The following is a 72,089-nucleotide window of genomic DNA, read 5'->3' as shown; positions in this document are numbered from 1 at the left end:
TAACAAACATGGGTCAGTCCCATTAACATTTCATTTCACTTCTTTCATTTACATCACCAGTAAACATGGGTCAATCCCACTAAGACTCCATCTCACTTCAATTCATAACTTTAAATTCTGTTCGGGTCAGTCCCGTTTAAATTCCTGTTCGGGTCAGTCCCGTTTTTAATTTCCCGTTCGGGTCAGTCCCGTTTTAAAATTCATGTTCGGGTCAGTCCCGTTTTTAAATTCCTGTTCGGGTCAGTCCCGTTTTTAAATTTCATGTTCGGGTCAGTCCCGTTTTAAATTCCTGTCTGGGTCAATCCCATTTCAACATTTTGATAAAGAGGTCAGTTCTCGTTTCAAGAGCGGCAATCGTTCCAGACATTCGCCACCGAATAACACAGGTAAGTATTTGGTGTCTATTTCTTTGTCTCAAGTTTTTCCAAAACTCAGACAAAGAGGGGCAAACTGTAGACACCAAATTTTTGGTGTAATTTCATTTTTAGTTTTTATTTGTTATGTTAGTTTCATTCGTTTTTAGTTTATAGTTTTATTTTTATGTTTAAGTTTTTAGCATAGAATTTCTTAAAAAAAAAAGAAAAAAAGAAAAAGAAAAGCATTCAAAATATGATTTAGTTGTTTGTGATTTAATTTCAATGTTTTCTTGAAAAAGAGAGAAAAATGAGAAAAAATGAAGAAAAAAGGGGAAAATGGATTTTGCATTTTTGTTGTTTTTAGTTTATTTTATCCAATATTAATTAAGTATTTTCTGTTATTTATTTTTAATATTAATTTTTGTTTTAATTAATTTCAAAAAAAAAAAAAAAAAAAAGGTCGCGCAGGCAAGCTACGGAAACCGCAGCTTGCAAAGAAGCATTGGGACGGCTCCTTGGGCTGCAATTTTGGAGAGGATGTCTGAGGTTTAGGTTTTGAGGGTTTAAAGGGGATGGTCATATAAAAAGAAAAGGGGGATTCAGCCGCAAGGGAAGCTAAAAAAAAAAAAGAGAAATCAGAAAGAGGGTGGACGGCGGACAAAAAAAAAAAAAAAGAGAAAGGTTACGGAGAGCAAGAGGGAACGGCAGAGAAAAAACGGAGAGCTTTGTGAAGAAAGAGTGAAGAGAACCAAGGGGAGAGCTGAGTAGAGTTGGCGGCCGTGAGGGTTTAGAAACAAAAACCAAAGAGAGACGGGCCAGAAAAGGAAGTCACGGCCAGGAGGGAGATCAAGTGAAACCCAAGAAGCTATTTCATCAGAATCTGCGGTTAATCTCCTCATCGTATCTAAACTGAAGCTGCAAATCCAAAGTTGTTGAACAGGTAGCCTTTGATCCTTTCTCTGTTCTATTTTTCATTCCATATGAAATCTGATTGCTAGATATATGATGTTTCATGTGTTTCCCTTTCATTATAAATCCCAAAGCTGCTGTTTTTTTTTTTCGTTGCTATTTTGTTTTTCTTCGTACCACGAGCTTCTTGTTCGCTTGAATGTTATGGAACCTGGTTTGGCAGGCGGCATGTTCTTGATTATCAAATGAATATGCTTCTGTTTCAGTCTAGAAATGCATAGTCCAAAGTTTTTTTACAGAAAAATGAAATCTTGCTTGGGATCGATTCATTAAAACTTTGAATATGATTTTCTCCAATCTGGCGAGCCGAAGGTTGTATCTTTGGTCCTTATTTGCGTAGCTTGGGTCTGTTTTTGTCTTTGGGAATCCGTTTGAAGGTTTTGCTTTAATAAGTTTGAAAGCCTTGACTTATTGCAGCAGTTTTTTTTGTTGTGTTTGGGCTGTTAGATGGCTTTCGGGTTGTGATAATCTGATTTTTGCTGGTCACTTAGCTAGAACTCCATGAACAACATTTGGATGTTTAATGGCCAATGACGTTGCTGTCCGAATTTAAAGTATTTGATAATCGGTTCTGAAGGTTCAATTGAAGCATGTGTTTGAATCTTAAAGTTGAAATGGCAGCAGTTTGGAATTGCCGAAAGCCTTTATAGCTGTTGCATTTTTCTGTTTCCTTTGACAAAAAACTTAGTTCACATTCTTGTTTGCATGTAGATCCTTAGTGTTTCTGATTTCATCATTCCCCGGCATGCATGATATGAATTCGAAGCTGGTTTTGATTTGAGAATGAGTCTGCCATGCGAAAATGCCGAATCATTGGGAGCATTAATTGCTAAAGTTCAAGAACTCTATTGCACGAAAATTTTCCAGAACTGGCATAAACTCTTGCCCAGTTTTCTCGCATGTTTAGATGCTAAGGTCCAGTGGCCTTACCTGGTAGATTGGAGCTTTGATGTTTAATTAGGAAAGTTCGATCACAGCGTGTGTTTGAATCTGAAGTTTTAGTGCAAAAGTGAAATGACAGCAAGTTTGAGCTGCAGCAACCATCTTCATGGGTTGTATGATGTTGCCTTGAGTTTTCTTGTACAGATGTCTGATATTTCGTTTGCTTTGTGGTCCAGTTTTTAGTATGTTTTGTTGAACGTTCTGGTTTGATTGTTTTGAGCAGAGGTTGAGAATTTCTGTTGTTTCTTTCTTTGTTCTATTGTTTGGATACTCTGTTGGGATCACTAATGATAGATGATTATGGCCTAAAGTTGTTGATTTGGGATTCCTATGAGTTGGGCTGGTAAACAAATGAACTTTGTGCATTTTTCTGGAATGAAATACGCATGGTTTGAAGCTGCAAAGGATTGCAGCAGGATTTTGCAGAAGCTTGTTTCTTACTACCTTGCATAGAACTTGCATGATTTCCTTATAAGTTGGGCTGGTTAGGATATGAAATATATGTGTTTTGCTGTGTAGTTCAAGTTTCTTTGAAGATTAGATGAGAAGTTGTGATCAAAGAGCTCCTGAAATCTTCATTTGAAACCAGAAATTGCCGCACCTTTTGCATAAAGCTCTCCAGTGTTTGAGTGATTTTTATGTGTTTTGGTTTGTTTGGAAGTTGAATTTGTGTGTCATGCTGCTTAGATTAAGTTCCTGGCTACGTTGGTTGAGAAGCTTTGATCAAAGTGGTGGTTAATGTTGAAACCTGCATGAAAAAATGGAAGTAGAGGTTGCGTTTTTAGTTGCAGGAAGCTTTCAGCAGAAATTCTTGTTGCAGAATGCGTGTTTCACGTAGCTTGCATGAATTTGCATGAAATAATTTTCTAAAAATTGCATTCCAACCCCTCAAGTCTCCTTTGGTTGCATTGTGGCCCAATTACATTCCAATTTCTTGCAATTAGGTCCTAGGATAGTTACAATTAGATCCATTGCTTGATTTTTTCTGTGCTATTTAACCTTTGAGGTTCCCGAAATGTATCAATTGGGTTTGGTTGATTGATTAAATATTTGCAATTGGGTCCTTGGTAATTTTCTATTCTATAAATTTGACCAATAATTCCACTTTCTTAGTAATCATGCACTATGTTTTTTCACTTGAGTTGCAATTGGGTGAATTTTGGCGATCTTGCTTATACTTTACTTTTAAATTGATGCCTTGACCCCTTTTATTATTTTGAAGCCATTTATCCTTTATTAGCACCACAAAAGGGGGAGGTATAATTTTTTTTTTTTCCTCTCCTATGTGATCCAATGTGCTAAGTGAATTGCATGTCTACTTCGCTTTCTTTGCATTGCCTTAATTCCTTTCATTCCTTTATTTACTTTTGCTTTATTAAGTTTTTTCTTTTATGGGGTATGTGTACACCTCTTGGCTTGTAATAGATAGGGCTTGGAGGAGCATCCGATGAAGACCTATTGAAGACGTGTGCCTAACTAGCAAATGTAATAGTTCATTAGTTTGGTTGCTTGCTATATGTTATGTGTTAAATGCTTTATTAGGATTTTTGCATCTAGTCGAGCATGCTAAGTGTTACGTGCTATGTGTTTATAAGTGTTTGGCATGTCTACTCGCTTTCCATAGCCTGAATGAATGTGATGGATGAATGTACGCTTCCACTAGTCCAACGCTAGTCGGAATTCATAGAATGGGCTAGTCCAACGCTAGACCCTTAGGGATTTCCCCTCGTTAGCACATATTTGCATGTTCATTACATGTCATGCATTCTTTTTAGTTTTATCATTTTGCATGTCCCTCGAACCCCTTTTCCCTCCATTTTAGGATTTTTGCATTTCATGCTAGTTATAGGGTTCATTTGCTTGAGAGTCCCCTTAAATATGGGATATAGACGAGTGTGGCTTTTTCTAAGCCTTAGCACGCTTGTATCCTCTCTATCAAAGGGCAAATTGAGTCACGATTTAGGTCTCCCCGTACCCATTATGCATGAATTCCCTAGGTTCATGCATCCACTCTATCATTACACTTTCATTTTTTTTCCTCCCATTTGCACACGTACACCTTTTATCCCTTCACTTGCACACGAACACTTCTCCTCTCATTTGCACACGTATACCTTTATCCCTTCACTTGCACACGAACACTTTTTCTCTCATTTGCACACGTACACCTTTTTATCCCTTCACTTACACACGAACACTTTTATCATCACTTGCACACATGTATTTCATATTATCATTTCACACACCGCACCTTGCCCACTCACGTGCACATTTTCACTTACATATTATTGCCTTTTATTACTTTTTTTAAACTCATGTCCTCACGTTGCATACATGCATTCCATTCATTTGCATCCCACTCGCATTATTCGTGACTTCTTCAAAGGATCGTTATTGGGGTTCACAATTAATGTGATTGGCACCACTCAACCTTTGAAGGGAAATTTCCCCCAATACCCCTAGGTCTAGGGTTTGCATTCATGTAGTACATCCAAATGTAATAAATTCTTTGGTTAAAACAAGAAAATCTTTGATTAAATCACGCAACTAGCCTTGGCTAGGTCGAAGGGGTGCCTTGGATTTTTATCCTTGCCTTCCCCTTCGTCAAATGTGACTCCCGAACCTTTTTCTTTGTTTGCGTGGACTAGGAGTCGTTCAAAAGGGTTTCTTACTTTTTTTTTTCCTTAAAAATTCACTTTTTGGGTGACTTGGTACACCCTAACTCTATACCAAGTGGCGACTCCATTTTTCATATAAAAAACTCTTTTTGAACTATTTTTCTTGGGTCAAATCGTCGCATTTTCAAAAGTCCCATTTAGACCCATCTTTCTTTTAAATCACAATTCATTTTCCAATCACAAAATACATTTTTTTTAAAACCATTTAATTTATTTATTTTATCAAAAAAAATGGGGCGCGACAAACTATATTTATACTTTGTACAAGTAAATATTCGGATTTTCTTTGGTTTACCTAACCTTTGAGGGTTTAACTGTACTATTTTCTCTTGGTTATTATTAGGGTTTGTTTAGCTTCTTTTTCATATGATTTTACCCAAGACACTTGTTATACGTTATTTCTTTGCATATGAGTTAGTTTCGGACCAAACGAAGAGCTTTACAAATTTGAACAACTGTCTTTTCATATCCGGCCGTATTTTGACGTGGCACTATTAATTTATTTCAATGGAATTTTCTAAAACCCTTTTGGGTATGGTTTTGTGTTTGATTTGGGAAAAACTCCTAGTTACTAATGTGCTCTAATCTAAATATATACTTTTCACCTTAAACCTCATATTTATGTATTGTACTAGAACGTATTCGACTTGTATTTGACTCACTTACAACTTTGATGGTTGATGCATAATGTGTTCATTTGATTATATTAGGATACCTTGGTCATTGAGGGTGTATCCGGAAGGAAACTTTGGATGTTATTTTGGTTAAATAGGTGAGTGTTCCTTGTTTATTATATTCTCCTTAACTTCATGACTTGTTGTTGTCATTTGATAATGTATTAAGAGTTTTCAATGATTTTCAAAACGAATTTTCTAGGCGAAAGTGTACTTTATCACGTTCGACCTAAATGAAACGTGAAATTTTCAATGATTTAATGATTGATACATTAGTTGTGCATGATGTAAGCCTTTTGGCTGAACTGGACCCTGCCTTTCGTTACTGATCGACTCGAGTCAGAAGAGGATTCGGTCGGGCGATATGGTGACCTTGGGTGAATTTGGTATACTCGAGTATTATCTTGTATTCTGGTGGAGCCTGGCCAACGTCCAGGAAGGGGGTGAATGAAACGAAAGAACGAGTGAGGATTTTATTTGCAAAAATGCAGTTTTCAAATATTTGGAGGAATAAGGGAATGAAAGGAGAACGAACGAACGAATTGCTCCTTGTGAGCCTGTATCCTTTTAATGAATGTGTTATTATCGCTTTATGTTGTAATTGTTTCTTGAATTATTGATTATCTATGTTTATTGTATTGGATTTTTGTTTGATTACGTGTTTGGAACCTCATTGAGCTTTTAGCTCATCCCTTTAGTTTTGTTTTCCTTAACAGGGGAAGACGAGCAAGGACGAGAGCTCTGTATAGTCTAGTTTGGTCTAGTTCTTTGGTTTTGTAATGGTTCTCGCCCTAGTGCTTGGCACGGGTTGGTTGCTTGGTGGATTAAGAACCTTTGTATATTCGACGTTTGTACTTCTTTTTGAGATAGCAATGTATATAAGTTTCGCTTTAAGTTTTCGATTTTTGCTATATGAATTCTTGTGGTTTTATTTCGGATTTGTTTGAGTGAACGACTGAATCTCGGCGAGAGTTTGGCAGGTAGCCCACAGAACCCTTTGGTTTGCCTTAGGGGGAGGTGGGACTGTCACAGTTGGTATCAGAGCCTGATTTGCGTGGTCTCTGCCCGGAGTAAGCCTGGACTGAGTGGTGAATAGGTATGAAGGATTAAGTTCTCGTTCGAGCATAAGCTATGAAGTGTAGCTGTTATAGGCCTTAAATTCTCTTGTGGTATTTGAGAACCATAAATAGGTACGTCTAATTGGAATTTCGATTGTGGATGGTTTATTCTTGGGACTGGCCAGTTCGAAATGTGAATTATCTTATTTCGGATTCTTGTACCCGAGTACTCCAGAGTCGAGGCGATGCTAGCTACTAGGTACTTGAGACTTGTATTTTGGAAACATGGACAGGTTTTGTCCGGTTAGAATGAGTATAAGAGGCCTGCGGACATCTAGTGAATAGAAAGTGATGTGAGAGACCGGACGGGGTTATTTTAATTGGGACCGGGACGATATCGCCTTTTCTTTCGATTTGCCCTTATATCGTTATGACATGACATTAATTTGTGTATTTGTGTATATGAATATCTGCCTGACTTGATACGTATTTGTATATTTGATCATCTGTTTCCCTGATATGTTTATGTAGTGTGTTATGTGTGTATATGTTTATTCGTGTATTTGGTGGCCTAAATTTTAGTTACTTTAGTCACCTTATTATATTTATTCATTAAACTACCTTTTGAAAAAAAAACAAAAAAAAAGAAAGAGAGAAAGGGGGGAAAAAGATGGAGGGAAGACGTAGTCGTGGACATGGTCGTGGCCGTGGAACTAAGCGAAACCAAGAGCCAAGAGAAGAAAGGGAAACAACAGCTGAACAAAGACAAGGACCGAGAGTGCCACTTGTACTTAGGAATTTATTATGACCCATTGTTTTGCCTGGCAGGCTATCATCTGAGTTCCAGTGACTCCGTGAGATGGCACATTAGGTTGATACGTATAAGGAAATCGCGGTGCTTCGAGACGAGATAGAGGTCCAAAAGAAACTAGTCGAATACTGGGAAGGGCGATGGAAGCACGAGTATTCAGAGAAAATTGAGCTCTTGTACAAGAACATGGAGCTAAAAGGAAATACGAAGGGATTCCCGAGAAGGCCTTAGCAATGGCACAAGGCACTACTTCTATGGGGATTCCGAAGAAAGTTCAAAGGACAGAAATTGCAAAGCCGCAAGTGAAGATCTTCCAAGCAAAGAAAAGGGGTGCATTTCTTGAAAGTCAAAGGCCAGAACAGGGTAAGCGAGATAGGTCATTCGCTAAGATGGGTCGAGGAGCAGGTGGTGTGAAAAATTTGAAGACCCTCAGGGAGGATACTCCGAGAGAAAATCCAAGTGGAGAACGATCACTGAGAGGTATCTCACAAGGAGATCAAACCTCAACCCCTTTCCCATTTTGTGGCTATTGTAGAAAAGCCAACCATCTGGAGGTAGGTTGTTGGAAAAAGGGGGGAAGATGTCTGCGCTGTGGGAGCACCAAGCATCGGATTGCTAATTGCCCAACTCAATTGCGCGAAAAGAAAAGAACCCAGCAGCCAACCCAGACTGACCCTGGACCGTCAAATGGAGAAGGAACTGGAATGAAGATCCTCGTTTTTTCTGAGGACGTCAAAGGTACAAGTCATTGGTTACTTTAGATCTTGATGGATCCCGTTAAAAGGAAAATTTAGAGGACGAAATTTCTTAAGGGGGAGAGAGTGTGAGAACCCGAAAATTTTTACATTTTCTCAGCACTATTTTATTCCTTTGTCTATATTTTATATTTTCCTTGGAAATATTAAACTTTCTATACATTTTTACAAGCAAGTACAGTTTTAAATCATTTTCCTAGTATAAGCTAGTGTACGTTAAATTTGAAATGCATTATAGACGTGGGACCCGCTAGTGCGATAAAATTTTGGTGATTAAGTGATTTTTGAGCTAAATATTATTATTTTACAAGGTGTTAGAAGATGATTAGAGGTTAACTAGATAGATTAACTTTTGGGAGTGAGAAGATAAGTTTAAGCAAGCAAGGTGCCAAGTGTTACTAACCCATTGGATGTTGGATTTGACCAAGACCTTCTTAACTTTCCTAAAATCAATTTTGACTCAATTTTCTCCCATTTTTCTTGTCTTTGGCTGAATCTCTTGAGGAGGAAAACAAGAGAGAGTTCTTCAATTTCTAGCTTCCAAATTTACTCAAATCTTGAGTTTCAACCAACCAAATCACAAACTACACCATACAAGTGATCATTAAGGAAGGTTAAAGGTGTTGGTAGAGTTGTTTTGGAGGAGAAAAGATTAAACTCCTACCTTTCTTGTGGTTTTAAGGTATTTTACCAAGAACATCCTCTTTATTTCAATTCATTATTTATTAGTGATTTTTAGTTGTTTTAGATGTTGTTTTGTGGAAGATTAGCACTTGAATGCATGAATTCCAGTTTAGGGTTTCATTTTTACCCTATTCTGCCCGGACCTATTAGGCCATGATGGAGGCTGAATCAGCTCTTGCCCAAAACATGAAAGTTGTTGATAATTGAGTTAGCTAGCTTCTTGTAAAATTTCAACTCAATCGGAGTAATGTAACCTGTGAAAACATTGAAATACCGCTACTGCCCTGTTTCTGCTCGAAACTGATAATCAGCTTATGTAATTGGTTAGTTTGACCAGGAATATTACCGAATTGGTTGTTTATATCTTCTTAAGAATTATAGCCTTGTATCTTAATTTTCAAATAGCTTTGGAATTACCTGAATCGGAGCTGTGTGTGCTGAGATATGATTGAATGAATCAGCACTACTAGTTGAATTTCACAGTGAATTTCGAATTGCAAAATCTGGGGGTTGTTTTGGTAAATTTGACCTAGTTAGGGTGAGAACTGGACTGAGTGGTCTTCATGAAAGTTGTAGGGCTTTGTCTTAGTTTCGAAATAGTATAAATTGCACTCCAATCCAATAAGCATAGTTTCGGTTATGTCCGATCCGTTGTGTAGCGGTGAATCTGCCTTTTTGGTTTCTTAGCTTAAAACTCATTTCCGGTTATTTTCGCAGCTAAATCTTGTACGTGAATGACTTTGAACCTATTGAACGGCTATTGTGATGAATTTATGTTGGGTATGACTTTGGGATTAATTGAGAAAAATAATGAAATCATAAGTGGTTGGAAAATAGGTAAATACAAAGAGCGTGCCCCAAATTTACACTCGAAAATTAGGTAACGATTTGAGAGCGAGCATAAGTTTTCCAAATATTTTACTCAGGTCCTTTAGTTTACAGGTACTCTTTTTACTTCCAAAACTATATTTATATTTTGTACAAGTAAATATTCGGATTTTTTTTTGTTTACCTAACCTTTGAGGGTTTAAGTGTAATATTTTCTCTTGGTTATTATTAGGGTTTGTTTAGCTTCCTTTTCATATAATTTTACCCAAGACACTTGTTATACGTTATTTCTTTGCATATGAGTTAGTTTCGGACCAAACGAAGAGCTTTACAAATTTGAACAATTGTCTTTTCATATCCGACTGTATTTTAACGTGGCACTATTAATTTATTTTCAATAAAATTTTCTAAAACCCTTTTGGGTATGATTTTGTATTTGATTTGGGAAAAACTCCTAGTTACTAATGTTCTCTAATCTAAATATATACTTTTCATTTTAAACCTCATATTTATGTATTGTACTAGAACGTATTCGACTTGTATTTGACTCACTTACAACTTTGATGGTTGATGCATAATGTGTTCATTTGATTATATCAGAATACCTTAGTGATTGAGGGTGTATCCGGAAGGAAACTTTGGACGATATTTTGCTTAAATAGGTGAGTGTTCCTTGTTTGTTTTATTCTCCTTGACTTCATGACTTCTTGTTGTCGTTTGTTAATGTGTTAAGAGTTTTCAATGATTTTCAAAACGAATTTTCTAGGCGAAGGTGTACTTTATCGCACTCGACCTAAATGAAACGTGAAATTTTCAATGATTTAATGATTGATACATTAGTTGTGCATGATGTAAGCCTTTTGGCTGAATTGGGTCCTGCCCTTCGTTACCGATCGACTCGAGCCAGAAGCGGATTCGGTCGGGCGATATGGTGACCCTGCGTAAATTTGGTATACTCGAGTATTATCTTGTATTCTGGTGGAGTCTGGCCAACGTCCAGGAAGGGGGTGAATGAAACGAAAGAACGAGCGAGGGTTTTATTTACAAAAATGCATTTTTCAAATATTTGGAGGAATAAGAAAATAAAAGTAGAACGAACGAATGAATTGCTCCTTGTGAGCCTGTATCCTTTTAATGAATGTGTTATTATCGCTTTATGTTGTAATTGTTTCTTGAATTATTGATTATCTATGTTTATTGTATTGGGTTTTTGTTTGATTACGTGTTTGGAACCTCACTGAACTTTTAACTCACCCCTTTAGTTTTGTTTTCCTTAACAGGGAAAGACGAGCAAGGACGAGAGTTCTGTATAGTCTAGCTTGGTCTAGTTCTTTGGTTTTGTAATGGTTCTCACCCTAGTGCTTGGCACGGGTTGGTTGCTTGGTGAATTGAGAATCTTTGTATATTCGACGTTTGTACTTCCTTTTGAGATAGCAATGTATATAAGTTTCACTTTAAGTTTTCGATTTTTGCTATATGAATTCTTGTGATTTTATTTCCGATTTGTTTGAATGAACGACTGATTCCTGGTGAGGGTTGGGTAGGCGGCCCGCAGAACCCTTTGGTTCACCTTAGGGGGAGGTGGGACTGTCACAGAGAGTCTTTTGACCGCCGACGTGAATTGTCTTCCTTAAACGTGATCATTTGGCGCGAGCACGGCTAACTGCCGGTAGTTTTCTGTTCACCAAATTAAAACTACCTTTCTTGGCCGTGACCCCCTAGTGTGGGCACGTCTAACCGTCAGCTTCCTGTCACAATAAAAATAAATCACTAAATGACACTAACACTTAATAAAAACTCAAAAAATATAAGAAAACTAAAAAAAAAAGAAAAAACCTTGGGTTGCCTCCCAAGTAGCGTCTTTCTTTAATGTTTTTGACTAAACATCGTCCTGTTTATTCACAGAAGATAAAATCGTGTAACTCGTTTCAGTGCTTCATCTTCTATGTATTCCGGATAATTCTCGTAAATAGAGTAATCCTTGAACACACGAGGTATGGTCTTCCATGAATTATTAGATGGCGCCAAACAAGTCAACAAGAATATTAATTCTTCACTCACTCATCCATCACGAATACTTAGTGGTTCGAGATATTTTGCCATCATAACTCTTAACTTATTCCTGTCATGAAACTCAAAATTTTCTAGCATAACAAAATCAATCTCGCCAACAAAAATTAAAGAATAAAAGTCAGAAGAATATTGATTAAGGAATGGAGGAGATGTCACCACATTTGGAGATTGTTCACTGGATTCATTCACTTGAACTATTTGATATAGAGGTCCCATTTCTTGCACTCCAATTTCCTTTTCAACTGCATCTTAAGATTCTTCTTCTTGAGACTCTTGCAGTTCCATGTCATTTGTCAGGATAATTGTACTCTTATTTTCTTTACGATCGTTGATGGTTTGTGAGGGCAATTCTTTATAAATTTGAGAAATCAATTTACTCATTGTAGATGCCAATTCACGCATTCTTTCTTCCATCTCTTTAATCATCCTTTGTGTCTCCTGTTGAAATTGATGTGTCTCCCGTTGAAATAGATATGTGTTAGTAGCTAGTGATTTAATCATTTCTACAAAAGATATACCTAACGTAAATGACATTTCTTGAGACTTTTGTTGTTGAAAACCCATTAGTCTGGCCGCATAATTAAAATTGGAATCACCCCCACTGCCCTTGATCGTACACGTTTGAATAAGGGACATACCACGTTTGATATTTAGGTGAAACATTTCCAAAAGTATCTATTGGAGCACTTAGACCATCTTGAAGTACAGGACACATGTCGATTGAATGATCTGATACAAAATAAGTTTCACAATTTGCAACAGCCCATTGATCATTAGAAAAAGCATGAGTCTCATGATCCCTTCTAGAAATAAAATCTAGTCTATCTCCAAAATAGGAAATGTTAGCAGCCATAAACTATATATTAAAAAATAAGAGAAAAATAAAAAAAAATAAAAAAAAATAAAAAAAAGATGAACTAAAAAAGAAACAAATTAATCAGACACCAGTCCCCGGCAACAGTTCCAAAAAATTGACGGGAGTCTAACCTGTGCAATAATAAATACCTATTCGAGAAAAATATAGATTTTGTATATTGTAGTGAGCAGAGTCGAATCCACAGGGATTGGAGATAACTTATTTCTTTTAGAGTCCAGAGATGGGAGATTTTTAGAAAATGTAAAATAACTAATTAACCAACTAATAAAACAACTAATAGAAATAAATAAAAATTAATCAATAACCAATACGATTCTAGCCAAAAGTGCAACTTTTCAGACACGTTCCATTCAACTGATCATCGATGCAAAGATAATTCAATTACTCATTACCAGATTAGTTATAGCTATCAACAAGCTCTTATAGCCAACCTTTCCTTACTTTATCGATAGCCAAGATACGACCGTTGACTATTTCTCTAATCAAAAGACAACCCTAGGTACGACCATAGGATTTAATTCCTCGATTGCATTAATAATTGGAAAAATCCAATCCTAACCAACAAATACGCTATGAGGGTTCGTTTAAGTTAGATCGTATGTTTTTCCGATATAAACCCAATTACACCAGTTGCTACCAGGACGGAGGTAATCGAACAATTACGGATTTCACTACCCCCAATTAGCAAAATAGCCTACATGAATAATCAAATATTATACACTATTCAATCATACACAGAAGCTATAATAATTAAAAGCAGAAAATATATAAATATCAATGAATAAAATAATTCGATCTCACAGATGTTAGGAGCCGAATTCTCAAATTGACCTTCAACTAGACTGCATGGAATATGGTTGCAATTGATTTTCCTCCAAAAACTAATGAAAGCAAGCCGAATTAGCCCAAGCGAGTGACGGCTCCCTTTTTGCTTCCCTTGAGGCCGAAATACTCAAATCTTCTCGCGAGATTGTTGCTGGCCAAACTCTTGATTACGTGAGATTCCGGCTTTACCTTATTCTTTTTGTTCCCTAATCGAAGTCTATTACCAAATAAAACTAGTCTCCCAAATAGAGAAACAAAACACAAAAGAAAGTATTTTAAGTTTCCTAATTCAACCATAAGACTAATAATTAGAATTCAAGTCTACCAAATCTTTCTCTAAACTGCCCATAGTTTGAATCGAACTTGAAAATCGGTCCCTAACGTGCCAATGTCAAATGAATTGGAAGGTTTCCCCCTTTGTCATGTTTTGGTCTTTTTCCTACAATTTAGCACAATTAACTCAATATAATTAGAATCCATCAATTAACGTAATATTTGGTTAAAATCAAGGGAAGAATAATTATAAATTTAGTAATAAATTATGACCTATCAATTTTTTTCACACCTAAACCATGTTTGTTCTCAAGCATGAGAATAACAAATCAAAAAATCAAATTCAAACAATGGCTATTGCTCAAATCAATATGACAAAAATAGGCAAAAATTGGATAAAATTTGACGAAGTCAAACAAAAATTTCAACAAAAATGTCTACACTTGCACTTTTTCAATAAAATACCAATATCCTACTTCTCTCACACCTAAATCTTACATTGTCCCCAATGTAAGAGATAAAGAATATAATACGAAACAAAAGGGACAACGCAAATTCTCTGCACACGTAATGGAGGGACTCGAGCAGCTATGGCATAGGTGAAATTGGTCGGTTCTTCCTTTTATCTTTTATTTGAGCAGAGTTGAGAACAGGCAGTAAGGGACTAAGGAGAGGGAGAGCGCCGGTGGTGAACGATGGCTACTAGCGGTGGCTGAATGAAGACGGCGGATGGAGCGAGCTGGGAAGGTGCTCGGTGCAGTGGTAACGGAGCAGCGGCGGACAGCAAAGCAGGTGAAGGCAGCAGCGGGAAAGGGGGAATAGGGAAAGAAAGAAAGAAGAAGAAAGAAAAAGGAGAAGAAAGAAGAAGAACCGTGGGTTTTTTTTTTTGAATAAAGGAACCCCTGTATTAGGTGTGGACACGCCTAACTGCCTTTGACTCTTTTGACCAATCGTCTGAAATTAAGATCCTTAAGCGTAACCACCTGGCGTGGCCACATCTAACTACTAGAGAGTCTTCTGACCACCAACGTGAATTGTCTTCCTTAAGCGTGATCACTTAGCGCGGGCGCCCTTAGCTATTGGGTAGTCTTCTGTCCGCCAACTACCAGCATCCTGCCACAATAATAACAAATCACTAAATGACATTAACACTTAATAAAAACTCCAAAAATATAAGAAAATTAAAAAAAAAGCCTTGGATTACCTTCCAAGCAGCGCATTTCTTTAATGTTTTTTACTAGACTTCGCCATGTTTATTCACAGAGGATAAAATCGTATAATTCGTTTCAGTGTTTCATCGTATATGTATCTCTGATAACATTCGTAAATAGAATAATTCTTGAACACACGAGGTTTGGTCTTCCATGAATTAGTAGATGGCGCCAAACAAGTCAACAAGAATATTAATTCTTCACTCACCCCTCCATTACGAACACTTACTGGTTCGCGATTTTTTACCATCATAACTCTTAACTTATTACTGTCATGAAACTCAAAATTTTCTGGCAGAATAAAATTAATCTCACCACCAGGAATTAAAGAATAAAAGTCAGAAAAAAAATTGATTAAGGAATGGAGGAGATGTCACCGCATTTGGAAATTGTTCACTGGATTTATTCACTTGAACCATTTGATATTGGGGTTCCATTTCTTGCACTTTAATTCCCTTTTCAACTGCATCTTTCGATTCTTCTTCTTGAGACTCTTGCAGTTCAGTGTCATTTGTCAGAATAATTGTACTCTCACCTTCTTTAAGGTCATTGATGGTTTGTGAGGGCAATTTTTCATAAATTGGAGAAATCAATTTACTCATTATAGATGCCAATTCACGCCTTCCTTCTTCCATCTCTTTAATCATCCTTTGTAATTCCTGTTAAAATTGATGTGTCTCCTGATGAAATAGATATGTGTTAGTAACTAGTGATTCAATCATGTCTTCAAGAGACATACTTAACGTAGATGACGTTTCTTGAGACTCTTGTTGTTAAAAATCCATTGGCCTGATCGCATAATTAAAATTGAAATCATCCAATTATCCTTGATCGTATCCATTTGAATAAGGGTCATACCACATTCGATGTTGAAGTGAAATATTTCCAAAAGTATCTATTGAAGCATTTAGAACATATTGAAATGTAGGACACATGTCGGTTGAATGATCTGAGATAAAATAAGTTCCATAATTTGCAACAGCCCATTGATCATTAGAAAAAGCACGAGTCTCATAACCCTTTCTACAAATAAGATTCAGTCTATCATCAAAATACGAAATGTTAGCAACCATAAATAATATATAAAAAAATAAGAGAAAAATAAAAAAATAAAAACAAGATAAACTCAAAAAGAAATAAATTAATCAGACACCAGTTTCCGATAGCGGCGCCAAAAATTGACAAGAGTCGAACCCGTGCAACAATAAATATCTACTCGAGAAAAATACATATTTTGTATATAATGGTGAACAGGGTCGAATCCACAAGGACTGGAGATAATATATTTTTTTTGGAGTCCAGAGATGGGAATTTTTGAAAAATATAAATTAACTAATTAACCAACTAATAAAACAACTAATAGAAATAAACAGGAATTAATCAATAACCAATACAACTCTAACCAAAAGTACAACTTTTCAGATATGTTCCATTCAACTAATCATCAATACAAAGATAATTCAATTACTCATTACCAGATTGGTTATAGTTATCAACAATCTTTGATAGCCAACTTTTTCTTACTTTATCGATAGCCAAGGTACGACCATTAACTATTTCTCTAATCCAGAGACAACCCTAGATACGATAGTAGGATTTAATTTCTCGATTGCATTAATAATTATAAAAGCCCAATTCAAACCAACAAACACGTGACGAAGGTTCGTTTAACCAAGATCGTATGTTTTCCTATAAATTCAATTACGCCAGTTGCTACCGAGACGGAGGTAATCAAACAATTACGGATTTCACTACCTCCAATTAGCAAAATAACCTACATAAATAATCAAATATTGTGCACTATACAATTAAACACAGAAGCTATAACAATTAAAAGCAGAAAACATATAAATATCAATGCATAAAAAAAATAAGTAAAATAATTCGATCTCACAGATGTTTGGAACCAAATTCTCGAATTGACATTCGACTAGAAAATGGAGATTTAGCTACGTATCCTAGAAGAAATTCCACCAGACTCCATGGAATCTGGTTGCAATTGGTTTTCCTCTAAAAACTAATGAAAGCAAGCCGAATTAGCCCAAGCAAGTGACGGCTCCCTTTTTGCTTCCCTTGCGGCCGAAACTACTCAAATCTTCTCGCGAGATTGTTGCTGGCCAAACTCTTGATTACGCGGGAATCCGACTTTTCCTTATTCTTTTTGTTCCCTAATGGAAGTGTACTACCAAATAGAACTAGTTTCCTAAATTGAAAAATAAACCATAAAAGAAAGTATTTCAAGTTTTCTAATTCAACCATAAGACTAATAATTAGAATTCAAGTCTCCCAAATCTTCCTCTAAAGCTGCCCAGAGTTTGAATCGAAGTTGAAAATCGGTCCCGAACGTGCCACTATCAAATTAATTGGAAGATTGCCTTTTTTGTCACATTTTGCTCTTTTTCCTACAATTTAGCACCATTAACCAAATATAAGTAGAATCCATCAATTAACGCAATATTTGGCTAAAATCAAGGGAAGAATAACTATAAATTTAACAATAAATTATGACCTATCAATTTCCCCCACACCTAAATAATGCTTGTCCTTAATAATGAGAACAATAAATCAAATAATCAAATTCAAACAATGGCTATTGCTCAAATCAATATGCACAAAGATAGGTAAAAATTGGATAAAATTCGACTAAGTCAAACAAAAAAACCCAAGAAAAAGGCCTACACTTGTACTTTTTCAATAAAATACCAATATCCTACTTCCTCCACACCTAAATCTTACATTGCCTCCAATGTAAGAGATAAAGACTATAATACGAAATAAAAGGGACAATGAAACTTTCCTGGGCATGTATTGGAGGGTCTCGAGCAGCTATAGCATAGATGAAATTGGTCGGTTCTTCCTTTTATCCTTTGTTTGAGTAGAGATGAGAACAAGCAGTGAGGACCTGAGGAGAGAGAGAGCGCCGGTAGTGAATGATGGCTAGCAGCGGTGGCTGAACGAAGACGACGGATGGAGCGGGTCGGGGAGGTGCTCGGTGCAGTGGCAATGGAGCAGCGACGGACAACAAAGCGGGCGAAGTAAGTAGCGGGAAAGGGGAAACGGAAAGAAAGAAAGAAGAAGTAAGAAAAAGAAAGAAGAAAGAAGAAGAACCATAGGTTATTTTTTTTTATTAAAGGAACCCCTGTGTTAGACGTGAGTACGCCTAACAACTTTCGACTCTTCTGAATAACCGTTCGAAATTAAGATCCTTAAACGTGACCACCTGGTGTGGTCACATCTAACTACTAGAGAGTCTTCTGAACGCCGACGTGAATTGTCTTCTTTAAGCGTGATTACTTGGCGCGGGCACACCTAACTGTTGGATAGTCCTCTGTCCGCCAAATTAAAACTTCCTTTCTTAGGCGAGACCCCCTAGGGTGGATACGTCTAACTGCCAGCTTCCTGGCACAACAATAACAAATCACTAAATGACACTAACACTTAACAAAAAGTCCAAAAATATAAGAAAACTCAAAAGAAAAACCCTTGGGTTGCCTCCCAAACAGCGCCTTTCTTCATTATCTGTGGTTAGATATCGCCATATTTATTCACAGAGGATAAAATCGTGTAACTCGTTTTAGTCCTTCATCATCTATAGATCCCTGATAACCCTCATAAATAGAGTAATTCTTGAGCACACGAGATATGATCTTCCATGAATTATTGATGGCGCCAAACAAGTCAACAAGAATATTAATTCTTCGCTCATTCCTCCATCACGAACACTTATTGGTTCGAGATATTTTGCCATTATAACTCTTAACTTATTCCTGTCATGAAACTTAAAATTTTCTAGTATAATAAAATTAATCTCACCAACAGGAATTAAACAATAAAAGTCAGAAGAAAATATTGATTAAGGAATGGAGGAGATGTCATCGCATTTGGAGATTGTTCACTGGATTCATTCATTTGAACCATTTAATATTAGGGTCACATTTCTTGCACTTCAATTCCCTTTTCAACTGCATCTTTAGATTTTTCTTCTTGAGACTCTTGCAGTTCCATGTCATTTGTCAGGATAATTGTACTCTCACCTTCTTTAAGGTCGTTGATGGTTTGTGAGGGCAATTCTTCATAAATTAGAGAAATCGATTTACTCATTGTAGATGCCAATTCACACCTTCCTTCTTCCATCTCTTTAATCATCCTTTATGCCTCCTGTTGAAATTGATGTGTCTCCTATTAAAATAAATGTGTGTTAGTAGTGAGTGATTCAATCATTTCTTCAAAAGACACTGTAGATACCAAATTTTTGTCAAATTTTGTGTTTTCTTGAATATTTTCTATTTGATGAGCAATTTATTTTCTTGCATTTATAAGTATATTTTTGTCTCATTTTTGTAGATTTATCTTAAAAAAAAAACACAACTAAACCCATTTGACAAAAATCCCTTGGTTCCCTCTTTATTCTCGGGGACTGACAAAAAGGAACGGCACTTTTGGGGCTCAAAAATTAAAAAAAAACTACTCCCTCAATTCACTCTCTCGAGACACATACACAAAAGAAATCAGACTCAAAAAAAGAAAAAAAAAACCAACTCAATCTCCCGGACTCTTCTATCGGCTCTTCTCTCAATTCTCCCTCTCATTTTTTGTGAACACCATACAAAACCTCACTCTCTCTCTCTCTCGGTTTTTCCCAACACACTCACACACAACAAAAAAGAGGGGCAGCTACCAATTGGACAATCATAGCTTGGAGTTTCCTCCAAACTCTAGCCAACGGACCGTAATTCTAGCTGAGGTAATCTTCCTTTTATTTTTCCGATTTCCTTTCCTTTTTCTTTCTATTTTAGTAGTTATATTTGAAGCATGTTTAGTTGCTGATTTGCCCCTTCCTCTTGCTGGTTTTATTGATGTGGTGTTGTTGGGCAAGTCCAAAACTAGATTGAGGAAAAGGAAACGTTTTTTATGTATGCATGTTAACTGTTTGAAAAAATGCCAAAAATGGAAAAAAGGGAATTTTAGGGGGGCTGTTTTGCTTTATTTTAGCCCTTTTATGTTGTTTTCTTGTCAAAATAAAATCATATTTGTATTGTAGGAGATGTAAGAGTGTTGTGATATAATTTTTATAATTTTTGGTGAAGGATATGTTGTTTTGAAAAATCAAAACTGGACTGATTTCTTGTCATTTTGGCCACTTTCGAGTCCTTTTTTGTTAAAACTAAACCCAAAAATGGAATCTACGTGAAAAATCGAGTGGGAGAGTAGATTTTGGTAATTTTTCACGACCGAAGATATCGCCGGCGACCGGCGGTGGCGGCGGCCCGATGGCGGAGGCAACCATGGCCGCCAGCAGGGAGAAGCTTCGGCTTCTCGGTGGAAGAAGAAAAAAAAAAGAAGAAGAAAAGAAAGGAAAGAAAAGAAGAAAAAAAATGATTTGGGCTAATGTTTTATTTTGGTTGGGCCAAGAGCTAGTTTTAGTTGGATTTTGGTTATTTTTTTTGGATTTTACGAATGGGCTTGGGAGTTGAAGCCCATACATTTCAATTGGGTTTATTTGATAAAATCAATGGGCTAGCCCGTCTCTTGTTCTCGAGGTTTTTCCGGTGGGCTCGAGAGTCCTGGCCCAAAGAAATGAGAAAAATGGTCCAGTGGCCTGATTTGTTAAGGAATAAGAAATCGTTTTGCATATCAGCTCCTGTACTTTCAAGTATTTTCACTATGGCCCAGAACATTTTAAATTTCTTTCACTTAGCTCCTTAAGTTAATTGCACTTTGGTCCTTGAATTTTATCTTTCATTTAATTTTGACCTCTGAACTTTGAAAAAATATAATTTTTGTCCCCAATAGCTTTTCAATTTTTGCAATTCAGTCCCTGATGAATTTTGGCTCTCTTTATTATGATTGTTTTTTTTTTCTTTAATAGCTAGTTATGCTACTTTTGAATATACTTAACTTGGAATTTTTTTAGATTTGCTTAAATTTCTTTACGTCTAATATATTAGTGCGAATTTAGTACTTGTATTATTATTTTCTTTTTCGATTAAATTGGTGCCATGATTCTTTTGTTCATTGTGAGTATAAATAGAATAATTTGACTCCATTTAGTCACCACTTCAAACGGGAGGTACTTCTATTTTTATTATTTCAATGTCAATTACGTGCTCTTATGTGCTCCTATGTGTTCCTATGTGTTTATATATGCTTTATTTATTGGATTTAAATGTTAATTTAAATTTTCTTATATTATATTTGTTTAGTTAATTTTTATATTATCCGAGAGGCATTTAAATACCTCAAAAATGTAATAGATAGGATAACTAATTTTATTTTATCATATCTTCCCATTTTAGATTGTAGTTAGGCGCTCCCCGATGTAATAGATAGGTTGCGTGTTTATGTGGCTTATGTGTTATGTGTTTTATCCGCTTTTCTTAGGATTTTGGCATCTACATATTATGTTTACGTGTTATGTGCTATGTGCTCTTATGTGTTTATTTGTTTTAATTTATGGTTTATTTGTCTCATTATGAATTGTTAATGCATGACGTCACCACACAAGTCCAACGCTAGTTGTGGCTTCTCCCTCCGCTTACTTGCTAGTCCAACGCTAGTAAGGATTTTTAGAAATTGGCTAGTCCAACGCTAGACCCTTTAGGTTGTCTTGCGTTAGATTCATCTTTGTGTGCTATTCACTACATTTTCATGCATATCTTCATTTTTAGAATCTTTTCTCATTTGTATGATATTCCCTATTATATTATCCCCTGTCCTCTATAGGTGCTAATCATGTCATTTAGAATTGCATCTCATTTAAACTAGTTCATTTGCTTGTTCATGTTAGGATAATTATTTTCAAACATGGGAAATGGGTGATTATAACTTTTTAGTTTAAATACCCCATTAATTCTTGTATAAGAAAATTAGGTCATGAGTTTTGTCTCCCGTACCCTTTATGTTGCATTCCCCTTTTCTTTGGTCACTTATATATATATATGTATATAATTTAATTTAATTTCTTTTATTTTAATATCATCATTTGCGTACTCGTGACACTTTCAAGGAATCATTTTGGCCTTCGCAATTAATACGATTGGTCCAATTAAACCTTTGAATGAATATGTTGTCCCTTTCGATATTTTTGGATTTGCATCCATGTAGAAAACATCCAAATGTTATAAATTAAGGGTTAGATTAGGAAAATTTTGACTAAACCTCGCAACTAGCTTAGACTAGATTGAAAGGGTGCCTTAGGTTTGAGTTAATCGAACCTTTGCCTTCTCTTTCTTCAACCGTGACTCCCGAATCCATTTTCTCTTGTTTTTCAAAGACTTGGAATTGTCGAAAAGGGTTTTATTTTATTTAAATACACTTTTTGGGTGACTTGATACACCCAAACTCGATACCAAGTGGCGACTCCTAATTTTTCTTCAAAACCCTTTTAGACTAAATTTGGGACCCAAATTGTCGCATTTTTCAAAGTCCTATTCTAGGTTCTTTTTCATTTATTATTAATAAATCACATCTTTTTATAAACACCTCACACTTTATTTTCTTTTTCATCGCGAAAAATGGGGCGCGACAGACACACCTAACATAAATGACGTTTCTTGAGACTCTTGTTGTTGAAAACCCATTGGCCTGATCGCATAATTAAAATTGGAATTATCCCACCATCCTTGATCGTACCCGTTTGAATAAGGGTCATACCACGCTTGATGTTAAGGTGAAAAATTTCCAAAAGTATCTATTGGAGCACTAAAACCATCTTGAAATGCAGGACACATGTCGGTTGAATGATTTGAGGCAAAATAAGTTCCATAATCTTCGCGCGAGATTGTTGTTGGCCAAACTCTTGATTACGCGGGAATCTAACTTTTCCTTATTCTTTTGTTCCCTAATAGAAGTCTACTACCAAGTAAAACTAGTCCCCTAAATAGAAAAATAAACCACAAAAGAAAGTATTTCAAGTTTCCTAATTCAATCATAAGACTAATAATTAGAATTCAAGTCTTCCAAATCTTCCTCTAAAACTACCCAGAGTTTGAATCGAACTTGAAAATCAATCCCGAACATGCCACCATCAAATTAATTCGAAGATTGCCCTTTTTTGTCACATTTTTCTCTTTTTTATACAATTTAGCACCTTTAACCAAATATAAGTAGAATCCATCAATTAACACAATATTTGGCTAAAATCAAGGGAAGAATAACTATAAATTTAACAATAAATTATGACCTATCAATTTTTCCCACGCTTAAACCATGCCTGTTCCCAAGCATGAGAACAACAAATCAAATAATCAAATTCAAACAACGACTTTTGCTCAAATCAATATACCCAAAGATAGGCAAAAATTGAATAAAATTCGACTAAGTCAAAGAAAAAATTTCAACAAAAATGACTACACTTGCATTTTTTCAATAAAATATCAATATCCTACTTCCCATACACCCAAATCTTACATTATCCCCAATGTAAGAGATAAATAATATAATATGAAACAAAAGGGACAATGAAACTTCCCAGAGCATGTAATGGAGGATCTCGAGCAGCTATGGCATAGGTGATATTGGTCGGTTCTTTCTTTTATCCTTTGTTTGAGCAGAGATGAGAACAAGCAATGAGGACTGAAGGGTGGGAGAGCGCCGGTGGTGAACGATGGCTAGCAGCGTTGACTGAACGAATTCGGCGGATGGAACAGGCTGGGGAGGTGCTCGGTGCGATGGCGAGCAGCGGCGGATAGTAAAGCGGATGAAGATAGAAGCGGAAAAGGGGGAAAAGCGAAAGAAAGAAAGAAGAAGAAAGAAAAGGAAAGAAAAAGAGAAAAAAGAAGAAGAACCATGAGTTTTTTTTTTATAAAGGAACCCCTATGTTAGGCGTGGGTACGCCTAACTGCCTTCGAATCTTCTGACCAACCGTTCGAAATTAAAATTCTTAAGCGTGAACACCTGGCGTGAGCATACCTAACTACAAGAGAGTTTTTTGGCAGCCGACGTGAATTGTCTTCCTTGAGCATGATTACTTGGCGCGGACACGCCTAACTGGTGGGTGGCCTTCTGTATGCCAAATTAAAACTTCCTTCCTTAGGTGTGACTACCTAGCGTGGACACGTCTAACTGCCAGTTTCGTGCCATAGCAATAACAAATCACTAAATGTCACTAATACTTAACAAAAATTCCAAAAACATAAGAAAGCTAAAAAAAAAAAAAAAAACTCGAGTTGCCTCCCAAGCAGTGCCTTTCTTTAATGACTTTGGCTAGAAATTGCCATGTTAATTCACGGAGAATAAGATCGTGTAACTCGTTTCAATGTTTCATCTTCTATGTATCCCTGATAACTCCCGTAAATAGAGTAATTTTTTAGCACACGAGGTATGGTCTTACATGAATTAGTAGATGGCGCCAAACAAGTCAACAAGAATATTAATTCTTCACTCACTCTTCCATCACGAACACTTACTGGTTCGAGATATTTTACCATCATAACTTTTAACTTATTCCTGTCATGAAACTCAAAAATTTCTAGCATAATAAAATTAATTTCGCCAACAGGAATTAAAAAATAAAAGTCAGAAGAAAATATTGATTAAGGAATGGAGGAGATGCCACCGAATTTGGAGATTGTTCACTGGATTCATTCACTTGAATCATTTGATATTGGTGTCCCATTTTTTGCACTTCAATTCCCTTTTCAACTGCATCTTTAGATTTTTCTTCTTGAAACTCTTGTAGTTCCATGTCATTTGTCAGGATAATTGTACTCTAATTTTCTTTAAAGTCGTTGATGGTTTGTGAGGGCAATTCTTCATAAATTGGAGAAATCAATTTACTCATTGTAGATGCCAATTCACGCCTTCCTTCTTCCATCTCTTTAATCATCCTTTGTGCCTCCTGTTGAAATTGATGTGTCTCCTGTTGAAATAGATATGTGTTAGTAGCTAGCGATTCAATCATTTTTTCAAGAGACATACCTACCGTAGATGACGTTTCTTGAGACTCTTGTTGTTGAAAACCCATTGGCCTGGTCGCATAATTAAAATTGGAATCATCCCACCATCCTTGATCGTACCCGTTTCAATAAGGGTCATACCAAGCTTGATGTTGAGGTGAAAAAATTTCAAAGGTATCTATTGGAGCAGTAAGACTATCTTGAAATGCAGGACACATGTCGGTTGAATGATCTGAGGCAAAATAAGTTCCATAATCTTCTCGCGAGATTGTTGCTGGCCAAACACTTGATTACGCGGGAATCTGGCTTTTCCTTATTCTTTTTGTTCCCTAATGGAAGTCTACTACCAAATAAAACTAGTCTCCTAAATAGAAAAATAAACCACAAAAGAAAGTATTTCAAGTTTTCTAATTCAACCATAAGACTAATAATTAGAATTCAAGTCTTCTAAATCTTCCTCTAAAGCTGCTCAGAGTTTGAATCGAGCATGAAAATCGGTCCCGAACGTGCCACCATCAAATTAATTGGAAGATTGCCCTTTTTGTCACGTTCTTCTTTTTTTTCTACAATTCAACACCATTAACCAAATATAAGTAGAATCCATCAATTAACACAATATTTGACTAAAATCAAGGGAAGAATAACTATAAATTTAACAAATAAATTATGACCTATCAATTTTTTTCACACCTAAATCATGCCTGTTCTCAAGCATGAGAACAACAAATCAAATAATCAAATTCAAACAATGGCTTTTGCTCAAATCAATATGCACAAAGATAGGCAAAAATTGGATAAAATTCGACTAGGTCAAAGAAAAAATTCCAACAAAAATGCCTAAACTTGCACTTTTTCAATAAAATATCAATATTCTACTTCTCTCATACCTAAATCTTACATTGTCCCCAATATAAGAGATAAAGAATATAATATGAAACAAAAGGGACAACGAAACTTCCCTGAGCACGTAATGGAGGGTCTCGAGCAGCTATGGCATAGGTGAAATTGGTCGGTTCTTCCTTTTATCCTTTGTTTGAGCAGAGATAAGAACAAGCAGCGAGGGACTGAGGGGAGTGAGAGCGCCGGTGGTGAACGATGGCTAGCAGTGGTGGCTGAACGAATACGGCGGATGGAGTGGGCTGTGGAGGTGCTCGGTACGGTGGCAACGGAGAAACGATGGATAGTAAAGCGGGTGAAGGCAGCAGCGGGAAAGGGGAAAAAGGGAAAGAAAGAAAGAAGAAGAAAGAAAAGGAAAGAAAAAGAGAAAAAAGAAAAACCATGGGTTTTTTTTTTATAAAGAAACCCTGTGTTAGGTTTGGGCACGCCTAACTGCCTTCGAATCTTCTGACCAACCGTCCGAAATTAAGATTCTTAAGCATAAACATCTGACGTGGGCACGCCTAACTACAAGAGAGTTTTCTCTGACCACCGAGGTGAATTGTCTTCCTTAAGCGTGATCACTTGGCGTGGGCAAGTCTAACTGCTGGGTGGCCTTTTGTCTGTCAAATTAAAACTTCATTCCTTAGCCGTGACTACCTAGTATGGACACGTCTAACTGTAAGTTTCGTGCCACTACAATAACAAATCACTAAATGATACTAACACTTAACAAAAATTCCAAAAACTTAAGAAACCTAAAAAAAAGCCTCTAGTTGCCTCCCAAACAGTACCTTTCTTTAATGTCTTTGACTAGAAATCGCCATGTTAATTCACAGAGGATAAGATCGTGTAACTCGTTTCAGTGTTTCATCTTCTATGTATCCCTGATAACCCTCGTAAATAGAGTAATTTTTGAGCATACGAGATATGGTCTTACATGAATTAGTGGATGGCGCCAAACAAGTCAACAAGAATATTAATTCTTCACTCACTCCTCCATCACAAACACTTACTAGTTCGAGATATTTTGCCATCATAACTTTTAACTTATTCTTGTCATGAAACTCAAAATTTTCTAACATAATAAAATCAATCTCACCAACAGGAATTAAAAAATAAAAGTCAGAAGAAAATGTTGATTAAGGAATGGAGGAAATGTCACCGTATTTGGAGATTGTTCATTGGATTCATTCACTTGAACCATTTGATATTGGGGTCCCATTTCTTGCACTTCAATTCCCTTTTCAACTGCATCTTTAGATTCTTCTTCTTGAGACTCTTGCAATTTCATGTCATTTGTCAGAATAATTGTACTCTCATTTTCTTTAAGGTCGTTGATGGTTTGTGAGGACAATTATTCATAAATTAGAGAAATCAATTTACTCATTGTACATGCCAATTCACGCCTTCCTTCTTCCATCTCTTTAATCATCCTTTGTGGCTCCTGTTAAAATTGATGTGTCTCCTGTTGAAATAGATATGTGTTAGTAGTTAATGATTCAATCATTTTTTCAAGAGACATACCTAACGTAAATGACGTTTCTTGAGACTTTTGTTGTTGAAAACTCATTGGCCTGGTCACATAATTAAAGTTGGAATCATTCCACCATCATTAATCATATCCGTTTGAATAATGATCATACCATGTTTGATATTGAGATAAAAATTTTTCAAAATTATCTATTGGAGCACCTAGACCATCTTAAAATGCAAGACACATGTCGGTTGAATGATCGGAGGTAAAATGAGTTCCACAACTTGCAACAGCCAATTGATCATTAGAAAATGCACGAAACTCATAACCCCTTCTAGAAATAAAATCCAATCTATCACCAAAATACGGAACATTAGCAGCCATAAACTATATATTAAAAAATTAGAGAAAAATAAAAAAAATAAAAACAAGATGAATTCAAAAAGAAACAAATTAATCAAACGCCAATCCCCGGTAATGGCGCCAAAATTAATAGGAGCCGAACCTGTGCAATAATAAATACATACTCGAGAAAAATACAAATTTTGTATATAGTAGTGAGTATGATCGAATCCACAGGGATTGGGAATAACTTATTTCTTTTAGAGTCCAGAGATGGGGGATTTTTGAAAAATATAAAATAATTAATTAACCAACTAATAAACACAACTAATAGAAATAAACAGGATCAATAACCAATACGACTCTAGCCAAAAGTACAACTTTTCAGACATAGTTCATTCAACTGATCATCGATACAAAGATAATTCAATTACTCATTACCAGATTGGTTATAGCTATCAACAAGCTCTGATAGCCAACTTTTTCTTACTTTATCGATAGCCAAGGTACGACCGTTGACTATTTCTCTAACCCAGAGACAATTCTAAGTACGACCGTAGGATTTAATTTCTCGATTGCATTAATAATTAGACAAGCTAATCTTAATCAACAAACACGCTACGATGGTTTGTTTAAGCTATATCGTATGTTTTCCTAACATAAATCCAATTACGCCAGTTGCTATCAGGACGGAGGTAATCGAACAATTACGGATTTCACTACCCCCATTAGCAAAATAGTTTACGTGAATAATCAAATATTGCGCACTATTCAATCATGCACAGAAGTTATAACAATTAAAAATGAAAAATATATAAATACCAATGAATAAAAGAAATAAGTAAAATAATTCGATCGCACATATGTTTGGAACTGAATTCTCAAATTGACCTTTGACTAGAAAATGGAGATTTAGCTACGCATCCTAGAAGAAATTCCGCCAGACTCCATGGAATCCGATAGCAATTGGTTTTCCTCTAAAAACTAATGAAAGTAAGCCAAATTAGCCCAAGCAAGTGACGGCTCCCTTTTTGCTTCCCTTGCGGCCGAAACTACTCAAATCTTCTCGCGAGATTGTTGCTGGCCAAACTCTTGATTACGTGTGAATCCGGCTTTTCCTTATTCTTTTTGTTCCCTAATGGAAGTCTACTACCAAATAAAACTAGTCTCCTAAATACAAAAATAAACCACAAAAGAAAGTATTTCAAGTTTCCTAATTCAACCATAAGACTAACAATTAGAATTCAAGCCTTTCATATCTTCCTCTAAAGCTGCCCAGAGTTTGAATCGAACTTGGAAATCGGGTCCCGAATGTGCCACCATCAAATTAATTGGAAGGTTGCCCCTTTTTGTCACGTTTTGCTCATTTTCCTACAATTTAGAACCATTAACCAAATATAAGTAGAATCCATCAATTAACGCAATATTTGGCTAAAATCAAGGAAAGAATAACTATAAATTTAGTAATAAATTATGACCTATCAATTTTTCCCACACCTAAACCATGCTTATACTCAAACATGAGAACAACAAATCAAATAATCAAATTTAAACAATGGCTTTTGCTCAAATCAATATGCATAAAGATAGGCAAAAATTGGATAAAATTCGACTAAGTCAAACAAAAAAATTCCAACAAAAATGCCTACACTTACACTTTTTCAATAAAATACCAATATCCTACTTCCCTCACACCTAAACCTTATATTGTCCCCAATGTAAGAGATAAAGAATTTAATACGAAACGAAAGGGACAACGAAACTTCCCTGAGCACGTAATTGAGGGTCTCGAGCAGCTATGACATAGGTGAAATTGGTCGGTTATTCTTTTTATCCTTTGTTTGAGCAGAGATGAGAACAAGCAACGAGGGACTGAGAAGAGGGAGAGCGCCGATGGTGAACGATGGATAGCAGCGGTGGCTAAACGAAGACGGCGGCTGGAGCAGGCTGGGGAGGTGCTCGGTGCAGTGGCAACGGCACAGCGGCGGACAGCAAAGCGGGCGAAGGCAGCAGCGGGAAAGGGGGAAAGGGAAAGAAAGAAAGAAGAAGAAAGAAAAAGAAAGAAAAATAGAAAAAAGATAAAGAACCATGGTTTTTTTTAACAAAGGAACCCCTGTGTTAGGCGTGGGTACGCCTAACTGCTTTCGAGTCTTCTGACCAAACGTCCAAAATTAAGATTCTTAAGTGTAACCACCTGGCGTGGGCATGCCTAACTACTAGAGAGTTTTCGGATCGCCGATGTGAATTGTCTTCCTTAAGCGTGATCACTTAGCACGGGCACGCCTAACTGCTGGGTAGTCTTTTGTCCGACAAATTAAAACTTCCTTCCTTAGGCGTGACCACTTAGCATGGACACGTCTAACTACCAGCTTCTTGCCACAACAATAACAAATCACTAAATGATACTAACACTTAACAAAATCTCCAAAAATATAAGAAAACTAAAAAAAAAGAAAAGCCTTGGGTTCCCTCCCAAGTATCGCCTTTCTTTAATGTCTTTACCTAGAAATCGCCATGTTTATTCACGAAGAATAAAATCGTGTAACTCGTTTCAGTGTTTCATCTTCTATGTATCCCTGTTAACTCTCATAAATAGAGTAATTTTTTAGCACACGAGGTATGGTCTTCCATGAATTAGTAGATGGCGCCAAACAAGTTAATAAGAATATTAATTCTTCATTCACTCCTCCATCACGAACACTTACTAGCTTGAGATATTTTGCCATCATAACTTTTAACTTATTCCTGTCATGAAACTCAAAATTTTCTAACATAATAAAATTAATCTCACCAACAGGAATTAAAGAATAAAAGTCAGAAGAAAATATTGATTAAGGAATGGAGGAGATGTCACCGCATTTGGGGATTGTTCACTGGATTCATTCACTTGAACTATTTGATATTGGGGTCCCATTTCTTGCACTTCAATTCCCTTTTCAACTGCATTTTTAGATTCTTCTTCTTGAGACTCTTGCAGTTCCATGTCATTTGTCAGGATAATTGTACTCTCACCTTCTTTAATATCGTTGATCGTTTGTGAGGGCAATTCTTCATAAATTGGAGAAATCGATTTACTCATTGTTGATGCCAATTCATGCCTTCCTTCTTCCATCTCTTTAATCGTCCTTTGTATCTCCTGTTAAAATTGATGTGTCTCCTATTGAAATAGATATGTGTTAGTAGCTAATGATTCAATCATTTCTTCAAGAGACATACTTAACGTAGATGACGTTTCTTGAGACTCTTGTTGTTGAAAATCCATTGGCCTGGTCGCATAATTAAAATTGAAATCATTCCACCATTTTTGATCGTACCCGTTTGAATAAGGGTCATACCATGATTGATATTGAGTTGAAAAATTTTCAAAAGTATCTATTGGAGCACTTAGACCATATTGAAATGCAGGACACATGTCAGTTGAATGATCTGAGGCAAAATAAGTTCCACAATTTGCAACAGCCCATTAATCATTAGAAAAAACATGAGTCTCATAACCCCTTCCAGAAATAAAATCCAGTCTATCACCAAAATACGAAACGTTAGCAGCAATAAACTATATATAAAAAAATAAGAGAAAAATAAAAAAAATAAAAACAAGATGAATTCAAAAAGAAACAAATTAATGAGACACCAGCCCCCGGCAACGGCGCCAAAAATTGATAGGAGTCGAACCTGTGCAATGATAAATACTTATTCGAGAAAAATACAGATTTTGTATATAATGGTGAGCAGGGTCGAATCCACAAGAATTGGGGATAACTTATTTCTTTTGTAGTCCAGAGATGGTGGATTTTTGAAAAATATAAAATAACTAATTAACCAACTAATAGAAATAAACAGGAATTAATCAATAACCAATACGACTCTAGCCAAAAGTACAACTTTTCAGACACGGTCCATTCAACTGATCATCGATGCAAAGATAATTCAATTACTCATTACCAGATTGGTTATAGCCATCAACAAGCTCTGATAACCAACTTTTCTTACTTTATCGATAAGTAAGGTACGACCGTTGATTATTTCTCTAACCAAGAGACAACTCTAGGTGTGACCATAGGATTTAATTCCTCGATTGCATTAATAATTAGAAAAGCCCAATTCTAACTAACAAACACGCTATGAGGGTTCGTTTAAACTAGATCGTATGTTTTCTTGACATAAACCCAATTACGCCAGTTGCTAGCGGGACAGAGGTAATCAAACAATTACGGATTCCACACCCCCTATGAGTAAAATAGCCTACGTGAATAATCAAATATTACGCACAATTCAATCATACATAGAAGCTATAACAATTAAAAGCAGAAAACATATAAATACCAATGAATAAAAGAAATAAGTAAAATAATTCGATCTCACAGATGTTTGGAACCGAATTCTCAAATTGACCTTCGACTAGAAAATGGAGATTTAGCTACGCATCCTAGAAAAATTTCCACCAGATTCCATGGAATCCGGTTGCAATTGGTTTTCCTCAAAAATCTAATGAAAGCAAGCCGAATTAGCCCAAGCAAGTGATGGCTCCCTTTTTGCTTCCCTTGTGGCCGAAACTACTCAAATCTTCTCGTGAGATTGTTGCTTGCCAAACTCTTGATTACGCGGGAATCCAGCTTTTCCTTATTCTTTTTGTTCCCTAATGGAAGTCTACTACCAAATAGAACTAGTTTCCTAAATAGAAAAATAAACCACAAAAGAAAGTATTTCAAGTTTCCTAATTCAATCATAAGACTAATAATTAGAATTCAAGTCTCCCAAATCTTCCTCTAAAGCTACCCAGAATTTGAATCGAACCTGAAAATCGGTCCCGAACGTGCCATCATCAAATTAATCGGAAGATTGCCCCTTTTTGTCACGTTTTGTTTTTCCTACAATTTAGCACCATTAACCAAATATAAGTAGAATCCATCAATTAACGCAATATTTGGCTAAAATCAAGGGATGAATAATTATAAATTTAGCAACAAATCATGACCTATCACGCTTGTATCATAAACACATTTTCCAACCCACATTTTACATTCTCAACCACCTTTTTATCTCACATACATCACATCACAAAAAGTGTTACAGTAATTATTCCAAATAATATTTTAAATAATACCCCATCCAAACAATTATATTTTTTATTTTAATTTCCAACTGATGGAAAATAAAGACTTTAGGCCAAGTTAATTATTGTGAAGGTTCCTAACTCTTATACAAGATTCCATTTAGTTGTCAAACTATTCTGAAAGTTTTATCAAAATTTCAGTTTCTCTTAACAAAGCTCCGATGCCAATCCGAAATATATTTCAGTTTCTAATCTAAATATTACACGTCAATTTAAGGCTAAATAGCAATCATTTCAACACTTATTTGATGCAAAATTCATAAATTTGTCATTGATAGTTTGTTGTTACAAAATTAAGAGTGAGTTTGTTATGTTACATAGATTCTCCTTTTTTAAGGGAAAATGAACCAAATATAATTGATAGCTTGCAATTTACTACCATTGTATTTATCTAGTGACTTAGGTGCACCATAATATTCTTTCCGTCCAGGCGTCCAGCTATCACTAGGCACTCGCTAAAAAGGATAAATTATCGTAATTGATGAATTTTTAGTATTTAAAATATGATGTTTTTAGTTTTGAAAAACTTCTGATAAGGAAAGAATTTTGGAAATGACAAAAAAGACCATTTCAAATAAACCAATAAAAGGTAGAGCAAACGTATAACTATTTGTGCTTTAATTTCTTTTCCTTTTATTCTTTTCCTTTTTTTTTTAGTTTTTTTTTTGCCAACATAAATTTAGAAATCTAATAATTCATTTTTGTGAAACTAAGAACAAAAGTGCAGTCACTTTGTGCTTTGTTTTGTATTTTGTCTAAAAGATGCATAATACTGTCAATATTACTAAAGTAACTTATTTTTATGCTTTTATTTCTTTTTAACTACAAAGAGATTGTAGGTCCTCAAATTCTAAATGAAACCAAATCAAGACCGTTATGGCTAAAAAAAGGAAAACAATTATGAATTTGGAACTTTTTATCCTCCACAAAATGACAAAGTGACAGGAAAAACACAATTTGTTCTGGAAGAAGACATTGAACAATAAATTTTTTAAGAATTGTAAAAAGAAGAAAATAAGCACATCATATATGATATTCTTTTTCTTTTTAAGAATTGGCTTACTTGGTTTTCTTTTTCTTTTATTTGACAAATGAATTTAACACACTCCTCGTGACTTTTGACAACACTAGTCAAAACTAAATTAATGATTTAATGTGAAACTATGTTAAAAACTAAAATGGTTCGAACTTCAAATACAAGAACATTTTCAATTGAAATTATAATTTTCTCTTGGATTTTGCATTTGTTTTGTCTTTAATATATTTTCTAAAATTATTGAAAACTTTTAAATATGAATTAAAATTTTTATAGTTCCAAAATGCTTTCTAAGTGCCAGCGAAAGGTTTGTGATGTTTATTTTTAGAGAAAAGGTTAATATTTGTCATTTAATATGTGAATTCTTTAAAAATAGCTTTACAAAATACAAAATAATTAATGTATTAATTAAGTTGACTATTTCTTACCCATATTAACGAGTGCCCATATTCTTTTGTTTCATGCTATGACGTCTTTGTCTCTTAATAATGCTTGGTAAATGCAGTAAACGAATAAAAGTCAAGATTATGATAACAGTCATGACGTTGTTAAAAGTGCCTACTTGATTTGTGAAATTTCAAAGAATAAATTTGGGTGGATAGTAAAAGATTAAGGATTAAATTGAAGAAATAAAAAATACGGTAAACTATACAAAAGTAATATTAGGGACAATGTTCCTACTTCCATTACCTAAAGTGAATCACTTATACCTACCCAAAAAAAAAGGGAATCCATTAGTTTGAATATTCTGAGCATTAGAAAAGATGCAGGCATATGATTAATTTATATGAAAAAAAATGTCATGGGGACTCTATTCTCGTAGGTAAACAAAAGGGTAAATAATATTAACATATTAACCTCCTTCTAGTTTTGAGAAACATGACCACCCCCTAAATCTCATAATAATAAAGACCTCCTTTCCACATGTTCTCTCTATCTTCATCAATAGCAAGTGCATGTTTACAAATTTACTCTAAATTTTATTATTTTTCTTTTGCATTCCTTAGTCTTTCTTTATTATTATTTGAATAAATGACCAAAATAATCACTAAACTATTCAAAATGGTATAAGTTGATCACCAAATTTTTTTGTGATCAAAAATTTCACTCAACTCTCTAAAACGAGCCATTAGGATCATTTTGACCTGTTAGCCAGTACACCAATTAAAAAAAAAAAAGCAAATTTGACCTACTATTGTAGGTTTTTAAGGGTAAAAATGTCCTATTCTGATTGACACAATTTTTCTTTAAAGAAAAACTAAATTTTAGGGGTTAATCTAGGTTTTGGCAGAACTTAATAAGAGGTAAATGCAATTAATACAAAAAATCGTCAACATATCATCATCTTTTTCCTCCTCCTCTACCTCCACTACCCACCGCCAGTATTACACAACCACCATCCGACCCTCTCTTCTCTCCTCCCACCGCCTCCTTCCCTGGCTTCCCCTTCTCTCCCTCCTTCTTCCGTGTCTAGATCTGGTCGCTAGTAGGGACAAAATTTGGTCACTAGGGATGTGGATTTTGGGATGAGAGTGTTTTTTCCCACTAGAAGTAGAAGAGGGTTTGTCGGAGAAGAGCGTAGTGCTGCGATTGGAAACTGAAGCAGTTGAGCAATAGGAGTTGTTATTTTTATTAGCAGTTGCAGTGAGAGGCCTAGATCTGAGATTCAAGGACTAGGGGAAAGCCATAGCAGATGAAAAAGTGACAGTAGATGATGATGATTTAGTATTATCAGTACTAGCAGAGGGAAAACTATGCTAATGTTTTGAAGAAAAGGAACTGGTGGCTATCATCTCAATATTTGAATTTAGTATCATTAACTGGTGGCTATCAACTAGTGAAGAAAACTATAGTAATATTTGAATTTAAAAAAAAAAAAGTAAAATAGTAGAACTACTACTGGGCACTACGGTACATATCACTAGGACTTTCGAAGAAGAGAAAGAACTAAATTTATTATCTCATCTCATAACTATGGAGCAGAGAAGAGAGGAAAAAAGACGTGGTAGAGGTGGGAGACTGATGGTGGAGGGGGAGCGGGGAGAAGTTGGTGGTGAGCGGTGGAGGGAGTGGAGGTAGTGAAGGAAGAGGAGAGAAGGTGGCACGAAGATGGTGGAGGATGTTGCTATGGCGGGGATGGGAAAAGAGTAATTGCATTACTTGGAAATTTTTCCCCTAAAAACTAGTACTTTCAGTTAATTTAGTAGGAAATAATCTCTTTTAGGGAAATAAACTTGTGTCTATCCTTATAAAGCTACTGTTTTCACAAGCATGCTACACTTTGTATCCGTATAAACTAGCATGTTCAGTCAATCCATCTACTTCAAAAACACTTACACCTACGCTTTTAACATAGTCAAAGATAATATATCTCCACCCTTATAATGTGGACAAGGGAGTGTATGAAATCAACCCTCCATAGTGACACCTTAGTGTTATAAGTGTGCTACCTTATTCTGATAAAAAAAATGAACATGTCAATCATTCAATAATCAACATGCTATATATTAACAACAATGCAATCAATAACGCAAACATCATCGGCCCATCTAAATATTATAATCAGAAATATGGACCACATGCGTATTATTTAAACATTTATGCTCTGACATTTCAAATAAAAATAATTAAACTTTTCAACCCACTTCAACTCAACTTAACGAGGATATGCCCACAATGCCGGCCACAGGGACCACATTTAAATATTATACTCACAAAAGTTAAAAATTTTTACATTTAACTCTTTATCCAACATATCAAAAACTCTAGAAAATTTACCATAATGTGGGGATGCACGATTGTTGAATTCTTTCTTCCGAACCAACGTTTTCTCCATGTTGGATGGCTTCAATCACAAATCGGAAACCTCCACTCTATTGATTGTGGATTTGAATCAATGTGGAAAGGGGAAACTTGGAGAGAAAAGTGACAAAAGAAAGTGAGAGTAAAATTCTGCATTGAATTTTGTCGGTTTTGACTGACAATTTACTTTTTGTTAATGGCCACATGCTAGACACATGATACTTCTCCTCCAAATAGAACAATTTACCATTTTTGGACTAAATATGGCTAGAAGTTATTAATTCATGTACTAAATGTGCTGCGTGAGAACGAAATGTGTTCCTAGCTCAAAGTTAAGGATGAAAAGTAGGTTTTCCCCTTACTATGAAGGTTCCTAACTTTTATACAAGATTCCATTTAGTCTTGAAATTATTCTAAAGTTTAGTCAAACTATCCAAATAAATAATAAAAATTTATATGAAAAGTTCAAGAGAGTGTCAATGTAATATCAATTTATTCTGAAACTTACTATAAACAAAACTAAAGAAAAAATTTCAATATAATACACACACACACACACCCCATCAGAGCAGAAGGTAAATCTTATTGCTTTGTCCCGTTTGGATTGCTATTTTCTGAAATTTTTGTAAAAAATTGTATTGTAACAATTTAATATTTGTGAGGTAAAAAGATGATTGGAAAATATATTCACAAAAAATGTAGAAGTTTTTTGACAGAAAATGGCTTTCCAAACAAGGATATACAGTAAATATCTAGTACTTGTGATAATAAAATAACTTAGTAAAATGTGTTCACCTATAGCTATTCTAAATTTGTAAAATAAAATATTAACAACATCATAAAGTAAATCTAACAAGTAAAGTAGAAATGTGAAACTAATATTGTTAAGTAAATTTATTCTCATAAAGTGATAATTAAATCTAAATTTAATGTTTTTGTTAAGTAAATTTAATATCGTTACGTAAATTTGTACTATAAATTTAGTATCATAAGTAAATTCAGCCCTCTCTAACCATTCCCCCAACCCCATCCTACCTTACCATCTTTTACTTTCCTCTTCCCTAGCCCACGCAATACCCTAGAGGAAATTGATTTCTAGGAATGGCAATTGGGCATCCACCCGCCCTGTGGGGGGCTAATGGGGTGTGGAGGATGGTTCAAAGACTCGGCCGAGTTATCACTGGAACGAGGTTTCCCGATCCGATATCGGGATGAAATGATTCCGAGATAATGAATTGCCGAGAACTCAACCGAGACGTCCAAGTCGCCTTGAGTCGTCCCGAGTCATCTCTAGTTAGTTGGAAATTTTTTTACTTTTGCTAATTTTTAATTATTTTTTAATTATATATTTGTACAATTTTTAGAACATTAAATATTTTAAAAATTTGCGTCTTGCCAAGACCGCGACCGATATTCCGAAACCGATGTAGAACGGTTCGGGCCGCAACCACGACTTTGAACGATAGTGGGGAGGGGGAGGAATTTCCTCCTCCCTGCTAAGAAACGGGGCGGAGGAATATACCCCTGCTCCATCCTCTGCCCCGCCACCTGCCAAAAAAATGTATATATATTTATATGTATATATAATATTTAATTTAATTAGTTACAAATTTATAATAATGATGTTATTAGTTATAAGTATAATATAATGTATATTAGTATATTTAATTACTAATAATTATACATATCTACTAATAGAAATTATTAATTAGTTATACTAAAGTTACTAATACATTTATATTAAATTTCTAATTACACTTAACACATTAACACTTTTTTCTTAAAAAAATACAATAATGATTTAGTGATTATATTTATTACAAAAGTAAAAGCTTGATTACTTTAGTTGTATTTGTTTCACCATGTTGGATGGTATTCAAATATTTTGTTTGTTTGATTGTTTTTATGGATTTTAATTGTGAAACTACAATGGATAATGATTTGGTGATATATTTATATTTTAGTATTTAATTATTTGATAAAATTTGATTACAATAAAATTAAATAATAAATTTTTATTAACCCCGCGAAGAAAGCGGGGTGGGTTGGAGGGAGCAAGGGAGGGAGAGGGGAGGTGCGGGGGGAAGTAGTGGGCAGCGGGTGGGGGCGCCCCTCCCCAAACCCGCCCCATTTACTAATTTTCCTCTATCTTTCCTTCTGCCTAGAACTCCCAATATAGATTACCCAGGCCACGTCTCCCCCTCTCCCCCACACTCTTCTTTCATGCCATCGTTTATAACTTGCCTACTATTTTTGAACATATCCAATGCCAACTTTAAAAAGTTACTCAAAAAATTTTCAAAGCACCCCAAAAATACCATATGCAACAATTTTTAACGATCATGGCTACTGTAAAAGTTTTCTAAGGACATCCTAATACTATCCCATCAAAATGTGGCCAAACTTTGTACATTATTTTCAAATTATCCTCTCAAAACTATTTTCATAGTATCAATACGTCTTCGACTAAATTTCAAACTGTTCAAGTGCTTTAATATCTTTGAGTAAATTTAGCTTCCAACTCTAGCCTGTCCCCCAAAGCCCATTCCAGCACTTTACTACTTTCCTCTTCCTTGCCCTTAACCCTGTATCCCGCAGCAACCCCCAATTCAAATCGTTTTTCCTCTGGATGCTACATCTGCCCCACTCTGTCCATCCTCCTCACACACCCCCCCTCTCTCTCTGTCTCATCATTTTTCACGACTGATTTGCCACTTGCTAGTCATTTTCACACATATCAAATGTCAACTGTGAAAAATACCCCAATAAGATGTTCAAAAACACAGAAAAGATATCATATGTCAAGATTTTTAAAGAACAAGTCTACTATAAAAGTTTTCTAAGAACATTTTGAAAGTATCACAGACCAAACTTTGTGCATTATTTTTAAGTTATCTTTCCTAAAACTAATTTTCATAGTATAAATATTTGGGTTAATTTCGGAAACCTACCCTGAGGTTTCTGCTATTTACACCTAGCACCCCTTAACCTTTTGAAATCACACTTACCACCCTTGGCAGAATGAAGTGACATCCTGTCCCAATCAATAGAGGAGAAATTATGATGCTACCCCTAGTATTAAGTAATTCTTGTGCAGGAAAATGCTGCAAAACTAAAAAAAAAATAAAAATTTGAAGCTATATTAATTGGAAATTGAAAGAACAAGATTGCTATCATTTTTGGCACACAATTTGAGCGCCATTTTTGGAGTACATAACCCTGATGGTGGGCTTTCTTAGTTAATCCCACTTGAGCATATAGTTGCCAATGAAGAGGTGGTGATAGTTAGGCGAAAATCAATCACTTGGTGAAAAACAATTTACAAGTGCAGTTCGGGTGCTCTTGAAGTCGTAGGTTTTCAGCTTCGACTCCACCAAAGTAGATAAGAATCAGTTTCACCTCCCACTTATAAACAAAAAGAAAAAAAGAATGAGCTTTTTAATTTTTGCAGATTTTTGTTGATATTAAGGAATATGGTGAAGATCTTAGCTAATATATAGTATGCATGTTAACAAAATTGAGATGCAATGATGTTTTGTAGTCCATAGATGATGGTAATCAAACGAATATTTCTAAAACTACAAAAATAGCTGAAGGATTGGGGTTTGATCATGTTCATCCTTACTAATATTAAGTAGCAGTGGTGCTTAGCCTAGACATGAGAAATACTTGACTATATATTTTGAGCTATGCAGTTAAGAGTCTGGTCATGTTGTACTTGGATTTCATCAAATTGATTTTGTAATCTGAATAAAAATTGTAGATAGCAATCAATATTAGATTGTGCATTAGTTGCTGCAATTTGCCCAACGAAAATTGATGGTGAATGATATTAGTAGCTTGTTTCCAAGCTACTTTATACAGCTTAAACACCAAACATTTTGAAAATGGTCCTACCCAATGGTCCTCCATATTAGCATAGTTAAGAAGCTTCTTGTGCTCATTGCACTTACACCCATTTAGCTTCAAAAATAATATCACAACATATATTTGTTTTTATTTTCATCTTGTAAATTCAAAGCTCATGTTCCCAGTAGGGTAAGAGTGGAACAAAAAATAGTATCTCCCTATAAACAATTTTTAAATACCATTCTTACACAAAAGGGCTGACAATGTGATGAAAGTTGTCATTCTAAGGGTGGTAGGTGTGATTTCTCAAAGTTGGGGGGCGCTAGGTGTTATCGGGGAAAACCTCAGGGGAGGTTTATGAAATTAACCCTAAATATTTTCTTTAATTTGAATTGAAGTTAGATATTTCCTTTTGCATTTTGTTAGTCATAGTTATACATAGATTTAGTTTGGATTGCTAAAATAAGAACAGATAAACAATATTATTGTTTCTTTTTTATGTTAACAAAACTTAACAACTTTAGTAGGTAGTTAAATATAAAGTAGGTCCAAATTTAGATCCAGGTCAAGATATAGAGTTAGACCCATTTTAATTTCAATACGTGGTGATTATAAAAATCGAAGCATTTGATAAATACGTCTCATTTTTTAGTGCACATAGGCTTTGCAAATTATAGTTAGGATTTCCATAGAAAAGGGTTTAAAATTTTTATTTTTATTTTTGTATTTGTTAGTCAATTTTGCTAATTTGTTAAATTGTTTCAACTTTTAAGATTTGGAATAATGTTGTTTCGACGGACAACCAGAACATATGTTATTAGTTTATGTCGGTCAATGGATGTTATTTAGTTAATTTTTTATATTTATTATTATGTTTATGATTATTTTTAGTTTTAAATGTTTGTAGTTATGTTTGGTATATTTACTTAATTGCATTATGAGAGGATTAAGTATTCTGGGGAATGTTTGGAGCAAAACAGAATAGGGAATGATATAAAACTAACTAAGGTTTAATATTATATTTAATACAAACGTTATTTTGGTATGATTAATCAATTATATTTATTAAGAGAGCGAATACTATATGCCATATTTGGAACTACATAAAATTTAGGGAACTATGAACAACAAAGCAATCCATGACATTATTGCCAATCGAAATAGAAGAGGAGTTGGCCACCACATGTATTGTGGGGTGGGAGGTGAAGAATTCAAACATTATCTTTTATCAACATGCCACAGTATGTGGCTTTTTCTAAATTCATGTGGATGTGTGCTGCACTCGTATGATCTGATGATAGTTCACTCTCCATTGGATTCTCCCGACTCAGTTGAACCACCCTCCCAGAATAGACTAGATTAGATATGTCGTTACGAAAAAAAAAACAGAAGACATAAATCAATTTTTAAATAAAACAATTCAAAATTCTAAGCAAAAAGGATAGAGACTTGGAAGCTTAATGGGAGGTTTAGGATGAAAATTGCTTATATACACACACATACATATAGGGGTGCTATCAAGCCAAGCTGTTCGCAAATAGCTTATGAGCGGCTTGGTCAAAATCTTGACTCGAATTGGTTTGACCGAGTTAACCGAATTCGAGCTTGAGCTCGAGATGCTTGTTACATGTAATGATGGGCTCAAGCTCGAGCTACTCGTTACATGTAACAAGTCGAGTTCGTGTATCAGAAGTAAATACTCGAGTACATGACGAGTTTACTAGAGTATTTATATTATTTATATATTATATATTTTAATTATGAAAATGACTATTATGGGTTCATATTTTAATAAATTTACATGATGTAATATTCAGTAAAGAAAAGTAATGGATGACAAAATGGTAATCTAATAAATCTAAAATGTAAAAAATTAATAATAAGAAAAGAAAGCTCGAACTCGAGCTTGATAAGACTTACATTACTCGAGTTCAAACGAGTCGAGTTCGAACTCAAATTTATATACTCGTTCGAACTCGAGCAACACTGATAGAAATCGAGTTCGTGCTTAAACATCGTGCTACTCGAAGTCGACTCGACTCGATAGCACGTCTACAGACACACACACATATATACATATACATATACATGCACATATATATATACACACACATATATATATATATATATATATATATATATATATATATATGTATGTATATGTATATGTGTATGTATTATGTATTATCAACTTCTTTTAAACAAATCTCTGATGTCAATCTAAAATAATTTATTTCAATTTCGACTCCAAATCTTTTATCTCAATATAAGGTCAAAGAGCAACCATTTCAAGAAGTATTTGATGCAACATTCATAAATTTGTTACTGATAGTCTGTTGTTACTAAAACAAGAGTTTGTTATTATGTTATTTAGATTATCTTTCTTTAAAAAGACCCAAATATGTTAATTTTTGAAAAAGTAAAATTAATTAGATAAATTATATAAATTCAAGCGAAAGTAATAATTGTAGTTAGGAAAAGTGTATAACTATAAAGAAGTGTAATAACCGTTAGTATGTTCGTTTATATAATAGGTTTTAGGCAATGTTTTTAAATTCGGATCGAACTGGCCGATCCGACCAATTGAACCAAAAGCCAGCCAAGCATTCGACCCGAATTTCTTTGAAAAACTGCCAGTCTAAAAATCGATCAAATTCAATCAAAACTTGAGTTTGACCAAGAACTGCTAGAATCGGAAAGATCCCGATGCCGATGGTACCTCATCCTTGCTTCTTCATAGTTCATATTGGCTGCTTCTTCCTGTTTTTTCTTTTTTTTTTTTCCATCTTTTGATTTTTGACCAGCTCCAAGCGAAATGAAGTAACAACCCAGATTAAGAGAGAAAATTCATTCCCTAAATTTTCTAACTTGATTTCCTGCAACTTAGTTCTTGAAATATTTGATATCAAATCGGAGGAAAAACAGCAAAGAAGGGAAGAGGAGAGAAGGAAAAAAGGAAAATAACAAAGATAAAAAGAGTTTTTGGGAGCACTCTTCTTGACTTCTAAAATACCACTGCGTACTAACCTAACAAAAATTATCCTTAGGATTGACACCCAAAAATTAAAAAACATAACAGATGAAACTGGCATTGCCGTCGTCTAATGGGGGATACTTTCATGATTCATGACTTCGAAGTTCTTCTAATCCTTGGAAGTTAGCATATGACACAAGCATTTGGATTCTCCTCCGCACTCCCGGCGTAGTATGCCGGCACTGGTGCGGTGTAGTATACCGGCACGGGTGGCGGGTACTGATAGGGCATCGGCGCCGGGTAATCTCTCACGGCATCATCTTTTGATTCGTTCTTCTTGTTATCTCCACCACTACCACCTCTTCCTGGCTTCTTTTTGTTCCCCCCCTTTTTGGAGACAAGAAAAGATTTATAGTGAATGGGAGGAAGAAGAAGGAACCAGGATAAAGTGAAAAGCAAAGGAACTAGAGCGGCGGCTAAGTGCTAACATTTTGACCCCATATTATTTTAAGAAGTACAAAATCCACCCATTATATTTTTTTAAACTACAAATTTACCTATAACTTTTAAGTGCATTTCTTTTAGACTAAATCTAAACTCATCAAACATGCATATAAAGTTGTAAATCACCTATTTAAAGGGAATTTTTATATATTATTTTAATTATTTATAATTAATATATATTGATGACATCATCCGATTCGAATCCATTAATCTTTGACCCCTAAGTTCAGTTGAGTCAATACCCAGTCTGAGTAGGGATGGCAATAGAGCGGGGTTAGGGCGGGGGACCCCTACCCCATCCCCCGCCCCACTGCCTACAAATTTCCCCTGCCCCCGCCCCATTCCCCATCCCCCACCCCATCCCCGCCCCACCCAGCTTCCCCGCGGGTGCCCTTGCGGAGCTAATAAAAATTTGTTATATAATTTTATTATAGTTAAATTTTAGCAAATAATCAAGTACTAAAATATCGACACATCATCAAATTATTATTCATTATAATTTTTCAATTGATACTTATAAAAACAATCAAACAAAAATTATTTGAATACAATCCAACATGATAAAATAAATATAACTAAAGTAGTCAAGTTTTCACTTTTAACACAAATACAATCACTAATTCATTATTGTGCTTGTGTTTTTTTTAAGAAAAAAATGTTATTGTATTAAGTGTAATTAGGGATTTAGTATAAATGTATTAGTAAATTTAATATAACCAATTACTAATTTGTATTAGTACATATATATAATTATTAGTATAATTAATAATATCAATTATATTATATATACTAATAAACATTATACAATACATATAACTAATAATATCATTATCATAAATTTGTAACTAATTAAATTATATATTATATATATAATTATATACATATATATATTTTTATTTTTATTTTTTTAAAGCGAGTGGCGGGGCGGGGACACTCCCCCGTCCCCCGCCCCGTTTCTAAGTGGGGGGAAAAAAATTCCCCCCACCCCATTAGCATCCCTAAGTCCGAGTCCAAAAACATAGGTTTTAGGTATACTAATGAGTGCTATTAGGCACCCATTTAAAAAACCCCATTATGTTGTAGCGTGTTAATTTATTTCCGTTATATTTGTCTAGTGATTTAGGTGAACTGTAATATTCATTTGTTTCGTACTATAACGTCTTTCTCTCTTAAAAATGGTTGGTGAATGTGGTAATTGTATGAAAGTCAAGGATAAGAAAATAGACATGACTTTGCTATAAGTGCCTACTTGATTTGTTAAATTTCGAAGAATAAATTTGGGTCGATAGTAAAAGATTAAGGATTAAATTGAAGAAATAGAAAATTCCATAAAACAATATAAAAGTAATGTTAGGGTGCAAAATTATGTTCCTACTTCCTACAGCCTAAAGTGAATCTCTGATACGTACCCCAAAAAATAGGGAATCCATTAGTTTGAATATCATGAACTTTAGAAAAGATGCAGACATTTGAATAGTTTATATGAAGGAGAAAAAAATCACGTGAAGTCCATCTTGAGGTAAACAAAAGGGCAAATAATACTAACCTCCCATCTTGTGTTATCTTCCCCACCTTTAAAGTTATCAATTTGCATATTCTTGAACTGGTTGTTCAAGTTGAATGCACCACTCCCGCCTTTCTGTGCTCCCCACAATTCTGCGTGCCTTCCAGCCGTGGCAAGCTTCTTTATCAGTGTAGCTGGATCAACATTTCCTGTCACAGTAACTTTTTGTTGGTCTACATCTATTTTAACAGCATAAACTCCTGCAAAATCATATTTACCAAAAAATCAGCAGTGAGTCCAAAGGGGTCATACGCACTTGAACAGAGTTGCCCAAGATTTACCTATTCTGAGCAACTACTAAAAGATTCTATTGCTAATTACTAACTAAGAGTGACTTACCATCAATTTTCAGTAATGTCTTTCTGATCTTTTTCTTGCAACCTTCACAATGGATGTTCACTCTGAGAACACAACTCTGCACGAAATTTGTGGAAAGCAAATTGAAGATGAGAAAGAAGTGCAAAATCTTTCTACATTCCGAGAGAAAATATCCTTATCAGGTCTCAAACTAGACATTTATTGGCTCTCTTTTTCTAAAAATCATCACTTTGAGGGAAAAAATAGTCTTGATTAGCTTCTACAACTCCAGAATCCTTCCAAGTTGAAATCTTTGCAATAAATTTCTCATTTTTCCCGACAAACACTCAAAAAAGTAAAAGAAACAACAAATATTGCTCCAGATAACTTCATGTAACAAGAATAGCCAATTACCATATCTTAAAATGGAAGAATAGTACAACAAACTTAATCATGCACAATAAAGCAAAAACAAGAACCTGAATCTAATATAAGAGAGAGCCCGTGGGAAGAAGTAACACAATACCTGAGTCTTCAAGAAGTCCGGTTTACTCATTCTGCCATTTTGTTACAGAATGAGATGCAAGGTGCCCTTAAATATAGTCTAATTGCTGACAGGAAAAATGAGAACTTCCAACCAAAAACCAAGTCCTTTTGGACAAAAGAAGCTAAATGAGATGAACCCCTCTTGAAGAAACTTAGCAGAGAACAAGAAAATGCAACGCTCAAATTCAGGAAAGGAAAAGAGATAAAGAAGGGCCGGTTGGGAGCATATAATTTTTGCAAGAATAAATCTATTTAAGCTCTTTTTCGTATTTCTGGCTTTACTACCTAGTTATATGGGGTTTCGTGCTGTTTTATAATATGGAATTAGCATAGGAAAGCAAAGTGAAGCGAGTGTAGTCACAGTGCAAACCAGTGCAAACCATAAGCTGTCTCAAACGATAAAGGAACACAATATGGTGGATTCAATATCAATAGCAGCTCCAGAAGATAGCTTTCTTATGGTACAACCAGTACTAGCACTGCTTGTGGGAACCCAAGACCAGATTTGACCATGTGACAGCTTGAAATTATCATTTGCCAGTAGATTTTAAAGTTATTGTTTACCAGGAAAGTTCTGCCATCTATAATATGGTCGGAGGAAAAGTTAAAAAGGACCACATTAAGCAATTTCTTACTTAGGTTTGTTTTAATTTGTTGGAGGGTTTGACGTTGATGCTATAGTAAAATGTTCTTTCACAAAAGCCAAAAAAAAAAAAAGATGCTATAGTTAAAATGTTAATGTCACAAAAATTTTTGAGTAAATTATAAATTTGCGTATTGCGAGATTGCACCTAGACTTGAAGGGTTTAATTTTGTCATTTCTACAGATTTTTTTTTAATCCTCTCATCTTTTTCAATACTGTTCCTATTCTTAATCATGAGGTTCAAATTTGAACTTTGAACCTCCGACTATTATTTGATAAACAAAATTTGCTTACCATCAGTGACGTCCCTTCATGTATTCTCTATCCATCATCATCAACATCAAGTGCACGTAAACAAATTTACTCTAGACTTTAATTTTTTCTTTATTACTTTTCTTTTTTATTCCTTAGTCTCTCTATATTATTTTTTTTTACTTTTTGACCTTAGGTCATCTTTCCTACTTTTTGGTTTCCCAGAACATCCGTGCCTCTTATGCTCTTGTAATGCATTAGAGAATCTGACTGAAATCAGATGATTGTTGTTTCGAAAAAGCATGGCCAAACATGAGACAGAGTAGACCAAAATAGTTCGCAAGGCCAAAATACAATTCAAAAGACAAATGAAATAATACAAAGGTTTCCTATTGCTAATTAGAGTAATTGTTTTCTTCAGATCGTAGTAAACCTAAAACTATTTTTCTACAACAAATAATATTAGAAGGAGGTGGCCTTGGGTAAGTTTAACATAGTGCTTGTTCATCTATAAATCTACATGTACATGCCTAAGCTTAGAATTATGACAAAATGCAATGGGTAATCCAATAAATTTTTAAAGATAAAATTCTAGCATCTGTTGTTTTGCTATCACTGCAACGAGTATTTTGGAAAACATATGGAGATATTGTGAGACGTTGTTAACTGCAAACTAGGGGAGGTTTGTAATTTTGTTTAACTGCAAACTAGGATGGAGGTCTTTTGTTAGTCTTAAATCTTGAAGCGCGATCTTCATTTAAAAAAAAAAAAAAAAATCAGAGGGGAGGTTGTATTTTTCCCCGTACAAAATTTATTGAGGTAGCGTTAACATGGGAGGGCATCACCCTTTTCCAATATACAATATGAAAATTGAAGAAACAATTTATAGTAATCTTAGTTTTGGGCAATATGAAATAATTTATTTTAATTACCTTTACTTTATAGGAATTTAACATTACTAAGATGGACTTAAATATTACCCTCTTTGATAACTCAATTCAACACTTAAATTAATAGTTTCATATCTTAGCATGGTCAATACATTTGTTAACCAAATATACAATATCTGAATTAATTGAATGATACTAAATTTATTAAGCAAAACTTGCTCCAAACAATAGGTCATAAGCTATTCATTTATCATTTAATGTGATACATATTCAAATGTATTAAATTTAGTAATTAATAATTTAGTAGTTTAATATATTTAGATTTCAGATATCAAATTTTAGATTTTAGTTTTCAAAGTTCAGTTTTATCAAATGCATCCTAAGTAAAAAGTCAAACTTGAACAGAATGAAGCTTTTAAAGAATATATGGGGAAGGGTAATAAATAAACAAATTTTCAAATATTAAACAAATTAAATAAGGATAATTTTTGAAAGCTCCCTTGAGGTTTCTAACTGTTTCACTTGCACCCTTAAACTTTGAAAAATATCACTTGTCTCCCTTAATTTAAGTTTTTTGTATAATTTGAAACCCATTTTAATATATAATATAAAAAAATCATTTTGGGAGTGTAAATATAATCCTATTACAAATTTATTTTTTTGTTGTCTTATTTTTTATTACAAAAGCATGTATATTTTAATAATGAATAAAAACAGAAATAAAAAGCATGAAGGTTTATTCCGATTGAACAAAATATAGTGCGTTTTAAATATCAACAGTTAATATTTGAAATTTTTGAAGTTTTTACAAGTTACAAATATAATATTTTCTGTACTAAAAAGCATTTTTAGTTAGTTTAAGAAGTTTTATAAATTGTATATATATATTTTTTGAATTTTCTAATTTTTTTGTCCATATTGATAGCTTGAAAACTAAAATAAAAAACATGCTAAAAATAATATATAAGAGTATTGTAAATCATTCGTAATTTTAGGTAATTAACATTTTTTGTCTAAACCAATGATACAAAACTATTAAAGAGTTTTTCAATAAAGAATTACATCAATCAATTGACAAAAATTAAGAGATAAATTTGGTGTGTTATGAAAATTCATAAATCACAAGAAAAGGGCAAATTGGGAATGAAATTATACTCTCCCTCCCATAATAATTTGGGTTATTATCACTTTACTCCTTTAAACTATATCACTACTATTAATTTACCTCCTAACGTTATCTTTTAGTCACTTTACCCCCATAAGTAATTCAACTCAACATGTTACGAAATTTTGAACAAAAATACCCTTTTATTTTATAACATTACTATATTATTATTATCACTTTATTTGTTTGAATTATAGTGATATAATCAATTTAGTTCCTAACATTATTTTTTAGGCATTTTACCTCATCATTAATCTAACTAGTGTGGTCAAAAAATTTTAAATATATTTACCCTTTTTTATATATAATTAAAAATAAAAAAGTTGGAATGGTTATTCTTTCTTTTTCTTTTCACTTTAAGAGATCGAAAAAATAAATATAAAAGGATTTTCTCAAATTTTTTTTTCACACTTATTAATACTAGGAAAAGAAAAAGAGATACGAAAGGAGGCAAAAAATTAGATTTTGCAAAAAAAGTCTAACATTATCGTATTACTTTAAGGTTGTCGCGATTAGATTTGAAATTTGGTAGTAAACCAAAAAGTGAAATAATTTTAAAATAATAAAAGTATTTAATTCTTTCTTATTTGTAATTTTTAAAAAAGGAATTGAGCTCTCTCTCTCTCTCTCTCCCCCTCCCCCTCTCCATCTTTCTATTTTTTTCAATATTAATAAGATTACCAAGAAGAAAGAAATTAATATTTTGACTATTTTTCTTGATACTAAAAAGGAGAAGGGTCACTCTAAATTTTTTGTTATGCAAAGAGAAGGGTAATTTCTTCTAAAATTTTTTAACTTATTAAGTTGGTTTAATGGTAGAACAAATTGTCTAAAAACTAACTCTAGAGGGTAAATTGATAATGAGACTATATATTATGGGGGTAAAGTGATAATAATTTTAAGGGTTAAACATATCTTTTCACTTTAATTAACAAACTCCGTTAAATTTAACCGTTAGTTTTGGGAGTAAAGCGATTAAAAGATAACGTTAAGGGAAAAATTGATAGTAGCAGCAAACGTTAAGGGGATAAAATGATAATAACCCTAATAATTTTTTCAATATTATATTTTGAAGTGCGTTTTAATGTTACAAAAGTTTAAAATAGGAGAGAAAAGTGAGATTTTTCAAAGTTTTATGGCATCAAGTGCAACGGTCTAAACCTAAGGGGAGGTTTCTGAAAAATTATACCTTAAAAAAATTAAAAGAAACATTTTCATTGTAGGATAAGTAATTTTGCCCCTTTTCGTGTTGGAAAAGGTGCAACAGATCACAAATGAAAGGGTTACCTTGTTGTCTGATCTCGGAGACTGGTTTCCTGTTGTTGGCTCATGAGCATGACTTGCAGTAACACTTGGATTCGGAAGGTATACTGCCTTTCCCTTTAGTTGAACGAGATTCCCTTGGTCCACTGATTGGGACAGCCTATGAAGAATGAACTTAAACTGGTTATTTTTGTTCTCAAATTCAAGCATCTCTGCCTTTATTCGATCAACAATGCCGTCATTGCTTCCATTTACTAAGACAATAGTCAACTCCTCGAGCTTGTCAAGCTGGTCAGCCGTTCCGGGGGAAAATATGAGCCATGTCCGTTCTATCTCCGGATTGGGATTGCACGCTTCAAGGACAAATGAAAACCTCAAGCACCTAAGGCCAAACAAACTGCTGATCTCTTCGGGCAAACAATGGATTGAGGTACCTCGAATATCAAGAACTTCAAGCTTCTTGAGCTTCACTATTTCAGGTGGGAGCACGGTTAAGTCACAGCAATTGTTGAGGTATAAACTCCGGAGTGACATCAAGTAGGAGATAGAGGGAGGCAACAATTTTATTCCTTTGCTGTGCAGGTCCAAAACTCGAAGGTTCTGCATCCTTCTGAAGAACGGTTCCTCAATGCTTGTCAAGTTTGGGTTAAATTGCAGAAATAGTGTTGACATGCCCTCACATTTCGGGCTCACAGGTAATTCCTCTAATTGGCTTTGTATCAAAGACACCCTTCTGGCCATCTCCCATTCTTCGTCTTTTAGGTGTCCGTCTATCTCTGGACCCGACCTGACAAAGGACGTTGCATTTTTCTCCCCAGGGAAAGGTGTTTCAAGTGCAAGTCTCCTATAGATTATTGGCATCTTGACATGGTGTTCAAAACACTTCTCTAAGAGATTAAGCTCAATCAGCTGTTTGAGTACACACGCTCCTTCTCTTCGTGCGTGAGAGAGTGTAGGAATAGGACACCATAGAAACTCTTCAGCTTTCCAACATTCGACCAAAATATCTATGGGAATTGTGAAGTCTTTTGGAAACAATGCTGCATAAAGTATGCACTTTCGCTCATTCTCTTTCAATTTACTATAAGCTGTATCAAAAGCCAATTTTACTCCTGCCAAGCCTGCCAATTCCAGAAGATTATTATCCCAAATATCTGCTTTCAATCTTCGAATCATATCTTCCCAATATTGTTTTCGTTTATTAATTTTCAGCTGCCCAGCTACAGATGTGATCACCCCTGGAAGCCCACCAAGTTCCTTAACGATCAAGTCAGCATTTTTTTCCCAATGTTGTACTCGATTAAAAATTCTCGGGTGCCCAGCTGCAGATATGGTCACCCCTGGAAGCCCAAGCTCCTTAGGGATCAAGTCAGCTTTTTGTCCACAAAATGTTTCATCATAAATGATCTTATCAAACAATTTCCTTGAATCTTGGGGTGGTAACCTCTCTAATTTGATTGCTTTGTCGAATGGAAAATTCCTCAGGAGATATGGATCTTTAGCTTCAATGATGACTTTCCCGTGCACATGTTCTTCAGAGATTCCAATGTCCTCAAGCTCAATTGAGGAAGAGAACCCGTCAAAAAGCAGCAAATATGATTTCTCATGAAGTGCTCTAGATATTACTACTTTTTTCCCACTTCCACTACTCTGCCCATTTAAGCCCAGACGCTGAAGAATTTTGTCTTGTATGTCAGTGATGATGTCCTCCGGCTCCAGCAGATGAGTCGGAAAAGTCACCCAAATGACGTAGTCCAATTCCAGGCCGGGAGGGCATTGAACCAACCGGTTATTCAAGTTTCTCAAAATATTTGTTTTTCCAACTTGTGGTTCTCCGTGGATGATAATCCTCTTGCAGCCCCGGTCACATAAACAGTCCTCCAGGATCTCAAGGACCGCTTCATGTGAAGGCACATGAGTTAGTTCTTGAGCACTTTGTGTTACAACAATTCCTGGATTTATGGTACTGGTTACATGCTCAAGTGTAATCTTATTTTCCAGATTGGTGACTTCAGTCGCAAACTTGAGAACATCTTTATCCAGCCTTGCAAGCTTGTAGAATGTTGGGTTACGAAATTTGTTCTTCCAACCTTTGGAAGCGGCTGACAATTCATGGACTGGGGTTTGGTTTCCACCTGATTCAATTCCAACTAGCTTTTTGTACCGGTTGACAATATTCTCTTGGTAATATTTCAATATCCACTCTATTTCACTATGACAAGCTGCATGATTATCGTTTCTCTGCCTGGTCGCTGATTGATGATTTATATCGTCACTGATGACCTTCCAATGTGCACGGAGACTATCCACTTGATCTTTTAGTGTTTTAAAATTGTGGGGTAAATCTATTACATGCCTTCTCCTGTGATTTTTGTGCGGAAAGACGTCTGCAGAAGTCCCGTGTGCGGCTGAAACGGATGGCCCAGGCTTTGGAACTGACATCCTGCAAACTGCAAATTCATCTTGAGCAATCCTATGCCAAAATTCCGTGACTGACTACACATTTTCATCATATAAATCTATTCAATGATTCCAAACACCGCCAAGCACGGGTATGTTGCTCTTATATATGCAGAACATATTTTGGTGTTGCAGATTGTTTGTATTTTTGTTTCGCTAGGTAATTACTCAAGTTCTTATTCCTAATTAAAGTTACATTTCTTATCTAATTAATTTTATTGAACAATACAGAATTGAAGTATTAACAAATCTATTGTTGGGTGGAAATTTGAAAATTTACCTATACACTAAATAATCCGGGGGGAGGGAATTCAGGAGACAATCAGAGTCTTACTCTTTTAAATAAGTTATGTTTCACAGAATATAAGAGGATAGGATTTTTTTTTATCCTTTAAATAAATTTAGAATAGGATGTTTTTCGTCAATGAGTCTTTAAAATCTAGCAACTCAAATATGAATTTCAGACAAGTTAGAATGTATTGAATCACTGAACTTTATAATCAAGTGATAATTTAATCCAAATTTTTTTTTTCAATTAGTTTACTTGACCTTAGCTAGAATATCTACTTCCACATATACGGAATTTCACACATACATATAAGATTGCACATTGATTTTGCCAACAAATATATTTTTACAAGCACAAACACTGACACTTACTTTTGCCCGGCATTCATAAACTTACTTTTGGCCTGGCATTCATGTCACTTTTCCCCTTTTCTTGTTTAGAAGATATAATTTGTAGTCATTCTTTTGTCTCAAGCTCCTGAATTAGTGACTTGCACATTGCCTTCTTGAATCCACTTTAGTTACACTTAGCCCCTAACCAATGTAATAGGCATTTTAACTGGGTAAAAGTTTCTTTGAATGCATTTAAAGAACAAAAATGACGCTGACACTTCCTGGACATTAGATTTGTGAAATACAAATAAAACTAATCTCTTATGTCATTTCTAATGTCGTCATATACTCCTCTAAATTTATTTTGTTCGAGTTGATTAGAATATTACAATTATCATTCTATTTTCTTTAATCAGACTATACATCAACAATGTTGGTTTCTAGAACTAAGTACCAATGAAAGGAAAGGAACGTCCTAAAAACCCAATTTAGTTTATAGAGACATTAGATAGGTGATCACGGAATCCCTAATTCGAATGGTAACTCCTCTTCCTTCCTTTTTTCCCTTGGTAGACCTGAAGTTCCCTATGATTAGAAAAAGAAAAAATAAATGGGACACACTCCAGTCCATACTCCATATATATGCACCCATGCACCCTCTCCGCTCCCCACCCATTCCAGCCCTCTATCATGGACTATGGGTGAAATGATGTCATTTTGTGCATTAGGGAGTTCATTCCACCTTGATTGCAGTAATTGGAGAGTTAGTTACAGAATAGCCACTTGTAATAGCTGCATTAGTCCTTAAATACCAATGTTAGTTGAATGAAGAGTCGAGGCAAATTGTAACTGAATTCGTTCATCCTTTTCTCTCTCTCTTCTAAAGTGCAATACTAATTCCTTCTCCAATTGCTCTCTCAACTCTCCCTTTTTTTCTGACTTCTTTCTTTCATCTATCTCATTCTTCTATGTCTCTTCAATTTCAATTTCTTCATAATATCAACACTGATTCATGACAATTTGGTCCCAGAGCTGGTTGATTCTTGGATCTGCAAAAGTGTCGATAAGATTCTACAATGTCAGACGGAACGAGGTTTAAGCATTTGGAGGAACAGATCAAGAAGCAGGATGGGAAATTTCAAGAATCCTTGGAGAATCTGCAACAGCAACGGATGCAATTTCAGCTCCAAATGGAGGCTTAGTTGCTGGTGCAGAACAGGAAGATGGATTCCAAACTTCACTCGATGGTAGGAAAAATGGAAGAACAACAGCATATGTTTGATTCAAAGATAGATTCTCTCATAGTTGGCATGAACACTATAATGAGGATGTTGAACAGGGTGAAAGCTCAAGAAGATCAGATGATAGTACGCAAACACCCCTGTTACCAACTCCTCACTTGCATTCCCAGCTAACGTGAGAGGAGGAGTTAGCAATGGCGGGAAACAAGAAGAAGAAGATTGGGAAATTCAACACTCCCTACCAAACCAGAGCTGAATTGAGTTGTTTCTTCAGGAAATAATTCAAGGGAATGGCTGCGGAAATGCAACAAGTACTTCACATTTTATCAAGTTCCTGAGTTAATAAAGGTGGATGCGATAGAAGTCTTCCTTCAAGATAAAGCATAAATATGGTTCCCTTGGATTTGGGGATAAGGGCATACGTGATGAAGTGGAGGAATTTAATGAATTATCACAGCAAGGAGAAGTTGAGGAATATCACGAGAGATTTGGAGAATTAAAAGCGTTAATGCTGACTAGGGATCCAAGACTCTTTGAGCTGTATTTCATTTCAAGTTTTATAATGGCTTGAAGGAAGCAAAATGATGAAGAAGTAAACCTTGGGGGACAGAAGAAGCAAAAGATTCCAGTCAAGAACCGTGGGCAGTGGCCGGTTGGCTTGATTAGAAATGGGGTGGGTACTGCTGGATCCTCTAACCAGCACAAGGTGCCAGCTATTCCCAAACCCAAGAAAGCCGTCCGCCATCCAAATGATGTGCAGAGGTTGTCTGCTCAGGAGATATAGCATAGAAGGAACACTGGCTCGTGCTTCAAATGTGGAGAAAATATGGATTTGGCCACCAGTGCAGAATGAAGCATCTAAATTTCTTGGTGCCACAGGAGGAAGAGCAAGAATTCTTGCATGAAGCAAGATGAGAAAACCGGAAATCCTGGGGAGGTAACTGACGCTTCCTTACATGCTTTATCAAATTCCCTTAAAAGAAAAATCATTACTATTGAAGGCATGCTCAAAGAAACCAGGATACACATTTGGGTTAATATTGGTAGTACTAACAGTTATGCAAGCTATAAACTCTCAGGCATCGCAATTGGATTATATCTTCATTGATCCCTTTACTGTTACTATGGCTGATGGAAGTAGTATTATGGGCAGCTATTTGTCCACGGGTCAGATGGAAGATTCAAGAATACAATTTCTGTCATGATTTGTAAGTAATGGATTTGGGGGGTTGAGATGTAATTTTGGGTGCTGACTGCAAGTTCTTGCTTACATCATCTTTGACTTCCATCACTTGAATATTCACATGTTAAAAGGAGGAGAGCTGATTACTTTAAATGGATGGGCTGATGATGCTTTTGTAAGGTTGATAAGAGGGAAAGATCTAAAAGAATATAGCAGATTCATGCAAGAATGTTGTGTTATGTCAGAAGAGAAAGGGAAGGATGTCATCAACTAAAATATACCCTCTGTGATTCAATCAATACAATTCAGTATTTGAAGAACCAAGAGGAATACCCACAAAAAAGACTGTTGATCATCAGATAAACTTGGAACCAGGGGCAAAGCCTTTAATAACTGAAACCATTCAGATATCCTCAATCTGAGAAACTCTGTTTCAGGTTACCAAGATGCTGCAAAATAAGATCATTAAACATGGCAATAGGCCCTATGCATCTCCTATTTTGTTGGTTAAGAAGAAGGATCACACTTGGAGGTTCTGCGTAGATTCCAAATTTCTCAACAAACTGACAATCAAGGATAACTATCCTATACTAATATTTATGAGCTGTTGAACGAGTTGTATGGGGCTAAATGGCAGACTAGACTAGACCTCACTTCAGCGTACCATCAGATCAGAGTCAAGCCACAAGATGTGCCCAAAACTACTATTCAAACACATGAGGGCCACTATGAATTTTTAGGAATGCCCTTTGGACTCACTAATACTCCAGCCACATTTCAGTCGCTAGTGAACCAAATATTCAAACCATTTTTAAGGAAGTTTGTACTGGTCTTCCTTGATGATATACTCATCTATGGTCCCACCTTGGAGCTTCATGTGCAGCATCTGAGTATGGTTCTGAAAGTTCTACAAGAAAATCAGTTACATGTCATGAAGTCCAAATGCTTATTTGCTCAGAAGGAAGTGCAATACTTAGGCATTATTATTACAGCGAATGGAGTCAAGATGGATAACAAGAAGATTGACTATATTGTGAGTTGGCCCAGACCAATGAATGTAAAGGGTTTAAGAGGCTTCTTGGGTCTTACAGGTTACTATAGATGATTCATCAAAGATTATGGCCTCATTTGCAAACCCCTCACTGAATTACTTAAAAAGGCTGGATTTCAATGGACAAAGGAAGCTGAATTAGCATTTACAAAGCTCAATAAAGTGGTGATTTTAGCACCTGTTTTAAGGCTTCCAGATTTCTGTAGACCCTTTGTCGTGGAAACAAATACCTTTGGGGTTGGCCTCAGAGCAGTGCTTATACAAGAAGGACAGCCAATTCCCTTCCTAAGCAAAGCACTGAGTGCCAAAAACTTGTGGCTCTCCATATATGAGAAAGAATTGATGCCTTTATTGCTGGCCTTGACCAAGTGGAAGCATTACTTGATGGGATATCATTTCGTGATTAAAACTGAGCATCAATCACTTAAATATATCCTTGAGTAGAAGTTGACCTCTTCCTTGCAACACAAGTGTCTTACCAAATTGCTGGGGTTGGAATGTTGGATTATGAAATCCAATATAAAAAAAGGTTAAAAAATAAAGTAGCAGATGCATTGTCTAGAAGAATGGTTGAATAGCAAGGCAATGAGAATCAGAATGAAAGACTTATGATGATATTCTCTGTTCAGCTAGATTGGATGAAAAAAGTTATGGATAGCTACTTAGAGGATGAACAAGCCAAGGAGCTGATAGCTCAGTTGGTGATTGCCCAGCAACCTTGCCACAGTATTCTTACAAAGATGGCATTTCGGGTTTCATGGCAAAATTTATGCAGGTAATTCTGCTAATCTCAGAACTCATATCATTCAATAGTTACATGGCTCATCAGGAGGAGAACATTCTGTTCAACTAGGGTGTTTACAGAAAGTCAACTCTCTATTTTACTGGCCAGGATTAAAGCAAGAAGTGGTGACTTTTGTTAGACAATATGATGTCTGCCAACGCAACAAAACTGAAAATGTCCCCTATACAGGGTTGCTGCAACCATTGCCTATTCCTACACAGGCATAGTCACATATTACGATGGATTTTATTGAGAAACTGCCCTTGTCTGATGGTTTTAACAAAATCTTAGCAGTCATTGATCGGCTGACTAAATTTGGGCATTTCATCCCAGTGACATATCCTTTTTCTGCTGAACTTGTAGCACAGAAATTCTTGGACCAAATTTACAGACTTCATGGATTACCAGAGTCTATAGTGACATACAGGGATAAGATCTTCACTAGTATATTATGGAAGGAGCTCTTTAGACTACTGGGCACTCAATTGAATTATAGTACAGCTTTCCATCCCCAAAGTTATGGTTCGAGTGAAAGGCTTAATCAGTGTCTTGAAGTATACTTGAGGTGTATGACAGGAGAAAGGCCACATAATTGGAGCAAATGGATTGCATTAACTGAATGGTGGTACAGCACCAACTTTCACAATAGTTTGAAAATGACTCTTTTCCAGGCTTTATATGGATATGAGCCCCCTCCACTTACCATTATGTCCTTTTCATGACTCAGTTATTCCTGCAACCAATAATTGGATGCAGGATAGACTTTCAATCATCCAGACTCTTAAAAATAATTTGACCAAAGCACAAAATAGGATGAAGTTGTTTCAAGTGGGGGATATGGTATACCTGAAGCTCCAGCCTTCCAAGCAGCACTCAATTGCATTCAGAAAATCCTTGAAGCTGGCTGCTAAGTTTTATGGACCTTTCAAGGTGATTGAAAAGACTGGGAAGGTGGCCTATAAGCTGAAGCTTCCACCCGGAGTTAAGGTACATCCAGTATTCCATCTCTCCTTATTAAACAAGAAGGAAGGAAGCGCCATTCAAGCCTACCATACTAGAATTTGATGTTGATGATCATTATTTACTGGAGCCTGAATTGGTGCTTAAAAGAAGGGCTACTTTGAGGAATTCTCAGCCCACAAACCAACTTCTGATTAAATGGAATCAATTGAGCTTTGAGGGAGCTTCGTGGGAGGATTTGTCCTTCATCACCAATCAGTTTCCTGACTTCAAACCTTGAGGACAAGGTTCAGTCTTAAGGGGAGGTAAATTGTCATGGACAATGGGTGAAATGATGTCATTTTGTGCATTAGGGAGTGTGTTCCACTTAATTGCAGTAATTGGAGAGTTAGTTACAGAACAGCCACTGTAATAGCTGCATTAGTCCTTAAATACCAAGGTTATTTGAAGGAAGAGTCGGGGAAAATTGTATCTGAATTTGTTCAAGCAATAATAATTCTTTCTCCAATTGCTCTCTCAACTCTCCTCTTTTTTCTAACTTCTTCCTTTCATCTACCTTATTCTTCTATCTATCTTCAATTTCAATTTCTTCATAATATCAACACTGATACATGACACCCTCAATGACTGATTCGCAGCTCCTTGCTCCCCTATTCGACTTATCTTCAAGCCTGAAATTTTGCTTTGACTATTGGCAAAGAAGAAGAGACCCATCAAAGCCCTGCGGCTTTGGATCCTCTGTCCAGTTTTCTGCATCTAAGGCCGCATTTGGGGTTCCAGTGCTTTTGATAAAAAAGCACTTTTAGGTGCTAAAAGTACTCTAAAAGTGCTTCTAAGTGTTTGGTGAATATCATCCCATAAAATTAGGAGGAGAGCTTTGGTCTTAAAAGCACTCGTAGCAAAACCTGAAATTTGGTGTTTTTAGAATAGCTTTTGTGATTTAAAAATTAAAACATTAAATTTAATCAGTTTATTCTATATTATGAACCAAATAAAAAGATAAACATTTTTAAAAATTTTCAAATTACACATTATCCAATACAATAAGTACTTATTGAATTATGTCTCCAAACAATATATTTAAAAGCACTTAAGCAGTTAATAAGTACTTTTATTAAAAACTCTATTAGAGAAGTGCTTTTCAAAAAGCTACTGCAACTCCAAACAGGCCCTAAGTCCCTGTTTAAGTACGGTTTCATTTCTTATCAAACAACTGATCATGAAGCTCATGGTATACTACAAAACTTTTCTACTTCAGAGTCGGTGATTATATGACACCATAAAGTACACTTTCACCGCTGCTCCATAAGCTGGTTAAGGTAAATCAAGGAGCAAAAGAAGTGAAGAACTATTAGAAGCCATCATCATCAAGTCTTGACATACTTATTCTTCGTCAGGATTATAGATGGCAAATCAATCCATTTAATTAAATTTACCCATACCCGTCCATGAATAGATAAGTATGGGTATCTTAAACTTTTGCATATGGGTATAAATGAGTTACCCAATAAATGGGTATTATTGGGTAACCGATGAAACCCAATTAACCCATTTAGAATTGTCTTTTCCCAAGTCTCTTCTCTTCCCCCACCCATTTTTTTTTTCAGATTTCTCATTTTGTCATGATGTCAACTACTTTAGTTTCATTATTATCATTATTTGTTGGTTTTATCTTATCATTTTATTTTCTCTTAGTTTGTTAACTTGCTCATTTTTTCAACATTACCAATTTATGATGATTTTTAACCTTTTTTCCTATCTTTCCAAAATGAAATTTTAAATTTATATATGAAAAAAATGTTAGGGATTCAAAATTTTTGGATTAATTTTTATGTTAGCTTTTATAGTACTTAGTTAAAATTTTTATATTCTTATTATTCAATTATTAAATGGCATGTAATTTTGCGACATAAAGTACGAATAAGAAAAAAATTGATAATTAGGCTTATTGAACATTATAAATAAATATTTAAAACTAATGATGGGTGCAAAAGGCGATATAAATTGATAACTTAGTTTGCAAAAATGAATTTAAATGAGTTTACAAAAGTTAAAATAAATGGTTATAAATAGGTAATTGGGTTACCCAATTTATTTTTTGACTTATCCATTTGTACCCATCTAATTAAATGGATATAAATGGGTTGACTCACTTATACCTATTACCCATTTTACTCAACCCAAACCCACCCAAATCACCCATTTTGCCACCTCTAATCAGGATTGTCGTAATAGTTGATATCTAAGAATAAAAAAGAAATCAATCCACAACAAAAGAAAAGCAACCTCTATATACCTTCACACAATATATTTTGATCTTTCCTCTCTTTTCCCACCATACAGTCTCCTGCGTCCTAGTTTGACTAGTCCTTCAACACTTTTGCTTTAATGACCAAGCAATTTTCGAGCTACTGGCCATTTGGTCCAGTGGTCATCACCCTTTTTGGTGATGTTGGAAATCAGGGTTCAACCCCCTACCTCCCTCAAATTTGCCACAATATGTAGCTGGTTTTAGTTGACCATCTCCTCTTATCCTTTCCCCCTAGATTAGGCTAGATTATGTTATAGGACATCTACCGTTGCTGACCAAAAAAAAAAAAAGACCAAACAATTTTCGACAAAAAAACAACTGATTTGATGGAGAAACTTTTGTTTACCAATTTCCACCATGAGAAAGTAGTATATGTACATGAACTGGACTGAGTACAGTCAGCGGTTCAACTGCAAATAGGACTGAGTACAGATCTGGCTGCTAGTAATAGGACTCAATCTAAACTGCTCCTTTCAAATTTTAGTATTTTCTTTTTATTTTGTAAGATAAATTTGAACAACTACTGATTAAGTCGATGCTACGATTAGATTTGTGACTACAATTAGAGTCCCGAATCCCTCATAATTGCTTAACCAGCAATCTGAGGTAGACCAAGAAGACAGGCAGTTGACTCCACAGCTAAAGATAATTAAAAGCTCCCAGCAGGAGTTGAAGCTACAATATATGAGATCTTTTAAAGTACTAATTATACTCTATGCTACGGAATCAAAGAATCAAGCGAAAGATAGAAGGAAAAAATGTTAAGCTGAATCTCAAAAAGCTTGCACACACACCTGGACTTGAAGCAAATTGCCGGACTATTGTGGTGAACCAATATCGCGCAGCAGATTGCTCACCGAGGATTCCATTCCAAAATCCTTTGCAGAAAACTGCTAAGCGGCTAAGACATTGAGTCTCGGGGTCAACGCTGTAAGGCCAGAGAAATTAAGGTCCATCATCGGCAATTTTGATTAAAAAAAGATTAGTGCTGAACAGGTTAGATAGGGAATTATTTACTATTTTTTATTTGTTTACGTCATTTAACATATTTTTCAATCATTTTTTATCTCACATATATCACATTAAAAAAAATACTCTGATATTTTTTTCAAAAAATTATCCCAAATAATCTACCTTCCAAACACAATAATGCTTTCATTCTTTTGGTGGGCATATCATCTACTACAAGTGTTTTGGTTTTCCCTCCCTAATTGAGGATCACTTGGATCCAAATCAGTAAGTTGCTACCCCAAAAGGTTTCAATGTAGTTAAAACAATAGATCGTGGGGATTTGTGGCACTTTGCTCTTTCTTTGTAGGGTATTTTGATTATGTTTGGATTACACATTATTTTTATTTTATTTACACACATTAACTTACTTGCATCATCAATATATTTTTCAATTACATTTTTATTTCACATATATCACATCAAAAAGGTGCTACAATGGTTTGTTTGGATTTAGATGATTTTAAATAAAATAATTTACTTCATAATTTTAAATTAACATTTTATCTTCCCAATCACCTTTTTATCTCACATACATTACATCACAAAAAGTGATACAATAATTATCTGAAATAAATCATTCAAATAAACTCCTATCCAAACAAACCCGTTTTTTAAAAAACATATCTCAAATAATTTGCTATCCAAACGCACTCATTAATCTAGTTTTCAAAATAACCTTTTGTCTAGCAAATATGTTTTTTGTTTTGATAGTTTATCAATGGTTGTTGGCCTTATCAAGGCAGCATCTCTTTCTTTGCAGGAACTAAATTATAATTAATTACTTTTGTTCCAATTAATTTTAAGTCAATAATTGAACTAAAGAATTATTTAGTACGTCAAGTCTAATACATGGTGGCCCAACTTTGGCAACTTGAAAACAAAATGAGGGTAATTATAATGTTTTCAAAATAATGTCATATTGTCATTGTCAACCATAAGAAAAGTCAATTTGAAACTTTGCACCGTAGCCTCTAACATTGTTGTGTTATCACTTTACCCCTTCCATTAACACAGACTCATTATTTGAGGATTGAAATTATTTCAAAAAAGGAAAAAAAAAAAGAATATCTACTCCTAGGCTAAATGGGGGTACTTAAACTAAATTACACCCTAAAGCATAGTGTACTTTTCCCTTTAATATATATTTTCAAGTGTGTATCAATTAACCCATTTTAATCATTAGTCAACATATTTATGTTGTCAGAGTTATCAAAATGACAAAGATACCCCTAGCACTACAATGGTTTTCTTTTCTTATATAATTGTGTTGTGAAAACAAAATTAAAAGCCAAACATGTCTGTTTACACCTATACTGGTGTTATTATTTCCTTGCTTTTCTTTTTCCATACATTTTACATGTATCGAGTTTATTTCAAACAAGAGAGGCCCATAGTGATCTATAATTCATCCATTTTTCCCTTTTCTTTTCGCCTTTGTTTCTGTTTATCTTCATCGAAGATTTTTCTTCGTTCTCATTTCTTGATTTGGAATCTGGATACAACCGTCACCTGAATGTAATATGTGAACAAATTCACCAATATAAATTAAAATTCAAGGTTCTTTTTTTTTAGCAACTAAAAACTAAAATTAAAGTATAAATAGCTTAAACGAGCTTGCGTTAATAATGTATCAAAAATAAATTAGTTATTTCACTATGTTACTTCGATCTCAGATTATTGAAGAATGCATGAATTGGGAACAGAATTTGGGGTTGGAATATGCTTGGCTTTTTGACGATATTGACGATTTCAATTTGGAATAGTAATCAATTGGACGTTGACGATTTCAGAATTGAATTTCTTTCAAATTTTCAAAACTCAAAATGTCAAATTTTACCAATCTCACTTTTATTTTTTTTCGCACACGACCCTATCCTTTCATCCTTTCATAGTTTATTTTGGATGCTGAAATCCCTTTTGTTTACTTAGCATAAAGAGTTTTTGTCGATAAAATGGTTCATCAATGGTTGTTCCGGTATTTAAACATTTCATGAAGGCCACATTTCTTTCTCTGCGCGGATTAATAATTCGAGTACTTTTCTTCCGGCTTATTATTTACAAATGATTGAACTATAGAATTATCGAATACGTTAAGTCTATAAATTATAGTCCACCATTGGCAACTTGGAAATAACGCAAGGGTTAACTACTTTTCTCAAAATAATTTTTTGTTTAATTAGCATAAGCATGTTATTGGTTTAATTTGACAATTCACCAATGGTTGTTATAGCCTTCATAAATTTGATTAGAAAGAAACATCTCATTTTTGGCATGGACTAAATTATAGATTATCTCTCTTCCAGTTTATCATTAGTCAATAATTGAACTAAAAAATCATCTAGTACGTTAAGTCTATAGATGATGACCCACGTTTGGCAACCTGGGGAGAAAACAAAATGAGGGTTGATTATGTTTCCAATATAATGTCATTTTCACCGATATAAAACTGTTAATTTCCCAGTTTGCACTATAGTCCCTAACATTATTGTTTTGCCACTTTATCCCCTCCATTTATACACGTTTATTGCTATTACCAAACCAAACGGATTACTTATATTGAACCCCTTAAAAGGTATTGCAAAACTCCCCAAAAGTAAGGACATTTCACTTAATTTCTAGCTTTAAGTTTGTGCACTTTTCATATAGTAATGAATATAATTATGTTGCCGAAGCAATTGAAACGACAAAGATACTCCGTGCACTATGGTGGTTTTTATTTTCTTTTGTACTTGTGCTGTTAAAACAATGCAAAAGAAAAACATGTCCTTATGCATCAATACTTTTTATTGTTTTCTTTTTTCAATACCTTAGTTCATCTAAAAGCATATCATTGTGAAAGGAAAGAATATCACCTCAGACATGTTTAGAGTTTATTTTAAATGAAAAAGACGCCTAGCTATCTATTATTCATCCATCTTTTCCTTTTCTTTTTCCCCCCCTTTTGCCTTTGTTTCTATTTATCTTCATCGTTGATCTTTCTTCTTTCTCCTTTTTTTTCGAATTTCTGACATAGTCATCACTTCAATGCTACACGTTAATAACTTCACAAATACAAACTTAAATTCAAAATTAAATAGCTTAAATGAATTAAAGAATACGCTATGCTACGGAATTAAAGAATTAAGCAAACAGCATTTGGAAAGCTTGCACACGCACCTGAACTTGAAGCAAATTGCCGGACTATTGTGCTGAACCAATATTGCGCAGCAGATTGCCCACGGAGGTACTCGAGGATCCCATTCCAAAATCCTTTGCAGAAAACTGCTAAGAGGCTAAGACTTGGCGAAATAATTGAGTCTTGGAGTCAACGCTGTAAGACGAGAGAGATTAAGGTCCATCATTGGCAACTTTGATTAAAAAAAAAGGATTATTATCACTTTACCCCCTTAATATTTGGTGCGCCTATCAATTTTTCCCATCAACATTATCTTTTAGTTACTTTATCCCAAGACTAATAATCAAATTTAACGGAGTTTGTTAATTAAAGTGAAAAGACATGTTTAATCCTTAAAATTATTATCACTTTACCCCATAAAATATAGTCTCATAATCAATTCACCCCCTAGAGTTATTTTTTAGATAATTTATCCTACCATTAAACCAACTTAGTAAGTTAAAAAACTTAAGAAGAAAATACCCTTCTCTTTGCATAATAAAAATAATACAAAATTTAGAGTGGCTCTTCTCCTTTTTAGTATCAAGAAAAAAAGTCAAAATATTAATTTCTTTCTTCTCGGTAATCTTATTAATATTAAAAAAATAGAAAGATAGAGAGGGAGAGGTGGAGGTGGAGGGTGAGGGGGACAGAGAGCTTAATTCTTTTTTTAAAATTTATAAATAAAAAAGAATTAAATACTTTTATTATTTTACAATTTTTGTTTACCACCAAATTTTAATTTTAATCCCAACAATATTAAAGTAATACGATAATGTTAGACTTTTCTTTATTTTCTTTTTTTTAAAATCTAATTTTTTCTCTCCTTCTTTCCTATTTCTTTTTCTTTTCCTAGTATTAATAAGTATAAAAAATAAATTTGAAAAAACTCTTTTATTTTTATGTTTTTCGATCTCTTAAAGTGAAAAAAAGGAAGAATAACCATTCTAATTTTTTTATTTTTAATTATATATAAAAGCCTACTATCAATTATTTTAATTATATGTCCAAAGTCTATGGTAGAGTGGAGTGGAAATTCCTAGGTAGAATAATGTTGCATATGGGTTTTTGTCCTACTTTTGTTTGCTGGATCATGACGTGCATTTCCACTGTCTCTTATTCCTTTAACTTGAATGGACAAAAGGTGGGCTATATCAAACCTTCCAGAGGAATTCGACAAGGAGATCCTTTATCTCCCTATTTGTTCATTATATGTACGGAAGGGCTGTCTAGTTTAATCAAGAAAGCTGTGGAAAATAAGCAACTAACTGGCATCAAAGTCTGCAAAGACAGCCCTATGGTTTCTCATTTATTTTTTGCAGATGATTCACTCTTGTATTGCAAAGCAAGCAAGGAGGAGGCTCAGAAGGTGAAGGAGATCATTCAGATATATGGTCGGGCCACGGGACAAGTAGTAAACCTTGACAAATCTGCTATGTTTTTCTCCAAGAATGCCCCCAACTTGATTCGAAAGGAAATCAGCGAGGTCTTGGATAACATGAGAGAAGCCTCTAGTAGGAAATATTTAGGATTACCTATGACTATTGGGAGAGCTAAGAATCAGGTTTTTGGGTACCTAAAAAGTATAATCACTAGTAAGCTTCAAGGATGGAAACATAAACTGCTTAGTCTGGGGGTAAGGAGGTCCTTATCAAATCTGTCATTATGGCTATGCCTACATATATTATGTCCTGTTTTAAACTCCCCAAAGGCTTGTGTAAGGGTATTAGTGCAACTATTGCTAGGTTCTGGTGGGGTGGTGGGGAATTAGGAAACAAGGTGCACTGGGTTAGATGGAGTAAGCTGTCTGAAGTTAAAGGGAAAGGGTTTGAGTTTTAGAGATTTGGAAGCTTTCAATGTTGCCTTGCTTGCAAAACAAATTTGAAGAGTCATTACCAATCCTAATTTGTTAGTAAGCAAGGTCCTGAAAGCTAAGTACATGAAGAGTGATGACTGGCTGACCAAAAAGCCACCGGAAACAGCATCTTGGTGCTGGAAAAGCATGCACAAGGGGGGAGAGCTACTACAACAGGGTTTATACAAGAGGATGGGAGATGGAAGGACAATAAAAATCTGGGAAGACAGGTGGCTACCTAGATCAATCCATGGGAAAATAGCCACGGCAAGACCAGAGGGCTGTCAGCTAGAGTTCGTTCATGAGCTAATAGAGGGGGGGGGGAAGTGGAAGACTAATCAATTGCAGCTCTGGTTTAGCGCAAATGATTTGGAGCTCATAACTAGTATACCTCTTATCCTTTATGACAGGAAAGACAGGTTGTTTTGGGATCATAGCAAGTTTGGGGTATATACAGTTAAAACAGGTTATGTTGTTGCAAAAGGTGGAAGGGACACCATGATCCGCAGGTCAGAACCTAACTCTGAGACTAGCTGGGAAATTAGGAGGTATACGGTATGGAAAAGATTGTGGAGCCTAAATATTAAGATGAAACTGAAACACTTTTTATGGAGGTGTTTGCAAAATGGACTAGCAACTAGTGAAGCAATCTATCAGAGAGTAGGAAAAGGGAGCAATCTTTGTCACTGCTATGGAGAGGCTACCGAAACCATTGAACACGTGTTCTTCTTTTGCCCAAAAGCTCAAGTGGCTTGGAGGCTAGCTCCTGTGAGATGGGAAGGGATAGTTGAACTGCAAGGCAACTTGTGGAGATGGTGGGATGCTGTGATGGACTCAGCAAAGGAGATACAAGGAATGGATCGCATCAAGCTAACAGTGAATATTCTCTGGCAGCTATGGAAGGCAAGGAACAAGAGGGTATTCCAACTGGAGTGTGTGGATGCAAAACTGATTATCGACAAAGTTCAGCAGGAGTGGCTCGAATTTGACGCGGCAAATGAAGCTGACTCTCGAACAACTGCATCATCAGAGAGGGAACAGCTGGTTCAGCATGTTTGGGAGCCGCCCAAGGAGGGAGTAGTGAGGATTAATACGAATGCAGCAGTTTCAGCCAAAATGGTGGTCAGGACCGGTCTGGGGATAGTTCCAAGGAATTGGCATGGAGAACTAGTGAAAGCTCAAGGGATCAGTGGAAGGAGAAGAGGGAAGCTGCCACAGAGGAATCATTAGCAATCCGAAGTGTGCTGGAAATGGCTCAAGTTGCAAGATGGGCAAATATAGAAGTCCAGTCTGACTGCAAAAATGTAGTGAGCTCTATTAATACGGGTAATGTTCAGGAGTGTAAGTTACAAACAATCCTTGAGGACATTGAGGCCCTAAAGAATAGCTTTGACAGTTGCCTATTCTCTTTTATTCCCAGAACTGCGAATAGGTGTAGTCATGCAATGGCTTAGTTTGCAACCAAGGTGATTAGAAACATTGATTGGGATACTTCTTTCCCAGCATGGCTAACCGATCTAGCTAGGAAAGATATGGGGGTAGTTACCCCTTTTTGTAATAAACTCTTGTATTTTCAAGTGTTAATATCTGTAAAATGTTATCGTTTGTTAAAAAAAAATTATATATAAAAAAGAATAAATATATTAAAAATTTTTTAACCATACTAGTTAGATTAATGATAATGTAAAATGCCTAGAAAATAATGTTAGGAACTAAAGTGATTGTATCACTATAATTCAAACGATTAAAGTGATAATAACAATGTAGCAATGCTATAAAATAAAATGGTATTTTTGTCCAAAATTTCTTAACATGTTGAATTGAATTACTTATGGGGGTAAAGTGACTAAAAGATAACGTTAAGGGGTAAACTGATAGTAGTGGTATTGTTTAAGGAGTAATAACCCTAAAAAAAAGTACTGGTAAGGTCCAAAGGTCCCACGCGGAGGGTAACAGGACAGTTTGGACAGTTAATTATTTGTCCTTTTTTATTTGCTTATATCGTCAATAAATATTTTAATTTATCTCATATATCTTATATTCAAAAAATATTATAATATTTTTTAAAAAATTATCTCAAATAATTTACTATCCAAACACATGTGTTTTCGTTCTTTTTGTTGGATATATATCATATTCTATAAGTGTTTCGATTTTCTCTCCAATTGAGAATCACTTGTATCCACATTAATAAGTTACTACTTCCAAAAGGTTTCGTGTACTTAAAACAATAGATCATGAGGATTTGTGCCACTTTGCTATTTTTTTCGTAAGGATACTAGGGTAAAGTGTATATATCCAATGCATAAGAGATCAAATGTGACTGTCAACAAATTACAAGGTATATATTATAATTAATTTTTTTTTAAATTGGTGTAGTGTTGTTGTCATTTGCTTTTCATGGAGACCTTTATTGTCAATTTTGTCTGGATGACTATATTTTTCTCATCACATGTATCTCTTTCACAAGAACTGCAACTTGCTTAACTAATGCTCTTTTTTTTTTTTTTTACTTTTAAATTTCCCCAATCATCATTGACTTCAATTCTTTTTATATCTATCCATTAGATTTTGTAGTTTTCTCTGAGCTATTGCATGTGCAATTAATATTTTTTTATTTTAATAATGAAATTGATTTTACTTTGAAATGAACATCAATTTGATTTTGATGAGTCAAGAGATGCAATTGGTTCAAATTTTCAAAAACTCAAAATTTCAATTTTACCAATTGTATTGTATCGTATTTTACTATACTTTGATCTATTCTTTCCTCTAGCCTTACGTATTTTGGTATGGTTTATGTGATCTCTTTTGGTTAGTTACAAAAAAATTGATTCTCTTTTTTATGGACTACATACATTTCATCAAGATGACTCTCTTTCTCTGCATGGACTAAATTAAAGATTAGTTTTCTTCCAACTTCTTGTCAGTGAATGATTGAACTAAATAATTTTTCATTATGTTAAGCCTATAGATGATGGCCCACCATTGGCAACTTGGAAATTAGATAATGGTTAATTCTGTTCTCAAAATAACCATTTGTTTAGCAAATTATATGTTTTTTGTTTTGGTAGTTTATCAACGGTTATCGGCCTTTATACATTATACATTTCATTAAGTTGACATCTCTTTCTTCGCATGGACTAATTTATAATTAATTAATATTGTCCCAATTAATAGTTATTCAATAATTAACTAACGAATTATGTAGCATGTCAAATCTAATACATGAGTGCCAACTTTGGCAACTCGAAAACAAATTGAGGGTAATTAACTGCTGTTTTCAAAATAATGTCATTGTCAACCATAAGAAAGTTCAAATTGCAACTTCGCACTCTAGTCCCTAACATTAAGGAGAAGGAGGGGGTAGGGAGAGAAGAAAAAAAGGGAAGGGTGTGGCTGTGGAACTGCGGTGGCGGAGGTGCCACTTGAAGGTGGTTGGAGCAGGATGGTGATAGGAAGAAAGAAGAAGAGAGGAAATAGAAAAGAAAAGAAAGAAAAGGAAAATGAAAGAAAAATACAAAAGTTTTTTAATTTTTTCAAAATTTTTTCTACACATTCTACAATAAATTATACCAAATTTTTGTATAAATGCCCAAAAAATACATCATCCGAATACAGCATGTAACTCTTTATAGCAGAGATATTATATTCAATTACTATTTATGTGAGTGTAGCAACAGTAGCTAAATTAGAGTTACGTGCCATTTTAGATCTTTATATTTTGTTTTACTCCATTTGGATCAGCTATTTTTAGGGTGTTTTGAAATATTTTACTGTAGCATTGTATATGAAAAACTTTTATTGTAGATGAGGTTATTTTTCATATTTTGAAGTTATTTTTATTTATGTATTACTGTAATATTGTATATGAAAATTTTAATTTTTAAAAAATGATGAATCCAAACGGAGCAACATTATTGACTAAGGTTCCATTTGATAAAATTGAATTTGAATACTGAAGTCTGAATTTTGAAATCTGAATACTGAAACAATTAATTTGCTGAATTTTAAGTACTGAAAAGAAATATATGAATGTCTGAATTTTAATACTAAACTTATTTATACTGTTTGATAAATATTTATAACTGAATGCTTAACAAGTTTAATTTGACAATTTTACCCTTATATCTTTCGTTCAAAAAAGAAATAGAACCTATGATTTGATTAGTTTAAAATTGTTAGGTATGAAAATGACAATATTTATTTTTAAATCAAATTAATATACAAGATGAAATATATTATATGAGGAGTATGGAGAAGATGTGAAAGTCATTAAAAATGGATAAAAGAGAAACAGAAAACCGTTAGATAGAGAATATCAGGTTGTTTAATTAGATAATAATTATGAACATAATTAACAAGCAAGGGTAGATTTGGTAGATAAGATAAGGTAGTTGAAGTAATTATATTGATTCTTATCAGAATTAAGCATTCAGTTAGGATTCTTGTGCTGAAAAAAATACACACAAGTTCAGCACTACTTAACAAATTCAGTAGATGTATTTTCATTTATCAAACACTCAAAACATCTGAATGCCTGTAACCATCCATGCCCCCTGTCCTGCTTTTTGTGGGCAGATTTGTAGTCAAATTCGTCTACATGATGTGCTATTAGACCGCATTTTCAACATAAGTAGAAAACATGCCAACTCCATTCAGTCAAAATTTTCGTTGTCCTCTCACGTGCCGCGCATGTGGGTTGAAAGCCTTACGTTGTTCGCGCATAGCGCGATGATCCCATGTGCCCGTGTTTCCTTGTTTCTATACTTCTGCTGCATTTGCTTTCTTCCCACTACCTTCTTTCTCTCCTTTTTTTGGGCAATATTGCTCTATCGCTTACCCAGATATATCCTCCACTTCCATCTTATCTATTTACTTTAGGGCTAGATGTACAGAACAACAAATGCCTCTTGGCCGCTTCTCCTCTCCGCCACTTTCCTCACCAAAATTA

General features: G+C 34.8%; 1 protein-coding gene across 2 annotated transcripts; it reads right to left on the bottom strand.

Annotated features, from left to right (window-relative positions):
- Positions 1-43,251: 43,251 nt before the first annotated feature.
- Positions 43,252-65,409, bottom strand: LOC113735022 (disease resistance protein UNI-like). 2 transcript variants are annotated; one of them, XM_027261902.2, is made up of 6 exons: positions 65,283-65,409; positions 61,910-62,043; positions 50,529-52,954; positions 45,787-45,862; positions 45,430-45,647; positions 43,252-43,766 (listed from the first exon to the last, which is right to left on the bottom strand). In XM_027261902.2, exons 3-6 carry the CDS (start codon positions 52,944-52,946, stop codon positions 43,563-43,565), a joined length of 2,916 nt encoding a protein of 971 aa, XP_027117703.1. In that variant the 5' UTR covers positions 52,947-52,954; positions 61,910-62,043; positions 65,283-65,409; the 3' UTR covers positions 43,252-43,562. The 2 variants fall into 2 exon arrangements, with proteins under 2 accessions (XP_027117703.1, XP_071938776.1); XM_072082675.1 differs by having other exon boundaries at positions 50,529-52,947.
- Between the last annotated feature and the right edge of the window lie 6,680 nt (positions 65,410-72,089).

This window comes from Coffea arabica, chromosome 3c (assembly GCF_036785885.1).
Source record: "Coffea arabica cultivar ET-39 chromosome 3c, Coffea Arabica ET-39 HiFi, whole genome shotgun sequence".
Lineage (NCBI taxonomy): Eukaryota > Viridiplantae > Streptophyta > Magnoliopsida > Gentianales > Rubiaceae > Coffea > Coffea arabica.
Note: the sequence above shows the minus strand (reverse complement) of the source record. Positions and strands in the feature narration are given on the sequence as shown.

Coding starts and splice junctions, on each gene's coding strand:
- LOC113735022 (XM_027261902.2), bottom strand. CDS start 52,946: ATGTCAGTTCCAAAGCCTGGGCCATCCGTTTCAGCCGCACACGGGACT. Junction 45,863..50,528: donor CTCCGAGATCAGACAACAAG/GTAACCCTTTCA, acceptor AATTTCGTGCAG/AGTTGTGTTCTCAGAGTGAA. Junction 43,767..45,429: donor AAGATAACACAAGATGGGAG/GTTAGTATTATT, acceptor GTCTCCAAAAAG/GGGGGGAACAAAAAGAAGCC.